Source organism: Cucumis melo, chromosome 6 (assembly GCF_025177605.1).
Source record: "Cucumis melo cultivar AY chromosome 6, USDA_Cmelo_AY_1.0, whole genome shotgun sequence".
In the NCBI taxonomy this organism is placed as follows: domain Eukaryota; kingdom Viridiplantae; phylum Streptophyta; class Magnoliopsida; order Cucurbitales; family Cucurbitaceae; genus Cucumis; species Cucumis melo.
The window spans coordinates 8903859-8975148 of record NC_066862.1 but is presented as its reverse complement, the minus strand read 5'-3'; the positions used below and the strand labels follow the sequence as shown (position 1 = coordinate 8975148).

At 33.7% G+C, this 71290-nt stretch overlaps 4 protein-coding genes and 1 long non-coding RNA gene across 16 annotated transcripts; 3 read left to right on the top strand and 2 right to left on the bottom strand.

Moving 5' to 3' along the window:
• Positions 1 to 11236: 11236 nt before the first annotated feature.
• Positions 11237 to 14703, top strand: LOC103504133 (uncharacterized). Its single transcript, XM_008468594.3, has 4 exons — positions 11237 to 11603; positions 12890 to 13387; positions 14084 to 14227; positions 14324 to 14703. The coding sequence occupies exons 1-4, from the start codon at positions 11499 to 11501 to the stop codon at positions 14435 to 14437; spliced, it is 861 nt and encodes a 286-aa protein (XP_008466816.1). The 5' UTR covers positions 11237 to 11498; the 3' UTR covers positions 14438 to 14703.
• A 3989-nt stretch (positions 14704 to 18692) lies between these two features.
• Positions 18693 to 28405, top strand: LOC103504131 (histone-lysine N-methyltransferase ATX4). 4 transcript variants are annotated; one of them, XM_017048151.2, is made up of 23 exons: positions 18705 to 20303; positions 20427 to 20482; positions 20555 to 20786; positions 21981 to 22109; positions 22242 to 22310; positions 22406 to 22474; positions 22547 to 22638; positions 22725 to 22829; positions 22908 to 23043; positions 23454 to 23556; positions 23692 to 23791; positions 24152 to 24276; positions 24476 to 24621; positions 24727 to 24831; positions 25357 to 25421; positions 25532 to 25739; positions 26206 to 26292; positions 26386 to 26448; positions 26530 to 26619; positions 27076 to 27162; positions 27539 to 27613; positions 27742 to 27842; positions 27959 to 28405. In XM_017048151.2, exons 1-23 carry the CDS (start codon positions 19377 to 19379, stop codon positions 28047 to 28049), a joined length of 3261 nt encoding a protein of 1086 aa, XP_016903640.1. In that variant the 5' UTR covers positions 18705 to 19376; the 3' UTR covers positions 28050 to 28405. The 4 variants fall into 4 exon arrangements, with proteins under 4 accessions (XP_016903642.1, XP_016903641.1, XP_016903640.1 ...); XM_008468592.3 differs by having other exon boundaries at positions 18707 to 20303; positions 22737 to 22829; XM_017048152.2 differs by lacking the exon at positions 26530 to 26619 and having other exon boundaries at positions 18699 to 20303.
• A 4997-nt stretch (positions 28406 to 33402) lies between these two features.
• On the top strand, positions 33403 to 38708 carry LOC103504130 (probable plastid-lipid-associated protein 14, chloroplastic). 7 transcript variants are annotated; one of them, XM_051086870.1, is made up of 15 exons: positions 33551 to 33571; positions 33750 to 33853; positions 33949 to 34275; positions 34370 to 34413; positions 34494 to 34572; positions 34661 to 34777; positions 35186 to 35368; positions 35445 to 35531; positions 35987 to 36093; positions 36183 to 36270; positions 36466 to 36546; positions 36625 to 36701; positions 37488 to 37623; positions 37754 to 37816; positions 37997 to 38708. In XM_051086870.1, the coding sequence occupies exons 3-15, from the start codon at positions 33967 to 33969 to the stop codon at positions 38618 to 38620; spliced, it is 1995 nt and encodes a 664-aa protein (XP_050942827.1). In that variant the 5' UTR covers positions 33551 to 33571; positions 33750 to 33853; positions 33949 to 33966; the 3' UTR covers positions 38621 to 38708. The 7 variants fall into 7 exon arrangements, with proteins under 7 accessions (XP_008466808.1, XP_050942830.1, XP_050942827.1 ...); XM_008468586.2 differs by lacking the exon at positions 33750 to 33853 and having other exon boundaries at positions 33403 to 33571; XM_051086869.1 differs by lacking the exon at positions 33551 to 33571 and having other exon boundaries at positions 33744 to 33769; positions 35972 to 36093.
• Positions 38709 to 39890: 1182 nt separating this feature from the next.
• On the bottom strand, positions 39891 to 48383 carry LOC103504129 (splicing factor SF3a60 homolog). Of its 3 annotated transcripts, XM_008468585.3 has the most exons (13): positions 48068 to 48383; positions 47436 to 47549; positions 45368 to 45469; positions 44040 to 44182; positions 43834 to 43930; positions 43422 to 43586; positions 43250 to 43321; positions 42357 to 42515; positions 42164 to 42241; positions 41610 to 41738; positions 40840 to 40986; positions 40329 to 40506; positions 39891 to 40227 (listed from the first exon to the last, which is right to left on the bottom strand). In XM_008468585.3, the coding sequence occupies exons 1-12, from the start codon at positions 48239 to 48241 to the stop codon at positions 40360 to 40362; spliced, it is 1527 nt and encodes a 508-aa protein (XP_008466807.1). In that variant the 5' UTR covers positions 48242 to 48383; the 3' UTR covers positions 39891 to 40227; positions 40329 to 40359. The 3 variants fall into 3 exon arrangements, with proteins under 3 accessions (XP_008466807.1, XP_050942824.1, XP_016903643.2); XM_051086867.1 differs by having other exon boundaries at positions 39891 to 40506; positions 48068 to 48378; XM_017048154.2 differs by lacking the exons at positions 47436 to 47549; positions 48068 to 48383 and adding an exon at positions 46353 to 46439.
• A 5362-nt stretch (positions 48384 to 53745) lies between these two features.
• Positions 53746 to 57198, bottom strand: LOC107992262 (uncharacterized). The gene is made up of 2 exons (XR_001764791.2): positions 57129 to 57198; positions 53746 to 54176 (listed from the first exon to the last, which is right to left on the bottom strand). It is a non-coding gene; the product is annotated as an uncharacterized LOC107992262 (long non-coding RNA).
• Between the last annotated feature and the right edge of the window lie 14092 nt (positions 57199 to 71290).

Below are 71290 nucleotides of genomic sequence, written 5' to 3'. Positions count from 1 at the left end.
TTATTAATTCAAAGTTTAATTAAATATTGTCATAATAGAATATTTTTAGAAAATATTATTTTTATACATTATTTTCATTGGTTTCTTTTCATTCGTATATAGTGTTGTAATCTTTGATTATTATTGATGAAATACTAGTATTCAAGAAAGTATACAATTATTTTATACAAACCAACAGATACAACTTATAGAGTTCATAGGTATAAATATTTTTCGATTCTCTCTTGTCGTTTTGTGAAGGTTTCCGAAAGGCTTCTTTTTTTTATTTATGTATTTGTTTTTATTTTTAATTTTATTTTTGGGTTTCCCTATATGGGAATTCAAGGTTTTGCATTTTTCCTATTGGCCAAAGGAAAGAATTTAACTTTTTTTTTTCTTTTTTCTTTTTCCTAAATGTCACAACTCTTACTTGTTTATTAAGCATTTTTGGATTGAACCCTTTTCACCTTTTTGCCTACTTTACAACTCCCATCTCACATATTCTTCCCTCCATGATTTTAAGTGATCAAATAATTAAATTCAAATTTTCATTACGAAGAAAATTCTTTTTAGTGGGTATCACCATATTTAGAGTTTTCTTTTGAGCTTTCTCATTGCTTTTTTTATTTTCAAATTAAAATTGAAAGATAAAAAGCTCCACTTATATCATTTTCTGCTCTCCATTTTTTAAAAATTATGATGGTTTCACACCCCTTTTTTTTTCAACCTTTTCTTTATTCTTTTAAGACAAATTTAAAAAATAGACTTATTTCCTAGTATGTATTAACAATTAAGTAACGTACGGTTTAATTTTTTTCTATTTTTTACCTTACAATTTAAAGAATGAATTTTAAAAATATTCTTAATTAAAATGTACGTACACAAAACAATGAATTGAAGTAATATTTATAAACTTAATTTTAAAAAACAGAATAAAAGAATCTAAACTAAAGAATTTTTTATCGGTTTTAATTTGTATATAGTTAACAATAATAAAGTATAAAAGGTACATATATATATATATATATATACAGATTGGAAAAGACAGATTATTGTTAGGTGATAGGTGTAGTATTTAATCTCTCCTTTTCAAGATGAACTTCAAATTCACTTTTCAGCAAAGTACTTGTTTTTACTTTCTTTTTTGTTTGGTGTTTTTCATGCATATATATATATATATATATATATATATATATATATATGCGCCATATACAAAAAGGATATTTATAACTTTTTCAATTTTGTTGCAAAATTAAATAATTAAGCTTTATTTTTAATCTCATTATTCTATTTTTTTCTAAAAGAAAATAAATTAAGAATCTACTCCCTTATTTGGGAGGAGTGTTACATTGACTTTGGAGAAGTGTTACTGATGATAAAATATTGAATTTATTTATAATTTATAGAAAAAAAAAATTCTTAAATTTTCTATAAAGAGTTTTTGATGGATTTTACTCTATAGTTAAAATATTTTGCTACTTTTTAAAATTATTTCAAAATTTTGTGCTATTTAATATAAGTGAAATCCGTAACTTGGTTTTCTTTTTGGTTTGGAATCAATGAAGAATCAAACAAAACCAGATTGGTTTCATAAGAAATTGAACAAAATCGATGACCAATAGAAAAAAGATAATTATAATGATTAACAATTTTAAGAATAATAATTAAGTGTATAATAACATTTTTAAAAAAACTGTAAATATAGCAAAGTCTATGGACAATAGACTCTTATCACTAATAGAATCTAATATTCTATTATTGATATATATGTCAATATTTTGCAATATGATCTATTAGTGATAGTATTATAGACTTTTATCAATAAGAGACTCCGATAAATTTTTATTATATTTACAAATTTTTAAAAAGGTTGTCATACCTAAACTAATTGTTATATTTATAATCACCTCAATAAAAAAATAACTAAGTGATTGATTTTTAGTCATCTATTGGGTTTTTTTCTTTTTGCAGATTGTAATGAGTAATTGTAACATATAACACCTTTAGGATTAATTAATTTATCAATAATAAAATTCATTATTAATAATATGATCTATCCCTAACAGAATAAGCAATATAATCTATTACTATAGTTGAATCTAATTTTTCAATTTTATTATAATTGTAAATTATTTTACATTATATTATTTTATTAATACTTTGGATCTAATTGACTCTTTTCTATCGATAACAATTATACGTGCAGTATGTACCATATAATATTTTGTCTCTTTTTTCTAAATATCCATAAAACAATTAAAATAATACATAGGGTTAGTGTATTGTACCCTTGATTTGGTTTGGATTTTCAATTTAAAAAAAAAAAACAAATGTTCTAGCTGAAATCTCATGAATGAAAGTGTCATTTTCTATTGATTTTTAGAATGAATTACATGATGTTTATAATCTAAAGAAACGATTCATAACAACTTATTCGTAGAGACAACAGATTAAACTAAATAAGCATTCATATTTCAATTGTGATGGCTAAAATCTCTCCCATACTATGAGTTGTTTTAAAAAAAACTAAATTTCTTTTTGTTTGATATTTCGAATCCCTCTACCTATTAAATATAGGAAATGGATGAGAATGATGGTTTATTTTTTTTTTTTATGGTAACGAATTCTTGAGAAATAATAAGAAGAAGAAGAAATAATGATTCTCCCTCACTCTTTGGCTAAACCAAAATCTTTTTTAGAATTGTCCTACTCTAATTAGCGAGTGGGAGTGACACATAATTCAATACCTATTTAGTGTGCTCAATCCATTCAACAATATGATTTTCCACTCCCTTGTTTTGTTGTTATTCGAATTGTTTGGTTTGTTTAAAAAAAAAATTGGTCCATAAACTTATTTGGAAGGATTGCTTAGATAATAAAACTGTAAAATTAATATCTATAAAATATAGTAAAATTTTATATTCTATATATGTTTATCAATATCGATTCGTGATAGCTCTAAAACTTTTGTTCTATTTTATAAATATTTTGGTTCATTTTATTATATTTAGAAATCTCTCAATTTATTTTTAATAATTTTTTATTTAGACATCGTTATCATTCAAAATAAGAAAGGTATCCTAGCCACTTGAGAACATTGCTCAATCATGTATCGAGCATCTTTTATATTCTTTTCTCGAGGGTTCCTTTTTTCGAGTTTTAATAAAATAAAATATTTATTAAAAATGAAACCTCAAACCCCATACTTCTGAACTCCAAAATGCACAAATGTGGATGAAGGAGGAATTAGGCATTTCCAAAGAGAATTTGGATATAAATGTGTATAAATATACATACATGACCACTTTCTCTCTCTCTCTCTCTCTCTCTCTCTCTCTCTCTCTCTCTCTCTCTCTCTCTCTCTCTCTATATATATATATATATATATATATATATATATATATATATATATATATATATATATATATATATATATCAAATTGGGAGGAGCATAAGAATCTATGCATCTTTCATTTCCTACCCTTTTCAAAGTTAATTATTCATCTCTTTTTGCTCATATACTTCATAAAAAAAATATATCTTTATTATTAATTATCTTCTTTTGCATTAAAAAAATAGTAAGATATCTTATATTAAATTATTGGTTTATTTGGCCACTTAGTACAATTTGGTTATTGGTTCTCATACCAATATTATAAACACCAGAATTGTATACAAACCCATCAATTTTTTAATTCTTAAAAGGGGCAAATTAATTAAGATAAAGTTGTAAGATAATCAATTATATGACATATGTTATATTATAATAGTGTCCATGTTCTTTCTTTTAATGTGGAAACAAGAAAATCTTTTATGTGGTTATTATTGAATGCTTGTGGGATAGAAGAAGAAAGAAACCACATTCCCAAATGTGGATCACAAACAACTTTTATACGTTAATTATCAGTATAGGTACCATCAAACTATGGAAAATGTTTCTGTTTATAGAAAGATTCCCTACAAAAAAATTATTCATTTTGTCTACTTTTTAAGGGATACAGATATCCATAGATAATATATAATATCTAAAAGTATGAATATGGAACAACAACGTTTTATAAATTGATGTGTATAAGTCGTGAATGATACTAGTAAATTTGTTACACCCAATTGAATATAGTATCTATAGTATAATACATCGTATATAATAATAATATTAGCCTACGTTCAAACTCAAAATAAGTCGAATGGTATAAGGCTTTGTAATTCAAAAAAATTATATAAAAAAACTTCAAAGATATTTTAGAATCGTTGTTATGAGATGATTATTCGGTTTGCACAACTTGCAAGTAGACTACAACAACTGTACGAGGTGCAGTATATTTGACATGACTCAAATGATACAACGATTAATCCAATAGAATAACAATCTCAAACTACTTGAATTTGACAGAACTTTTGGATATTGAAGTTTTTTTTTTTTTAAATATAACAAACTTAGTAAAATATTTACATTATATAGAACAAATCTAAAAATGAAAAAAAACACACAGGCCCACAATGTAAAATACAAAAAATGATAGTCAACATGCAATTAATCGCCCACATGCACGTTCGAGTAATTTTCTCCTAAACAATCGTGTACTACATTCTAAATGAATAATCTACTATCGTTTAGCTCATGATACACGATCGTGTGTTCTTTTTTAACGATGGAGAAAACGATATCAAATTTAAACGATCGTGTTGGTCATGAAAAACAATCATGTTAATCATGGTAAGTGATCGTGTAGTCCAATGTAAAAATGACCATTAAAAACTTCAAATCTAATCATCGTTAAAAACTTCAAATCTAATGATCGCGTTGACCATATGGTAAGCGATTGTGTTAACTATGATAAGCAATCGTTTAAATCGTGTCAACACGATCGTTTAGATCATTTTAAATAATTAGAAAAAAGCTTCAAATTTACACGATCGTGTTGACCATGCTAAACAAAAACGATCGTGTTAACTATAGTAAGCGATCGTTTAGATCATGTCAACACGATCGTTTAAATAATTTTAAACGATAGAAAAAAAAAATGCTTCAAATTTAAATGATATTGTTAACAAAGGGTAAACGATCGTTTAGATCATGTCAAAATGATATTTAGATGATCTTTACATTCACGAATATGAAGAATATGAAGTATCTTCAGAGAAATCTTGTCGAAAATGGTGAAGATGAAAGAGGAGATTTAAACAGATGCATGAATTGTTTAAAAATAGAAGAAAGAAAATATGGAAGAGGAGATAAAGAAATCTGAAAGAGGAAATGATTAAATCGCAAAGAAGAAGATTAAAGAAAAGTGACAAATCGTCTGCAATATTCAAGAACAAATCTGAAATTTATAAAAATATGGTACCGACTTTATGGGTTTTTGCTTTTTGTTACATAGGCCGTAAATATTTTTTGTGTTTTGTTACGTTTATGAAAATTAACCTTTTCGATACTTACACTCAACTCACTCAAAATCGAAAATAAAAAGGAGAGCAAATGGGAAATTTTTAAATGGGAATGAGATAGCTCAAAATGAAAAGAAAAAATAAAATAAAAAGCAAATTGTTATCTATATGGTAGCAAAGCAACTAGATAACCATACAAAATAAAAGATAAAATCAAATTAAAATAATCATTGTAACATATATCAAGAACTCAGTTGAGTTGTTACCGCACAAATTTCAAACAAAACTCATCGAATGATTAACCACAAATTTAGCTTTCTTATGACGTTAAATTTGAAGTTGAAACATCATTTATTTGTTTGAATGGCTTCAATTCAATTTATCAGGGTCGCGAATAAATTTGATCAACATATTATATATGTCGAATTTTTTACTTTTGCCTCACAATGCTAGTACAATAGTTGTAGATGAGACTCAAACCAAAGATTTATTTATTGCTAACACAAGTGTATGTCAGTTGACTTGTACTTGCTTTCACTGTAATGCTTTTATTTAATAATGATGCGTATCTTTAGAATTAAGAGTTTTTGTAATAAACTCTCTAGCTAATTAAAGCTTTAATATAAGACTCTTATCCAAAAAATTGTGTTTGTTTGTAAACTTTCGTTAGTACTATTTCTAAAAGAAAATTATGGATCTAGTGTTACACTACTCCCTAGCGCATTATGTATTATGCTATGTTTTTTTATATGGATGTTTATTTATTTTTTATTCTTACTCCTTTTTTATTTATATAAATGCAAAGCTAAAACTACTCGAACACAACCACTTGATACTTTTGGAAACATATTGACAAAATGTTTATGATTGGAATGCTTATCAAAAACTTTGAACATGTCAATACTTGGTTTAATGGTCATGAATCATCATGATAATGTTGTTTATAGCAAGTGTTGTCCTATCAAAATAAGTGTTCTTTTCATTAAATTTAGTTTTCATTTATTTTGTTTAAATTTATATCTATAAAGGTGGTCATGAAAAAGTGAATATAAAAGGTTTTGCCTTTTTTTTTTCCTTCTAAAAATTAGTAGAAGAGTTTAAAATTCAAGAAGTAAAATGATATTATGTAACATGTTAAATTATATTAAGTATAACAATTCCCCTAGTTTATAAATGCATTGTATAATTGACACGTGAAAATAATTTTTTTAAAAGAAGAATGAAGGTAGATTATTGATACATAAATATAATACACAAAAGCAAAAAATCTTTACAAATAAATTTTTATGTGGACTTTAAAAGTAAATGAAAATTTTAGAAATTTTTTTACTTTAATCCATATTTTTCTATCAAGTGAGCTATGCTCTTGATAACTGAAAAAAAAAATGGACATTAGATAGTTTGAAAGTTTGGCTAATAATTTAGAAAAGGTTCATTTTATTGTATATATGTATTATTTATTCAAATTTTATATATTTATTTATGTTGGAATTTGTACTACGAACAATGCGATAAGGTTAAATTTAGGCATTTGAATTTGAACGCCTGGACAGGAACTTAAATACTTGGTACTTAGATCGTATGGTAATTTGGATGTCTGGAATGTGGTTGCCTAGATCACGTGAATTGTTTGGTGCTTGACGCATTGAAGATTAACACTTAGATCTTGTCGCTTATATTTTTCCGCCTGAAATATGGATTCCTAAGTTACACAAACCAAAATCTGCGAAACATAAATAGGAAGAAGATTGAGTCGCAGATCACTTTTCATAAGATATTGTACGAATATGCTCGAAATGCAAACAGATCTAATACCTCCACGTTGCCCTCAAGATAAAACAACCAAACTCAATTGGAATTGCACCAAAACTTATTGGAATACCAAACACTCTTTTGATTTTACTCAAAAACAAAAAGAGATAAAGAAGGTGGAGAGAACTTTGTATATCGGATGTGCAATGGGGATGCCCTTTATATAAAATTGAATTTTGTAAAGTTTCAACGGTCGCAAACATTTTCAATGTCCAGACACTTTCAACGCATAATTAATGAAATATTTTAACTTAGGAAATCAATTTTAGGTAAGGAAAGGGTCTTCATAATTAAAATTTAAAATCAAACTTTTTGTTGAAGATTAAAAAAAAGATATTTAAAATAAAAAGATAATATTATTAATCTATCTTCTTCTTTCTTCTAAAACATGAGTACCTTTTCAAATCCATTTCTCTTAATTGCTTGTGCTTTAATTTTGTTGTGTTTTATTGGTTTTCATCTTAGTTTGGTTTAATTGGTTTTGGTCTTAGTTTGTTTCCTTCTTACAAAGTTTGAATCTCTTTGTATCTTTTCCAAAGAAAATTAGAAAAAAAAAAAAACAATTTCTTACCTTCTAAAACTTTTAAGATATCATAGTAATTAAATCCAATTACATGAAAATTAAATATTTTAGAAGTTTGAACTTGTAAACACTTCATTATTAAATTGTCAAACTGAGCAAAAATAAATAAGAACTTAAAGATGATATCAAACACATTAATTTATTAATTTATATTGTTTCTAGTTATTTTTTTAAATTAGAATATATCTTAAAAAGAAATATTTTCTATAAACATATACCATCTAATACAATCATTAAAAAAAACTTTAAAATATTTTCAAAAGTTGTTAATAATCTTAAACTGTGCATATACACATAATTTCAAATGTTTCACATTTTTAAAAGGAAAAAAAGGTATTATTTGAAGAATTTAAACAAACCATTTAGAGACATTGTTTATAAATTAAAATAATTAGAAAAACATGAAAATTTAGAATAGGAAAATTTTATGACTCATCTTTAATTATGATATCATCAAATGTGAATACTAAGTATTTTTCTTTTCCAAGAAAGAAAGAAAGAAGAAGAAGAAGAAGAAGATTCAACATAGTATTATTTGAGAAACTTTAACAAATAAGTTATAGTATTGTAAATATAATCAATCTAAGATTCAACATAGTAATTTATAGTATTGTGAATATAAAATGAAAATGGTATAAATTTGATAAAATAAAATGGAGATGTCATGTGCAAAGACACACATGTTAAAATCTAGCATGTATATGTGTTAAAAAGTAAAAGTGAAAAGAGCTTTGAAAGATGCTAAAATATGGATTACAATTTTGTGTGAATGTAGACTCCAATCTTTGAAAGATGCCACATGTGCTTTGGTCGAGTCAATTATATTTAACTTAATTTGATTTAGGAGATTTGTTATGGGATTTTAAACCGATATTAGTTATCTTTGTTTGTTTCACACGTACTTTTAAATTTTAAAATCAAGATATATTATCTGCGAAACATTAAAACTCATCTCACACGGAGTTTTTAATATCCTCCAAATCTATGAGACTTTTATTTTTAAAAAATGAAAATAAATAAAACATGATTAATTAATATCAACTAATCATGGATTATTTATACTTACTAATCTTAACTACTTTCATTGATATTTTATACTATTTTGACCATATAAAAGTAAAACTATTTAATATAAAATTTTATGATTGACTATTAATATTTCAATTAAATTATATATTTAATTATTTTTTATTATTAAATAAAATAACTTAATCAATACATAATTAATAATAATCATCCAATCTAATTTATTACTATATTGCTGGTTTTCTTAAATCAATATTTCTAGTTTTGGGTTCTATATACAAATTTGTAAATCAAATACATTATTTTAAGTTTTATACATTAATTATCGTACATATTCAGACACAAACATTAATTATCCCAGACATTTAATATTTATATCCATAAAATAGTTATAAATAAACTCGATGTGTGGCTCTCTAAAGTTCTTTTTTTTTAAAAAAAAAAAAACAAGATTTTGAGTGAATAAATTGAGAAAAGGTTTGTATTAGTGAGCTTAATTATTTTTAGTATTAAAATTAATTTTACTGAAAAAGAGTTAATAAGTAGGGTTGTTTTTAGAGTATAGAAATATGTAATAAGGTAGAATTAAAGTATTGAGCTTTGAATCATAAAATTATATAAAACCATTACGATAATGGTTGTAAGGTACAATATAATGGTGGGCCCTCTAAACTTTAAACCTTACAAATTATATAATTGGGTATTTCCCATAAATAGATTAAAAAGTTCAACAATAATACACTTTGATTTCCAATAGTGGAAGGAATCATATCTTGTTCACTCACATCATTTCCCACCATTATTTACAATATTTCTCATTAATCTCTTCCTTACACTTAAATATTCAATCATAATGAATGAGATCAGTTACCTAAATTATCAAACATATTCTAACATACATTTTTTTAAAAAAATTCACTCAATACTATACCCCTAAAGTTTTTGTGATTTAGTCCTTGTCATGCTATGAGATTACATGTGTATTTCATCGTTTTAGATTGTACTAATCCCATAGGAAAAAGGAAAAATTTATAATAAAAAGAGAATTTATTTCTTTCAATTAAGTATAAAAATAATTTAGATCGAAAGTTTTTTTTTTTTTTTTTAAATGTTATGGATTATCTAATGTCACAAATTTCAATCACTCTAAGAAAATAACTAAAAAAAAGGGCCGAAGAGCAAAGTGAGGGAGCAATACATATGTAAGTGAATGAACAAAAAAGATAGTTTCCAAAAATACACTATACGATTAAAGATATAATAAAAAGGTGAAACTGAAAACAATGTTAATTATAAAAAAAGGGGGAAAAAAAAAGAAAAAAATGTGTTCATGTAAATGGAAAATGGATAGTTTAAAAAATAAAGGAAAAAATATGGGTTGTTCTACATTTTCTTAATAGAAAATGTGTCCATCTTATTTTTTTTCGCTAAAAATGTTATATATTTGACTTTTTAAATTTTGAATTTGAATTTTGTTTTAATTTAGTCGTTATATTTCAATATTTACATTTCTAATCTAAATTTTTCTCTAATTACTTGTTTTGTATTTCAACGTTAATATAGGTTAGTTAATAAATAAAAAGTAATTATAATTAGTTAAGTTCCAGAGTTCTTTTTTCCATCTAAGATTAAATTTAAAATTTTAATTCATAATTATTTTAAATTAATTAATAAATATTGAGATGGATTATGGTAAATGAGTATGTAATAAAAAAATTGAAGTTAAAAATAAAAAAATTTGAAATCCAAAATAAGATAAAATTGTAATAAAAAAAGAAATTAAATACAAAACTGGAAATTAAAAAAAAAAAAAAAAGAAAAAAGAAAAAAAGAAGGAAAATAGAGATAGAGGAAGAGCATCCCATCCCATCCCGACGCTCGTGAATAGCGCGTGAATAATACCACTGGACCCATATTCTATTGGTTGTCCGCAACTCATCTTCACCCACTTCCCAACAAATTTAAACTCCTCTTTTTCTTTTTCTTTCTTAGTTTTAAAAAGATATATTATCCAATTTACAAATATTACAAATACTTTTTCTACGGACACAATATGTCATTTATATCCCAATTATTTTTTACCAATTTAAATTAAAATATAAATCTTACTTTAAAAATATATACAATTTTCTTATTGGGTTACTTTTTTCGTTGACTACTATAAAATATGTAAAATAATAAGATTAGAAGTCTGACTTTTACTTACCCAAAAAAAAATAATAAAATTAAAATACAAATGTTAAATACCATTTGAAAATGTAAATTTTGGAATTTTAAACTCGCTTGAAGATGATGTATTCATATATATTATTTCCATGGGAATCATTTTAGTTTACTTTATTCAATTAAAAAAAACATATTTTTAGAAAAAGAAATATTAAAAAAATGAAGATGATATAATAAAAATGATGTCTTTGTTTTTTTGTTTTGTCTTTATTTGTATTGTTTTGAAAAATTTCATTACATCATCATCATCATCAAAATAATAAGAGTTCCTTAAATTCAGTCACCAAATTAACTTCTTCCATTGAAATACAAGTATAAATTCCACTCTTGCTCACCTTCAAAACAACCCCATTCATGATTTTCATCTTCTTTCTTTCTTTCTTTCTTTCTTTCTACTTGGATTTTTGCCTCCTCTGTTTCCATTTGACAACACGAGTTTTCTTTAACGACCTCAAGAGATTTTGGTTTCATTGTGACAAGAAAAATGTTTGCTGATAATGGGGTTTTGTTTCCTCACTTTCAGAATTTCTCTCAGGTTCAACAACTCGAGGAGTTTTGCAAAACCCACCAGCCATGTTCTTCTTCCACGGTATTACTTTCCTTCATCTCTCTGTTTTTCATCTCTGTTTTTTTGGTTATTGCTCTTTCTGGGTAGATATCGCCTGCATTTTCTTTAACTGTTTCAGTTTATTTTAAGTTGATTTTTCTTGGATATTTCTGTTTTGGGTATTGGTTGTTGTTGGTTTTGAGCTTTGTTATGTACATTTAGTTTGTTTGCTCCTTTTTTTTTGGTTGAATGGGATGAAGTGAAAGAGGAAAAAATATGAGGTTATAGAAGAGTTTTTAATGAACCCGAGTTTATGTGGAGATTGGTTTCCATGGCAATTTTGGGTTGATTTGGTTAATAGGATAGAAGATGGGTTGGGGGATTGGATTTTTTGGTAGATATGTGTTGTGAAGTGCTGAATGGTGCCGAATGTGAAAAGAAATGCCATAAAGGAATTCTTTTCTCACTTTTTCTTTTATTCAACAAACATTTTGTAATGGCTATATACTGTTTCTGCTTTACATGCTGAATGTGAAAAATATATGAGTATAAATAGAAAGGAACATAATGGACTTAAAACTCTTCTTTTTCAGTCATGGGGTTTCGTGCTCTACTCTCATTCTTCCATTTTCTGTCTCATTCTGTTATGTAAACTACTTGCTGGGATGTTACTTTTTAACCGCACTTGCACTCCTACTGTTTGTGAAAAGGCCTCAAATAGTAAAAAGTCTCCACCTCCCTGACATCCATTATTTTTCAATGAGCTCTATTTGGAAGTAAAACGCTCTACAGAAAGTAAAGGAAAAAAGGAAAGAATTAGCCTGAAAAAGATGGTCTGTATCCTCTTCTGCTAAAAGTGTAGGAAAAGAAACCATGGATGTTTATGGACCCTTAAGTAGGCCTCTTAGAGCTAATTGAATTATTCTTACTATTTTTCCTGATGTTAGCAACTTAGCCTAAAGACTTATAAGTTCTTACTTCTTTTTTGGTTCTTGTAGGTTTCATGTTTCCTTTTCCTTTTTGCCTGAAAGTTCGAAATAATTTTGAAATAGTATGATTTCTGAATTAGAGAACTCAAACTAATAATCTTATCTCTCCTATAAAAAAAGGCAAGGACCTCATCTTAAACCTTTACCCTTCTCATTAGAACATGATTTTCTCCTTGTTACAATCTAAATCAGGCCCAACTTCGATCAATTATACTGACTAAGCTTTATATTCTGTTATCTATCTGTACTATGGTCAGAGTTCTGTGGTGATTTTTTTATAGTGTTTTGGTTGCATCGCCAAAGGCTTAAATTTATGAACGTGTGTCAAATATAATGCAGATATCCAGCATCTGTGAATACGACATGGTTGGTGAAGGAGATCTCTTTGAAGCCCCCCAACCACAACCATATATTGATGAAACTTTCATAGGTCTTGATCCTGTGATGGCAGCCATTTCAATGATATCTTGTGCTGAAGAAGTCATTTCTCCAGAAGGACTAAAAGTTGCAGACTTCCAATCGCTTCAAAATGACCAGCTGTTAAATGAGGTCTACTATGAGTGTGAAAAAGATCTTTTGGAAAAAGCAGCCCTAGAAAGACCACTGCCTGAAGACCTGAACATTGAAATCCCAGTTCTGAATCCAGAAGAAAATCAAATTCCAGAAAACAAGCCATTCCTTGATGCCTCAATCCAGAAAAGTACTAGCTTGGAGTGCTTAAGCTCGATGGATTTGATGCAAGGACCTACCATCAAGCCAAGTTTTATAGATTTCTCAGACATGGACTTCAGTTCTGTTTATGGGATGAGGAGGGCATTTAGTGAAGGAGATATTAAGGTAGACTTCTTACTTTTGATAATTTTCTTTTTTTCTTCTTTTTTTTTTTCTCTCCTTTTAATTGTCTACGCATATGCTTTAGATTTTGGCCCCCGTTACTAAGTAAAAGACCACATCTGATGTTAGTACAGATGTTGGTATTTGCAAAATATATTTCATTATATTACTGCAAAAATTTGACATTGAATTGTTTTTTTCACAATAAAAGATAGCAATGAACTCAAATTTTTTCTTTGGTGACGATTTTTTTCGAGTGCTTGCAAACTTGGAGGAAGAGTTAATGGCTTGGTGGAAGGCCAAACAAGTTTATAATAGAGGCTGTTGAGCAGTTTACCAAGAAGATATGTCTTAGCATATCATGACAATATGCTCTACTTAGAAAAACAACCTACACCAGCCTTCTCTTCCAAGTTAAACAGTGTTGGGTATTCCCTAAATTTTGGCGCTTGCATCTGAGAATATCATGATAATAAGCAACCAAGCAACACGATTTAACTGAAATTTAGCCGAGAACTTTGTACTTAACTCTGAAGTCCAGATCTAGGATTACATACTTCTAATTATTTGCTTTTTATTTATCTGTCTCCTCAATTAGTTCATTTGTTAACTGCATAAGGGAGCTTCATATTTAACCATGGTTACCTTGATTCTGGCTTTCCCCTCGGTAGATCTTTAATATTTGGATTTGTTTGGCAGACACTCGGCAGTGACAAGTTAGGCATGATCCATTCTCCCCTTCACCGACCCGTGTTCAGCAATTGCACCAGCGAGGAACGGCTAGAAAAGCTATCCCGTTACAGGAATAAGAAAACGAAGAGGAACTTCGGGAGAAAGATCAAGGTAATGAAAAACAGACAATTATGTTTCAATTCAAATAATGAAAAGGTTTTTAATACAAATTATGAGAAACTTATCATAATATGCTCTCGTTTTCAGTATGCTTGCAGGAAGGCTCTTGCAGACAGTCAACCTAGAATCCGTGGAAGGTTTGCAAAAACCGATGAATCTGAAGTCAAGAGCAGTAGCTCAATCTCAATGCTTGTTCTATGAAGATATAAAAATAAAATGCAGTATAGGAATGTAAAAGCTAGTTCTGATGAGTGAGTGGGAGAGGTTAGCAGAAGCCTAGGAAATAAAGTTTGTGGAAAGTTCAGATTTGTCTTACTTGATGAATCCACAAACCAGAAGCCTGACAGAGTATTTTGTGATCTACGATCTGTGTTAGTATCTTCTGTAGACTAAAATGGTTGGCGAGATTTGTACATATAGTATCCGTTGAATAAAATAGGAAATAAATGTTCTACTTTGTTTATTAATTTGAATGAGATAGGCGTTACATCCGGCTATACATTTCTTTTAGCAAAACTTAAATCAGTTTATATAACATATGTACATTCTTATACTATGGTAGAGCCTACAAAGTCCGCTCCTGTTACAACCCAACTGTTTAGTTACCTAGACTTCTACTCCCCAACTAACTTTAGTATTGTGCAACCACCAAACTAAATCATGCAAATGGGTTTGGGGTTGGTTTGGTTCTACCAGGAGCTCATCAAAGTGCTCAACAGGTGGGACATGTTTGGTCCAAGGAGTAGGAGTTAGGAGAAGTGGAGTTGTTGGGCCAAAGAAGTTCATGGGATCCATAATTTTGAAAATATCGCTTAGGTAACTTATTAACTTCACTTCTTAGCTCAAACGCTCTCTTGGTAGTTAAGTAGAATTTCGTAGTTTCGATATATCCTATGTCCGCCAGAAATTTGGATTAGAAATAGAAACAATCTTGGTTGGAGTGCAAGTGAATTTGAAACTACCCTTAATATATCCTACCATGCTCCATACTTTGTCATTGAGATGATAAAATAGTGCAGATCTGGTTGATTCCTTGCTTGAACTGGGAGACAATCTATGTAATTTCATCCTTGCTTATTCTCTTTACAGAGTTAATGTGTCCATGAAGGCTTTCTTTCATGCCTTCTTTCATTTGTTCCCTCACTATACCTTTTTCTTGAAACTTCCTTTATTCCTTAATCCATTTCCTTGCTTTCAGATAAATGCATTCTGTCTTGGACTCTTGATATGGTTGGAATTTCCAGATTTCTGGAAAATGTAGCTCCTAAGTACAGCTTGTTCTGTTGGAAGAATATTAAAAGAATTCTCCTTTTATAATCTTCTACCAGTGAGGAGAAGTTCTCATTCTCATTCAATAATTATCAAAATACAGAGATGTCATATGTATATGGGTAAAAGTATTAACAGATTTATTTGATCAACCTCTTAGCAGTAAAACCGAAGCTTAACAAAGAAATAACTAACTAATAACTACTCTTTCAATACCTTTCATACATATTGATTGAAGAAAATTATGAGTTAGTTCAGGATGTAGGATGAAAATGGGGTATCTATTACCCTATTTAGGACTCAGTAGTTCGAATGGTAAAGTCTTTTTTCCTCTAATATTTTAAAAAACGACCAACTTTGATGATTACCTATAAAGACCAACTGTGGCAACCACTTCTAGCGAGCACTCTGATAGTCGATTCTAGTAAAAACACTACATCTAACTCTCAATTTCCAATGATTACTACCACTAGTAACCAATTCCAACGATTACCTCAGTTAACCGCCTATATGACCAACTTTGACTATCACTCCAATGACCAATTCATAGTGTTTAATAGCCTTCTTTTATAGTAATTTGACATTTGTATAGTAAATCAAACAAATAGAAAAACAATTTTGAAAAAAAGTAACCAAACACAGTTTTTAATCGATAGTGTTTAAATGAAAATGACCATTTGAAAAACAAAATTTTTTCGGTCAATCCAAACATGTCTTAATATAACTTATTCGATAAGTTTCAACAAAATTTAAAGCAAGAAAATTATGTATATATATATATAGAAAGAAAAAAGTCATTCATAAAATAACTAGAAAATACGATAAAAAAATTAAATCTTTTAGGGCAATTTATACATTTTAATTAATTGAAAATTCATATAACATTAATTTTTGTTAGTAGTATGACATAATAACTTCTTTTCTCACGACAAGTTTCCCCCCACAACAAACAATTTTATCAACTATTCTTCTTGAATTGCTTTGAACAACAACGTATTATATATATTTTTCTTAATAACATATTTAAGTCAACAATATTTGTGATTGTGATGGGCCTAACGACTATCACTCTAACACATGCTTTTGTGCAATATTAAAGAGTTAGAGAATTGGTTTAATTTTTTTAGACTTTCCGCTAGGAAGTTTTTTAATCAATAATATGAATTTCTTGTGTGTGATCCCCTTGTATTTTTTTGTGTATGTTCAACAATACTCTTACATCCTAAAATAGCCAAATAGACAGACAATGATGTAATTAAAAACTAACACACCTTTTAAAAATTGATGGAACAAAGGTTTTATTTTTAAGTCCAAAATTTCAGGCCCAGTGTACCATTATAATACAATAAATTAAATAAGAATAATAGTAATAATCGATAGCAATCCTAGACCTAATCTTAAGAACTCCATGTTGAACAAACCAATACTCAGACCCATAAATCTAGATGATCTATATGTTTAAGACTTTTTGAATCCATATACATCCTAAATACAAACTATTCAATTCTACATGCTATTATAACTTTATAGATTATAATAGCTACACATACAAACATGAATTTAGCTCAACAGTTTGTATTTTATGATAATAGATTTCATATTCAAATTCTCAAACTTCAAGTTATACTAAAAAGAATATTATAATAAACTGCATACAATTGTATAACCAACAATGCAGCCCAAACAACTCCTTCCTTCTTTGAGCAAGTTTGAGGCAGAGATCAACAATCTAAAGAGGAACATTGCTTACCGAGTTGGTGAAACTATGAATGCGTCTCCTCACTAATGTGGTACACAATTTATATTAAGCTTATCTCGACTGTGGACAAAAGTACTAATTTAGAAACATAAGAATATTGGATACGGCTCTACACTAGTGTGAGATCTTATACGATATAGCCTAGCAACTCCTACGACGTCGATGTATGTTTTCCTAGCCAAATTTTCACGTCTTGAATGATTATCTTTTGAGATGCTAATGAAAGAGAGGGTGAGATTCAAAGACAGTTAAGACACAATGGTAGTAGTCACAATCACGAATCACAAGGTCCATCTTTCTTCTACTTTCTGTCTCTTCGCAAATCTATTTGCAGAAACCCTTCACAAATCTCTCCCTCATTTTCAAGAACTTGAACATGAAAGAAACAAAAAAATGACAACTTGAGTTTTATCTTCTTCTTGTTGTTTTGGAAGGGAGTGTGGATTTTCGAAAAAAAAAACAACCACAAAGGGAAGTGAACCTTATGGTTCAAAACCAATCTCAGGAAAAGAGAAAAAGAAGAAGCCATTAAAACCAGCATGAAGTTTTAAGTTTTAAGTGAAGTGAAATTCCATGTGATGTTTTGTTATTTTATTCTTTTTCACGTGACCTGCCATTGCAATTGGAACTTAACTTTGTTTTGTTTCATAAATGGAAAAAAAAAAAAAAAAGCTGCAGCTGCCAATACGACGTCGTATCGGAATTCTCCCATTTTTTTCATTCTCTGTCTTTTCCCTCTGCCCTCTGTTTTGCTTCTCTATAAACTTGTGAGGAAATAATATTTCAAAAGGGCCAAAGAAAGAAGGAAATGAACAAATTTAGCTTCATTTTTTTTCATTTGGGTCAACCAATTTTCCATTGAAAAACGGCTCCTTTTTAATAAACATTAAATAAATATATATACACTAAATTACCAAAATAGCCCTCCAAGAAAATGGTGGGAAATTCTCATTTCCATCTCTTGAATCGAGAATTTTGCAGTCACCCTATTGTCAAAATACCAAATACTATTTGGGACAAATCCAAAAGAGAAGAGAGAACCATCAAACACTCACCATTTTTCCTGTCTCTATCTGTTCCGGCAAGTTCTTAAATTGGAGGATAACAAAAAGAATTCTCAAACCAATAACTTTTTTCAAAATTTTGAAACCGACCCATTATTGATTCAATCCATGAAGCTAATAAAGTTGTGGACTTTAGGACAACTTGGCTCATATTCATTTGATGTTTCAACATTCTTTTGGTCTGTATGTAAGAACAAAATGGCAAAGTTTTTGTTTTTATTTTTAGATCATATGAAGTTGGCAAACACCATAAAATCTCTTTCTCTATATCTTTCTCTTTCTCACTCTGCATCAAACACAAAAACAAATAGAAATTGGTTAAAAAAATTTGTTGAGAAATGAAGAAAAATGGAAAGCAATTGTGGGTTTTTGAGTAGAAGAAAAGAAATTTGGTTTGAAATCATTAGAGTCATATTGAAAAATTTAGAAGAAAGCAAATGAAAATGAAATCACATTGATAAGCCAAGCCAACGCCGACTCATGTTTGTGTCTCTCTCTTCCCATATAGATTGTGTCTGTCACCAGCCTTCTTTGTTTTTCTCATTCGAAAGGATTATTTTGAGAAACCAAAAAGAAACAGAGTATAATTTATTTAGAATTAGAATGGTATTTGTGGAGTAATTATTATTAAATATTATCCCTCGCTCTCTCTCTCTATCTCTCTCTGTCTGGCTTTCTTTCTTTTCTGTGCTCTGACCCAGTTTAGAGAGAGAAAGGGGAGTTTCGTCGAACAGATCCCTATTCATTTCAGGGTCTGGGAATTCGATTGTTTAGTTTCTTTTTTATCTCTTTGTGTAAGACCCAATTTCCCTTTTTTGATTTTGGTGTTTGGATTTTGGTTTTTCTTTTTCCCCTACCTGTCGTTTTCGAGTTGTGTTTTCACTGTTCAATTGTTTTTCCATTGCTCTGTTCTTGGTCGAATTTGAGGAAAAGAGGGTTTTATGTGAATTTGAGGAGTTGGGGTTTCTACTGTGAATGTAAATTTTCGAATTGGCATTAAGGGGTTGAAGATTTATGAAGTGAAATTGGTTTATCATTCAGAAAAAAGATGATAATCAAGCGCAATCTGAAAACCCAAATGCCGAATCTGAAACGGTGTAAACACGGCGACTCGGTTGGTGAAGACGATGAAACCTCGGCGGCGAGGAAGAAGAGAAAGCTAAACAGTTATTACCCACTTAATCTTCTTGGCGAGGTTGCGGCTGGAATCATCCCTTTGAAGCTTCACGACATTCTTGGCACCAACAACAAAGGGATTACAGCGTCGTGGTGTACACAGATTTCTTGTTCCGCCATGGAAATGGAGTCGAAGTCGAATAGCCGGGAATCATTAGCAAGAGAAGCTACGAAGAGACCGGCCGAGGTCCCACGACCGCCGCTTGTGAGGACTTCAAGAGGACGGGTTCAGGTACTTCCTTCTCGGTTTAACGATTCTGTTATTGAGAATTGGAGGAAAGACAGCAAGACTAGCTTGCGCGAGTACAATCTCGATGAGGAATTCAAATGTAAGAAGGAGAAATTCAGTTTCAAGACTCCTAGAATTTGTAATGGGACTACCAAGAAAGTACAAAACTGTGATAAATTGGGTTTCAAGTTTGTCAAGTGTCCGGCATTGTGTGAAGAGGAGGAAGATGAACCGGCGGGTATGGAGTTCAAGAATTTCGACTTCAGGAAATATTCGAGCTCCCGCAGTTCATTAACCTCCGTACACGAGACTGTTGTTGAAGATGAGAAGTTCCCAGTTCATGTAATTGGTGAAGATGGAAGCCCAAAAGAAACTAAACCAAAGGATGGTTTATATGGACCTGAAGACTTCTATTCAGGTGATATTGTATGGGCAAAGGCAGGGAGGAAGGAACCTTTTTGGCCTGCCATTGTCATTGATCCCATAACTCAAGCACCTGAATTAGTTTTGAGAGCTTGTGTTCCAGATGCAGCTTGCATTATGTTCTTTGGAGGGAACGAAAATCAAAGGGTACGTATGAATAATGAAGTAGAAGTTTTCTTTTTTAGGGGGAAAAATATTTATAGACCCTTCTGTTTCTATTTATGGAAGAATGTGGCTCTCTGTTGTGAAATTTTGAATGATCATGAGCAGGATTATGCATGGGTGAGGCGGGGGATGATCTTTCCATTTATGGATTTTGTAGACAGGTATAGCTCTTCAATTATTGTTAGTACATTTCATTCTGAACCCTTTGCTCAGCCGAAGTTTTCATTTACTAGGTTCCAAGGACAGCCAGAATTGGATAGATGCAAATCCAACGAGTTCCAGATTGCAATAGAGGAAGCATTTTTGGCAGAACGTGGGTTCACAGAGAAATTGATTGCAGATATTAATATGGCAGCTGGAAATACGATTGCTGATGAATTTCTTTTCCGAGGAACTCAGGAAGCTACTGGTTCTAACCAGGATCCTGATTGTCATTCTCCTCCTAAGCGGACTAGTTGCATTATGGTACTACTGCTATTTCATTTCCTCCATTAACTGTATTCTTACACACACGAGAGACATTGAATGTTAACCAAAAAGAGGAGGGGGTTCAGGGTAGAGGAAACTTCTTCAATTGCATTCGATAGATGCTGAGGAAAATTAAATTTAAAATAAACCAATCCATATTGATCCTAAACAGTTTTATAACTTTGGACTCTTCCCTCACCCAACTGTTTGGACTATAAACTTCTGGCACAATTATTTTGTTTCTTATCTGTGTAAGGTGAAGTTGAAGTATATACAGAAAGGAACCAATTCAAAACTTGCATGCTTTGTTTTTGGGTCTGATACTCGATTGATGTAAATATACTCCTTACAAGTGTGAGAAAAGTTGCAACCTCAAAAAAGAACAGAAATTTTATGAAGAATCTATTAAGCAGTGTGTTCTGTTGTTCTCTACTGTGAAAATAGAATTCAAATATTTGTTCCATAATGAGAGATTGAGCATACAAGCAACAATACAAGTATAATGGGGGTGAGAGGGGAGGGTATGCCAATCTCCATAGGAAGTTAGCACTACCCAGAAGATGCATCTTAGCAAGAGAATACTGTATGGAAGTAGAAGAGCTAGATTATCAAAGTTGTAGAGTGATCATACTTTGTTCTTTTCAAGCAATTGGGTGATCTTGGGTTGGCTTTCTAGCTGTTCTAGGAACTTGGAGAACTTTCTAGTTATACTTGAATTCTTCAGATAATTTTGGAGGGACGAGCAGGCTGTACCTTCCCCTGATTTGAGATGGAGCTTTTACATTTTAGTTCTTTGCAGAATCTTATGAAAAACCCACGATTTTTTTCCCTGATGAGGTTTGATCTTTCCTTGGGGAAGTCTTGGAAGATAGAGAAGATTTACTAGGAGTGGACAAGGATTTTAGTTTTGTTTGGATAAACATTATTTTGGTTTCCTCTAGTTGGAACTATCTTGATGGGAGTTTTTGTAACTATGATTTGTCTTTTGGTTGGTGTCAATTGGAGGGATTTTTAGTGAATCTTTTGGCTTTTATGGGCGTCTAGCCATTTCCTTTTCATTGAAAGGTACATTCTATTGCTTTTACTTAAATTGTAATTAGTTTAAGAATGTGCACCTTCTTCTTTGGTCAGTGGATGATTGAGTTTGCTCCCCCTCGATTGTACTTCAACAAGTTAATTGATAATATGCAGGAAATGTATGCAAAGAAGAAAGATGGACGGCATTGTGAGGGATGTGGCCAAGCACTTCCTGTAAAATTGGTGAAGAAAATGAGGACTTCACCTCCTGGAACCCAGTTTTTATGTAAACCATGCACAAGGGTTTGTATGATACACATTTGTTGGAATGGTTTCTTTTGACTTTGAATTTTCTACCAGCTATATTGCCATTAAATTCAAATTTATAAATTTGTGGTGTCCATGTGCTAATAGTGAATTATACTATATCTGCAGTTAACGAATTCAAAGCATTATTGTGGCATATGCAAAAAGATTTGGAATCATTCAGATAGTGGTAGTTGGGTGCGTGAACATGCTGCCATACTATGGATTTGACTTTTATCACTGTAATTAAAGATAAAGTCAATCTAATTTTTTCCAAACCTTATGTGTGATAGGTTCGTTGTGATGGTTGTAAAGTATGGGTGCATGCAGAGTGTGACAAAATTTCAAGCAACCTGTTCAAGGTTTGTTCGCTATGCTCTCTCTCTCTTGCTCTGTGAGAGATCTTTGACAGCTAAGTAATTTTGTTTATTCAGGATCTGGGAAGTACTGATTATTTCTGCCCTACGTGCAAAGCAAAATTTGATTTTGAACTATCAGACTCAGAAAAATGGCGACCCAAAATCAAGTAATTCAAAGTAGCTTTTATTTTGTTTTAATTTTTTGATACTGAAATAGATAGGTTCTGAATGCATAAGTTCTGATGATTGTTAGTTTTCCTTACAGAGGGAAGACAAGTAATGATGGAGTGGTTCGTGCTAACAAAGTTACTGTACTCTGCAATGGTGTGGAAGGCATTTATTTTCCAAGCCTTCACCTGTAAGCTTATAGTCTTCTCTCTCTCTCTCTGTTCTGTAGGCTAACATAATGCAAGTTCACTTTTCTGTTTCTTTGCAGGGTTGTGTGCAAGTGTGGTTCTTGTGGTACAGAAAAACAAGCACTTAGTGAGTGGGAACGGCATACTGGATCTAAGTCAAGGAATTGGAAGACCAGTGTGAGGGTAAAAGGTTCCATGCTATCTCTAGAACAATGGGTAAGTGTGACTCTTCATTTCACTCATGCACATTGCTTATGGCCTCCCATATGACGTTCAGGGGACCATAATAGATTCATAACAGTAAAATAAGCAGTTCTTATAAAAAGGAAAAAAAAAGTACAATAAGTAGTACTTGATTGTTCTACTCGCACTAGGTTTTAGCTATCTGAACTATTCAATGAATACTTGTATCGAAATTTCTTGATACTACAAATTTGGTCAGATATGTTGGAAAGAATTTCATTCTATCCTAGTCTAGTTTATTCACTAGTAGCTGCATTTTGCTTGCATCTTTACTTCCAAATCTCATATTGGGAGGTACCAAGTCTTCCTCTTGGTTCCTGGTTTTCAGCATGAGTAACCTTGTTTCATAGATTAAAACGAATGTTGTAATACTTGACCTGCAGATGCTCCAAGTAGCTGAGTATCATGCAAATGTTGTTTCTGTCAAGCACCCTAAACGGCCTTCCATGAAAGAACGGAGGCAAAAGTTGCTCGCTTTTCTGCAGGGTATACCTGAATTTTTATTTGCTCCTCGTTTTGAGATGTAATATTCTTTGCTGGGGAAATATAGTGTGTTTAGTGCCACAGTAGCATACCAAGTGTTGATAACCCAAACTAACATCATCATTCTTGCTGTCTCAGAGAAATATGAACCTGTTTATGCAAAGTGGACGACAGAGAGATGTGCTGTTTGTAGATGGGTTGAAGATTGGGACTACAATAAGATTATTATCTGCAACAGGTATTGGGAAAAATGATTATTTTTCTTATAACCTGTATTAAAATGCTATATTGGGTAAAAATAATAAGACCCATACTTTCTGTAACTCTGAGATTTTGGAAATTTGGGAGTTTGATATTAAATAAATTTTTAATATTTGGTCAAGCCCTTTGGTCTCTATGTTTTTACTATAACAGCTCCATCTCCCTTGATGCTAAGTGACTGCCTACTGAAATTTCTCCAGCATATTCCTTTTCATTTTAGATATTGTTTGTTTATTCAGACTTCTGTAATAACTTTTTTTCTTAGAACTCTGTTCAAAACAAGTCTGTTTCTGTAAATATATTTTCACTAACGGTTTTGTGGAAACTAATCTATCAGATGTCAGATAGCAGTTCATCAAGAATGCTACGGAGCTAGAAATGTTCGGGATATAACAACTTGGGTCTGTAAAGTTTGTGAAACTCCTGATGTTAAGCGGGAATGTTGCCTCTGTCCAGTAAAAGGTTTTGTTTTCTTCATTTTGCGGATCAAATTAGTTTTCGATTTGATTGCTGTTATTATGTTCTTTACATCAGACTAGAACTCTTCCTGGCCGATCAATTGGCTGAATAGTTTTGTGATTATCTGGCTATCATTTTGAATAGATCTTATAAGTTATAATAACTGTTATCTTGCCCTCCTGCTGATAATTTCATATCATAGGTGGTGCCTTGAAGCCCACTGATGTCGACACACTATGGGTTCATGTTACCTGTGCTTGGTTCAGACCCGAAGTCTCTTTCGCCAGTGATGAGAAAATGGAACCTGCTCTTGGTATCTTGAGCATTCCGTCCAATTCTTTTGTAAAGGTTCGATGTTTATAATTTTCAATTGTTCTTTTCAAATGTTCCTGCTAAGCATTTCTTTTTCTTTTAATTTTCCCTATCACTAAATACCGTCTTCATGAATTCCAGATTTGTGTTATCTGTAAGCAAATTCATGGTTCATGCATGCAATGCTGCAAGTGTTCTACTTACTATCATGCTATGTGTGCATCAAGAGCAGGCTATTGCATGGAGGTACTCTTTATTGTGCTTTCACTTGTTTTTCTTAATCATGTAAACTGACGGTAAAATACCCTTAAAAGCTTGATATGTTTAAGTTTCAGTGCTGATGGTTACCTTACCTACCTCAGTACTCTTTATCCTATTTCTGAATTTGTTTTGTTGTAGATAGTTGAAATAAATTGTCCTCAATTTTTGTCATTGAATATTTCTAAGTGCACTAGCCTCCTACTGCAAATTTATTTGTGTTTCCCAAGTTTATGCCGCTGATTGATCTAAGAGCATCATCTCCTACGTTCTGCAGAATTTTTTCCCTCTAAAGTTTTTGTATGCATCTTCTCTTTCTGGTCTTTCAGTGTCAAAAGTTTATGCATGAAGTTGTTAATTTTTTGACTTACAGTTTTGTAAACCATTTTGGGTTTCTTTCTCCAAGTATAAGTTTAGTTTGTGCCTTTGCAACCCCCCCCCCCCCCCCCCCCCCCCCCACAAAAAAAAAAAAAAAAAGAAGTCCTATACAGCTAATTGTTTGTGCTTTCCCAGTTGCACTGCCTGGAGAAGAATGGTAGACAAATCACCAAAATGGTATCTTATTGTGCTTATCATAGGTATTGCTTTCTGATTTTGAATTATAGGGAAAATCTCATGTTGTTACCTCCATGAAGGTTGGTTTCTGATCACGTTTTATGTAAATTTTCATCATTTCACCTTGGTTTAGGGCTCCCAATCCGGATACTGTTCTAATCATACAGACTCCACTTGGGGTATTTTCTACTAAAAGCCTTCTTCAAAATAAGAAGAGAGCTGGTTCAAGGTTAATTTCATCTAACAGAAAGGAAATAGAAGAAGTGTCCGAAGCTTCTGAACTTGAGCCATTTTCTGCTGCAAGGTGTCAGGTTTATAAAAGATCAACCAGTGTGAAGAAGGTAGTCCATGTTCTGCATTTCTATATATACTGTTCGATTGCTTGAAATTTTCATTTCTAGAAAACTTGAACTCGTGATTTTGAAGAAATTTAATTTTGCAACTTGTCTTTTAGTTCTTTGGATATTCCATTTGTCAATCGAATTATTTCTTATCCAAAAGAAAATAGTGGTTGTACTAATAAAAAAAAAAGGTACTTGGTCCTCTAGATGAGATATGGAGGCTGAAATCATGGGCGAAATGAGAAAATTGTAAAGCTGGATTCAGTTAAAATAATTATAAAGGTGAAAATTTTGGGCGAATTGAATGTGATGTGTTTTGCATCAATAAATTCCAGGTCTTCGGTTGTTGAGCTCCTTTCTTGTTTATTTTGTGTACTTATAGTTTCTTATAGTGACATTCTCTTAGTTACTTATATGATACGGTACACTGCCTTATGCTTCTTTCTACTACTTTTCTTATTGTTAGAGGACGGTTGAGGGAGCAGTTATTCACAAAGTGATGGGGCCATGCCATCATCCTTTAAAAGAAATACGGAGTCTTAACACATTCAACGTAAATTTCATCCTTATTTTAAGTATATAAGGAAGTTCTTCTCCCCGTTCCACTTAGAACAAGATGATATTTACTTCTTTTGTTGCATTACAGTTACCAATGGTAGAGGAACCAAAGATCTTTTCCTCATTTCGGGATCGATTGTACCACTTACAGGTAATTCCTTCTCATTTCTGACAACCGAAAGCTTACTTGTTTGATATATCCGACATTCTTCTCATATCTTTGTGATTCCAGAGAACAGAGCACGATCGGGTGTGCTTTGGTAGATCTGGTATACATGGATGGGGGCTTTTTGCACGTAGAAACATTCAAGAAGGAGAAATGGTATAGAGCCATATAACTTAGATGCCTTCTAGTGATGCTAATTGATAATAAGCCCATGCATTGGTTTGTTATGAGTGTGTGCTCTTGCACTTAATTATGAGTCATTTCTTTGTCATCAACTACTAAACATTATTTAAAATGAGACGTATTGGCATGCTCAATCAGATCCTATTGTAAGAAAGAATGCAAAATTTATAGATAGATGAATGATGTATCTTTGTGCATACCAATAGTTGGTGTGATTATTTGTGTAGTGTAAATTGGATCTCTTTAGTCTCTTAACATGATGGTTGTCAATATGAGCTTAACTAGATATGCCCACAATGAAAAAGCCATAGATAGCTATATATTTGAATCTCCCATCCCACTTGTCGAAACGCCTGTTAACATGATAATGGCATACATGTTCACTACATGTTTGGACTGATGTCCAACCCCCTTTTCTCTTTTTTTCAGGTTCTTGAATATCGTGGTGAACAAGTCCGGCGTACTGTTGCTGATCTAAGGGAGGCGCAGTACAGATTGGCGGGCAAAGACTGCTATGTATGTTGATTCTTCCTTCATCTATCAATTTCAAATTAGCACTTAATGATATTTATGCTATTTGAAATTTGTTCTGAAAGACACTGTTATGAGTCTAACCATTCTACCAGCACCATATCACCATGAGAAAAAAATTTAGATCGCTAGCAATTATTATTCTGACTTGTAAGGAGCATTTGGTTCACAAGCTTAATTTGTATAGTTTAGGGGTGAACTTAATTACTTAACCTTTCTCTACCGAGTCTTACAAATTAAATATAGAATACACAAACCTAAGTTTTTATCTTATAATCTAGAGCTTCACAAATGTAGGCTATACCAAATTTTGATCCAGACATCAACTTACACTGTTGTCGACTTGTGATATTTTTGGCAGCTTTTTAAGATCAGTGAAGAAGTAGTTGTTGATGCCACCGACAAAGGAAATATTGCACGCTTGATCAACCATTCAGTAAGTCATTTCAGCTTAGCTTAATTAACTTTTGCTAGATTTGGCTAATGCTTGAGTTTAGAGGGATTCATGTCTTGTTTACTGTTTCGTTTATGTTTACCACATTTCTGTCTCAAAATTCTGTGCAGTGTATGCCAAACTGCTACGCAAGGATCATGAGTGTGGGCGACGACGAAAGTCGGATTGTACTTATTGCCAAGGCTAATGTGCCTGCTGGCGAAGAGCTAACGTCTCTCTCTCTCTCTCTCTTTCTTTCGTACGTATGTACATGCACACATGCACATGCTCGCTCTTTGTTGGAGTTTGATTGATTCTAAATAAAAGAATGATGTTTGGATTTGACAGGTACGATTATTTGTTCGATCCGGATGAACCTGATGAATTCAAAGTCCCGTGTTTATGTAAAGCGCCAAACTGTCGAAAGTTCATGAATTAGGACAATAGGATACCTTTAACATACATCACAGTCATTGTTTTCCCTCAAAGATGCTAACCCATTCTCCTCATCTGTGGGATCTCTCACCTTATACTCAATTTGCATTGCTTGCAGCCAACACCAAAAAGGAAAGTTCTTCAGTTTTTTTTTTTTTCCTTTTTTTCTTTTTTCTACACTCCTTTTCCCTCTTATTGTATTTGATTTCAAAAACCTTAAACCTTAATAAAGGCTAGGCTACATATTGATTAGCTGGGGTTCTGGTTTAGGGCATTGATGTAAATTTTTTTGACTCACTATACATTTTAATAGTTAGTTGAATGTTGACCCGTGGTGGTCTACTGTCTTGTTACCACAAATGTCTTATTTAGTTCTCATTTTATAGTTTTTTCTCTCTACTCATTGGAAAAAATGATAAGCTAAATGGCTATTTATTTCAATACTTGCTGTCCTTATTTGCTATTTTGCATTTGACATGTGGTATTATTTGGTGTATTTATTCTGTTTTGGATATAATTGTAATCAACGTTGTAAATAGAAATGAATATTCTCTTTTGTAATGCAATTTTGTTACCTTGGTTTGACTTATTTTTATTATAGTTCATTTTGTTTGTTTTAGATTCTTTTTATTTTGCATCATTATCTAGACCGGTTATTTTTAAATATATGTGAACAATAGAATATATCACCTTAACTAGTCTCGTTTTTCTATTAAACTATATATTATGCATAGTTTTTCAAATACATCTATGTATATTAAGTTATTTTATAAATATGTATCTCATTATTATATCATATTATATGTTACAAATTAGATAACTTATATAAAGAAACTAAATAAAGTACACGTGGAATTCAATTTTTTATGCTAGGGCTCGAAATGTGTCCATAATATTCTTTTTCCCCTTAATATATACATATATTTTAGTACATAATTGATATATAGTTAAGGGGAAATTGTATGAATTTACAATATGACGGTAGATTGTTACATACTAATTAAGGAAGATGACAAAAAGTTTTTGTTAACATATAAAAGATTTATTTAATGAATTAACATCTATAACTTAATTTCAAATTATATTATGGATTTCTTTAATCTAAAAAATTACTTTAAGAGTTAGTAAGAGAATAAATTATAAAAGAAATTATTAAATTAAATTAAATTAAGATAAGAAAAATTGTAAAATATGGTAAAAAAAACCCGACAAAATATTAACGAATCATGCACAATTGTGTGTAATGACATTTTGCCTAAATACTTTGTTTTTTATTATTTTTAAAAAACCCATAAATATAAGTAAATATAATAAAACCATAAGTAGAAAATATGTATTTTGAAAAAATCAATAATAAGTTTCAATTGGTTCAAGTTGGTTTGAATTATTTTTGGTGAACCCCAAAAACACAAAATTCTTACTTTTTTTTTAACTCAACCTAACATAAATTTGTTGACAACTCAATCTAAACCGTATGAGTTAGGTTGACTTGATAGGGTTTTTTGAACTCCTAATTGAAAATACTTTTATACATATAAAAGAGAACAAAAATTGAAATTCTAAACTTATGGAAAAGAAAATTTATTTTGAAAGACAAAATTTTTAAAATTAATTACAAATATAATCCTATTTTGAGAAGTTGCAGCCGGCAACCTTTGAAGGATATGATATAACAAATATTTCACATTTTTTTAGAATTTTGCAAATATGACAAAATTCTCATTTTTTTAAAGGAGCTCTTGCAAATATGACAATTATAGTATCATAAATTAGGCCCATAGCACGTCATTTTTACATTTGCAAAAATAGCAAAATTGAAGCCCAACCCACATTTTAAAATACGAAATTACAAAGCTACCTTTCAGTCATTACTGATACCAATATATACGGTTGATACACCAATATATACCGTTAATACACCAATATATACTATTGATACACTTGATTTGATGTACTGCTCGTACTCTCTAATACTTCACTGATACATATTATTAGTTTAAAACACTTGATATGTTGTTGATACACTCCATCAATTAAATACACTTGAAACACTAAGAATTTGAAACACTATGAATGATATACTTGTTATTGGTTTCTGATACACTTGATAGATTTAATACACTTAATCACTTGCTAAACTTCATTGATACATATTATTAGTTTGATACATTTGATATGTTGTTGATACAGTTGCTCAACTGTTGATATATTCAATCAATTAAATACACTTTGATGCACTAAGAATGATACAATTTATATATCATTGATACACGTTATATATCGTTGATACACTTGTTATTGTTTGCTGATACACTTGATAGATTTAATACACTTAATCACTTGCTAAACTTCGTTGATACATATTATTAGTTTGAAACACTTGATATGTTGTTTATACACTTGCTCAACTATTGATACACTTAATCAATTAAATACACTTGATGCACTAAAAATGATACACTTTATATATCATTGATACACTTGTTTGTTTGCTAATACATTTGATAGATGTAATACACTTAATCACTTGCTAAACTTCATTGATACATATTATTAGTTTGGAACACTTGATATGTTGTTGATACACTTGCAAAACTGTTGATACACTCAATTAATTAAATACACCTGATGCACTAAGTATGCTACACTTTATGTATTGTCGATACAGTTGTTATGGTATGTTTACAATCTTAATAACATGTTGAACATCATTATCGCCTATAGTCAACAAATTAAAACTAAAAGTTCAATACATGACTCAACCTAAATTTCAGTATGAATCAAGTTCACAAAAGAATCAAATGATGATATCACTCAATCAATCAAAACACAATTTGTTTTGTAATCCACGTAGTAATATTGCTCATCTCATTGACCACTCTGAAAAACAATTACTGTCAATTTAACCATAACTATAATGAACTGATATAATTTTGGGAAAATAAAAAACACGTAGTAAGTATATCAATCAACTAATACATATAATCCACGTAGTAATATTGCTCATCTCATTGACCACTCTGAAAAACAATTACTGTCAATTTAACCATAACTATAATGAACTGCAATAATTTTGGGAAAATAAAAAACACGTAGTAAGTATATCAATCAACTAATACATATAATATAAGTATATCATATCGTTGATATAAAAAACTGATACAAATTTAAAAAAAAATAGAACCGAACGTAACTAAATAAAGCCAACTGATCTACGAAGTTTCTTTCGATAAAAGATATTAGGAACAAATCAAAGAGATGAGAAAGAACTAATCGTAGCCCTAATTTTAATAAATAATATATGAGCAATTCACAAAAATAATATTAGGGCTTCAAAAAAGGGAAAGACATACATACATAATTCTTGTTTTTCTTGAAGAAAAAATGAGGAGAATAGGAGAAGAAGACGAGGAGAAGATGATAAAAAAAAAGCCGACGAAAAGGGAGATCTAAAAGAACAAAACTGAAGAGAGAAGAGAAGGACGTTGGAGAAGAATGGAGGAGAAGAGGCAGAAGAAGACGAGGAGAAGGAGAAGTAGGTGAATATGAGAAATGGTGAAGAAGAACGACAGAGAAGAGAAGAAGAAAACGAAAATTGAAGGAGAACAATAAAGAAAAATGAAAGAGGAAGAGAAAACACCAAAGAAGCGCAATTTTGAAATAATAAAAAAAACAAAATAAGAAATGTCAACCAAAATTAAAAAGTTGCTATATTTGCAAAATTAAAAATGTTAGTGCTAATATTGCTAAATTGGATTTTTATTGTGCCACCCAATACAATTTCCCTTTTTTAAAATACTCTACATTTTAAATTTGTTATTATTCTCAAACTATCCTCCAATAACTTATTTCTTCTCCTCTTTTTAGTGCCCTAATCATCCTTTATTTCTTCTCATACTTTTTAAGGCCAAAACAATTTGTTTTGTTTTTTTTTTTTTGTCTTAATCTTGATTATAGGATATCAATGGTACATTAATTGCAATATGAAATATAATGGTTGTTGATCATAGTAATTTAATTTCGTTTGTGATTTTTCTCTACTTTCTTCGACGTGTATTTTGAGTTGAATTTGATTTCTAATGATTTTAATTTATTTTATTTTTTTAAGTCGGTTTTGTTTTGGTTTTACTTTGTATTAGTTTTGTATATTAGTGTTCCATGTACTTATATTATATGTATTAATTGTTTGATATACTTACTAAGTAATTTTCATTTTTTCTTCAAAATTTATTAAGTATATGAATGATATAATTCAGTGTATCATTATCAAGTATATCGATCAAGTTTACAAGTATATATCAATAGTGTATCAAATTTATAAGCAGTACTTTAAACATATCAAGTGTATTTAATCGATCAAGTGTATCAATGAATAATACTAAGTATATATGTAGTACTTTAGGTATATCAAACATATCGCGTGCATCAAGAGTATCAAATTTGTTGAGTATACACATGAAGCATAACAAGTTTATTACTAGTGCATGAAGTATATCAAACTTATTAGTGAAGCCTTAATACAATTAAAGATGTGTATCAAGTGTCTTTTAAGAAGAATCAAGGGTAACAAAGATTATTATGTGTATGAAAGTGTTTCAGGTGTATCGAAGGGTATTGTGTATCAAAAAGTATCATGGTTCATCAAGTGTATCAATGTCCAAAAATTATGAAGAAGTGTCAAATGTGTATAATTGTATTGAGAAGTATTAGATGTATCAAAAGACATTAGGTTTATCAAGTGTGTATCAAGTCTATCAAATGTATATCAGTAACAAGGGCATTTGTGACATTTTACATTTTGAATATGTGGATTTAACTTTGTTTTTATCATTTTTACAAACAATAAATATGTGGATTGAACTTTGTTTTTGTCATCTTTACAAACAATAGATTTGTGTGCTATAGACTTTGATAGTAAATTTTTTTCAAGTGGTAGATTATTGGATAAAAAATTTGTAAAAAGAAAAAATATAATATTTTATTCTCCAAAGTATTCCCACATTGATTATTTTGGAAAGTGGAGGCTCTTTCGTATACCTATTGAGTAACCAATGAATTTGGGCTTTAGTAGATCCAAGTATATATATATATCAAGTATCCCTTTATTTTTTTTTTTGAAAATAACAATAAAAAATAAACTAAAATAAAAGTAGAATTTAAAATTATAATTTAACACAAAAAAAAGAAAGCTATATATATTAAAATAAAAATGAATGAACTATGTGGATAAAAATGAAAAACCCCCCAGAAAGGAGACAAAAAAAAAGAGAGAAATTCAATTCGAAAAGGAGATGATGACGTGTAAACATAAGAGCGGGCGTGATCAGAGAGGATTTAAAACTCAGCCGTTAAAAAAGAGGAAGGCAAGAGAAAGTCATATATTTTCAGATATTTAGGGGAGCGAGGAAAGCTTATGGTGCAACGTTTTCAACTCTTTCTTCCACGCAACTTTCACGTTCTTCATTTCCTATATATTTTTTCTATGTTTCCTTTCTAAATCCTCACACCCATCTTCCTCGATTTCCGGTTAGTCCACCAATTTTCTTAATTCTCTGCTTATGAATGCTTCTTCTTGTAATTTTGACTTGTTTTTATGTTCTCTGTCGATTTGTTCCTTACTTTGATGGCTATATTTGACCGTAATTCTACTTCGTCTTCCCTCCGTTTGGTTTAATGAATGGAATTTTCTTAAACCCATTTTCAGAATTTTGATAATCTACCGTGGTATGTCTTGAATTCGGCACGTGGTGTTACGAAGAATCTAGTTGAGGGTCTTTGTGCCACAGTATTGCATTCTATATCGTGCACGTAGCTAACAGACTGCCACTTATATGTCTGATAAGTTTTTGTATTGCTTTCCACTTCGAAGATTGGGACTTTACTCAATTGGGTTTTTGTTTCAGTGGCTGAACCTGTGCTCCATGGGGCTGTATCATGGAATGGCTTCGAACTCAAGCTTTGAAAGGGGAATGGGTGTTTGTTTTAAGGATAATTTGTCGACTACACTGATTGGGCCTGTTCCAGTGCATTTTGTCAGGAGAATTCCCAGTTCACGATGTTTAAGACCACTCTGTTCTTCTGTGCGAAAAGATTTATCTGTGGCAGAATCGAAGCGTAATGATCAGGGGACTCTATCAGTTTCCATGGAGGAAGAATTGGACCATGTCATTAGATTCAAGATGTCTGATTTCAAGATTCTCGATTGTGTCAGCACTGGCCTTGGAGGTCGGGTATGATAAATTTGTTCTTTTTCTTTTCTTTTTTAGTTGATATCATTGTTTTTTTCTCTTACAAGTTGTTGACGCGTTAGCAACAATTTGGTAGGGGGATGAAATAGTTTTTGAAGCACTTGTCAATAATCGCCTTAGGTTAGTTGCTTCTGTTTTAGAACTTGATATTCTTCAAATAGCTCAAGTTTTAACTAGTGTTTTTATTTTCTTTAATGTAGCCCTTTATACAACACAAAGGTCGTGCTTCGAAGGCTTAAGACTGCTCAGGCTCAGCGTAGAGGAAAACGAGCTATAGAAGTTTGTATTAAATGCATATTGTTTAAAAGGAAATTGCTAACAATTAATAGTATATTGTGCTTAACTCTGTTACTGATAATGTGGACAGGTGTTAAAGAAACTTGCTCGTCGCAGACTGATGTATCATTCCTATTCGATGCAAGTTCATGGCTACATATCTTCACTTATGAGTAATGGCCACTCCTCGTTCACTCTGGTCCATGGGGTAAGGTTGTTAGATTAGATGATATTTTGTGCCTTCCACTGCTTTGTCTTTCAGTCAGTTTTTGCTTACTTACAATTGGATGTAGCATTCAACATTTAAGCCATTGTAAGTTTCCATGAAACCATCACTTTAGTAATCCAATCAACCCGACTTTCACTGAAGTTCACTTCTCTGAACGGCTTGTGTTATGTCATGAATATACTTTCCTTGTAGCAGCTAGAACTAAATGTAGGATTATGCTAACTCGTTCTTCTGCGAAGAGTTTGGAATAACCAACTCTTGCTTATTAGATTGTAATTCTTTATATGATCTCTTTCAGTTATTTTTACTTTTAAATAACAATGGCTCTGTTCATGTGAAATTTATTGAAAAGTAATGTTAAACCATACTTTCTGCTTTGCATCGTAGCATCACAGTAGTTTTTCTTTGAGGCATTGGCTGCAGCAATCAGACTGGCTTCCCACATTGGAAGCTACTCTTGCATTGGATGAAGAGTCTGTCAGAAAAGTTGGTGATACTACAACTGGAGGACCTGCAGTTTCACGCCACTCTCGACTCATTCGAGTATTGATGAGGGATCTCTTGATTGGAGTAGGTGAATTGTAGAAAGTTGGATATCTATGAAACTGAGTGGCTAGCTCTTCATGCCTTCCTTGTGTTTACCCAGGTTAATTACTTGCATAGCCATGGGCTTGCACATACTGAGTTGAGGTTGGAAAATGTTCACATAAGCCCAGTTGATAGACATGTCAAAGTAAGTACACTGTCATTTCTATTTTTATTACCATGGTAGTATTCTCGTATTTATAAATCAGACATGCATGAGGTGAAGTCGAGCCTGATAAGGCCTATTGTTGATATTATCTGCAATTTTTGGGATATTACTTTATTACTTTTTACTGAGCTAGTTGATGATTGATGAATCAAATTGAATGCTTCTACACTGAAATACGCACGAGTATTTTTCTCTTATTGGAGACCGATTTCCTTTCTGGTTGGAGTTGTGATTAGATGTTCTAAATGAATATGCTTTATGGTATAGTTTTGGTTACTCTTGCGAATCAGTAAAATTTATGCATGTGCAAGATTATTGAATTTATAAATGGTAACAGACGAACATCTATTAAGTTACTAACTAAATATTCAAGAAATAGACCAGAAAATTACTATCATTCATATCTTATATTCATCCAGCGCTTCTCTTACCAGGTCGGAATTTTGGGAAATGCTGCTTACTTTCATGAAAATGCTGGAAGTGATAACGCTCCTGAAAATAACTTGGATCGGCGGCAGATGATGATTGCATTTGACATGAGGTATTGTTGGAGAAAGGAATTACTGTTTAGTATAATCCTGTTAAAACTTCCAGTTAGTCTTCTTGATATTTTTTCCCTTGCGGTTGTAGATGTGTGGGGTTCATGATGGCAAAGATGGTTTTGCAGGAACTCATGGATCCATTGATATTCACGAAGTTTAAATCCTTCTTCACAAAGGTATAACATGACATCTGAATAATTGCATTACCCCCAGAACCTCTTTTCCAGGAATCTGCATTTGCAGGATCTGTCACCGGAATGTTTAGTTTAGCATTTTTGTTGTCCTTTCTAGCATTGGGTGGACACTCTTTTAAGATTTAATACTAATGTATTTCAAACATGTAACCACGTTTACTTGATGTTGAACTATAGGGCCATGATCCTTCATGCTTGCGTGAATATTTATTGCGAGTCCTTGAACATAGACTATCATCTGGAAATGTTGGCTTACAAGTAAATATCAATATTATCATCTTCCAGCAATAACTTTCCCCAATGTACGCGCAGATGTTTGATTCATTTGTCTTGCAGATACTTGACAGAAATTGGGGGGCAGGATGGAATCTTCTGTCCTTGTTACTTGCAAACAAGCCTTCTAAAAGAATAAGGTAAAGTATATATATTTACATTAGAGCGTAGCGTCTTAGAAGAGGATTTAGAACGTGAAAATATATTTAGAACTTTGTTAATGGAGTATGTCAGCGCATTATCTATTTGTTGGGATTTTTAATTTACTTAGATTTACTTTTACTTTTATGTTTTGGTCTTTCTTTCGTGGCTTGGGTAGCAGCCACAAATTCTAGAAAAGGGCTAATCTCATTTGGACTATTTGCATTAAGGCAACTTTGCGGGGACAATAGAATTAAAGCAAAACGTTCTTTTGAGTGTATATTGGGAGGAAAATTTTTTTAGGTAAGAAACATTTTATTGGATAAATGAAGTAGGGGAAGACCCCAAGCACCTAAAGGTGATTACAAAAGAGATTTCCAATTGGAAAGTATATAAGAAAGACTAGTTCATAGAAGGGTACTCTGTTTTGCACCAACAAAAAGCAGTATACATGATCAAGTTAATAAAAGAGAAAGAAGAGAAGAGTCTCTAAAGAGACGCTTATTACTATATTGGGAGCAAAGTTGAGCTAGCTAGCAAAATACTATGCATCCTTTTGATGTTTACTTTCAAGTGATTTGGACTATTTTTTGGGAGAAGAGTTGAGCATACATGTTGTTTGTATGGGAAGTTATAGTTTTCGAAATGGTGAAAGCTTTGTTTTAACTACTGTTAGATTTCGGGTTTGGGCCATCATTTGGTGGAACTCTTCTTCTGTGTAACTGTTAGCTATTCTATGAGAAATTTGTTTCTTTTTCTAAATAAATAACTGAACTATCCTGCAGCTGTTTAGAGGCTCTCAGGCATCCATTCCTTTGTGGACCAAGATGGCGCGTAGCCCCATCAAAGGAAATTATTAGATGGGGTCTTGGTTCAACTGCAGTTCGAATTGCAGAGGAATATATTTACAGTCGTCCTCAGGTATGTTCATAGTAGACCTCTTCGTTACTTTTCTCCTTTATTCTCTGTCTCTCAGAACATTTTAAACTTTAGAAAGGTATACTAACTATACTAACTAGTTTTTCTTTTTCCCTTTTCTTCTGTGATTAAGCGAAGAAAGCTTTCCCACTTCATTGAGTTGATGGAGATGTTGACTCCTCATTCAAAACCAAAGGTGAGAACAATATTATCATTTACATGCCTGCACATATCAGCTTACCTTAAACATCAACTTATGACAATATCTTTGGTTCTGGTATTTCGTTTGTTTACTGAAATAACAATATGTTGTCTATGTTCAAGAAGTAATTATCAGTTGTGGCATCTAATTGCTTGTATTGGACTTTCACTACAGCATTGGCTGGAGGTAATTCCAGGAAAGTGGCGTTTCTTATACTCAACAGGGAGGCACATCGGGCTGACCCTTCGTCAACCTCCTGCTAGAGTTCTTATTGGAGACGTGTGCTTGACAGTTGCAAGAGACTCTAAATTAAACAATCGCCTCTCATTGACCTCAGACATCGAGTTCACAGTCATGAGAGGTCGTAACTGGCCCCATGATAAAATTGGTGTCAACGGTAAACTGGTAGGTTACTCTTCCTCCAGAATACAAGCTGGAAGAAGATTGTACCTGAAGGAAGAAAACACCACTTCTCAGCATGTTCTGGCTCAAAAGTTGTCTAGTCAGAAATGGAGGAAGGTGATTCCTTTTGATGAGCTTCCATCAAGCCTCCCAGCAGTAAAGCTCGTGCCAGCTGACATTGATTTGACAATGAAGCTCGATGATCCACTGAGCGAAGACGTAGACGCTGCAAGAAATGTAATTCAGGAAGTCCGGACACAAGTTCCACCAGAACTGTTTGATTTGTCAAAATTAATCTGTGGGACATATGTGGACTCCAGGCTTCTGATTCTTCGTTCAGTAGATGGATCTGCCCTCTTGTTTACCAGATCTTGTCTGGATGAAAACCATAGATGACGGTAGCTTTGAGACAGATTGTGCAGACCAATTTCATTGTAAAGAATTCATCGTCAAATTTACCAAATAGTAGATCCATGTTTGTTTAGCTTTTCGAGCCTGTTTTGTATACCATGGAAAAAGTAAAACATTGGATTTTTTCACCAAATGAAAGCATCACCTATACACTTTCGTAAAAACTATTTTAAAATCTTCAAAATACTAGAGCATAACTTCAAGGATGGAGGTATTGTTCTTAGTGTAAATATTGGCAACTCGGATTTATGGATACATTGACAAATACTTTGGAAATTTATTCATGAAAATATTTGTGAATTTTTTAGTTAAATTTTAGAACAAATTTATTTAAGTAAATAGACTGTGATTTTAAGCATATAAAAGTAATGGAATAAGTGAAGATGAAGATGACCAAAGAGGTATTAGTCCACCATTCGCATAGTTTGTTTGATAATGATATTACTATTCTAAGTCTCGGTATATTCGAAGCTTCTTGCATCAAAATTATTTACTATAACAAAATAAGGATACAAAAACCAAATCATTAAACTTATAAAACAACGCATAAGTATAGAACATAATTCTAATAAATAAAGAAAAATAAATATTTTAAAATATAGCAAAATGATTCAAAATATTTATAAAATATAAGGAAGTTTCAAATTTTATTAATAATATAATAATTGATAGAAGTCGATTCGTTTCGATCCATTGATAAAATCTGAAATTTACTATATTTTGTGAATGTATTCAATGATGTTATCTATAATTATATCCCTAAAAAGATGCAAAAGACATAACATTAAATATAATAGTAATATAACATAACAGAAAAATGGAAGGAAAAAAAAAGCTCTTCAAGTAGAGACTAGGAAGAGCTTTTGAGCGTAAATGAGAGATTAAAGAACTTGAAATTTAGAAGGGGTATGCAAAAAGTGATGTGAAAATAACAGGACACCACTATTTCCATGATAAATGGGTAAAATATCCACAGTTGTGATGAGTTAGAGTCAGAGGAGGTAATTCTGTAAAAAGTAATGTTACCTCCAATATTATTATCACAATCTAACAATATAGCAATGATAGATCACAATTTTTCCATCCTTTGCATTACTTATGCTGTTTAGTTCATCAAGTCTCAATTTACTGCTATTTAACTTGAGACGGTCCATACCAACACGTCCAAATATTTGATGAAGTCTAGAAAACCGTCTTTTTATTGTTAGATTTGATTTTTAAATTTGTGTACCATTGTAATATTCTCGTTAAATAATTTGTCCAAAAAGGAACCAGTAAAATTCTTTCTTTTACTGTCAATTAAATCCAAGCATCCTCATATTTTGGGAGTGTCATATAGTACAGCCACAGGTGAGAACAGCTCGAATTAGCAACTGCATTGAGGATGGTGATAGCAGAACGATTGACATCTTCTCATACTTCAAATAGCACAATCATAATATCAACTCATTTCTACCTCAAGAATAGAACAAGATTTCTCAAAATTTTAGCTTGTATAAAAGCATTACATTTCCTTGTGCTTTCCATAATCTCTATTCTTAACTTGATAAAACAATTCCTCCGAAACTTCAAAGATTAACCATAATGGGAACCTGAAAGAGAGATTTAGAAAATCTCATTCACTATCTCAGAATAGAACAAAAGAAGGATTTTCTTCCATATCTCATTAGACAGAAATTTAGATGGAACTTACAAGAGAAAGATTTCCATAATAAATGTGATTCTCATATCAATCCCTGGCGTTGCAGATCTGTATATGTCTTCTTGTTGTAAATGTTACCCTCCTTATCTTCGTATTCTTCTTCCAGATCTGGTCGCCACTTGTTAACTCCTTGTCGTTCTTGTATTCTTTTCCACAAGTCTTTTGCCTCCTGAAAATTTAGAAGAGTGATTATCACTAAAGAAGTTAATTAAATTTGCAATCATGTAGCCATTTCTCAGTATTAAGCGGACCATGGACTTGACTTTTTTGACATATTGATAAATCAAAATGGTCAACATCAAAATTGAAGGGTAAATATCTTTCATGGAAAATATAGTCAAAATGTCACATCATCTTGGTGTATCCTTTCTAGTTTCTACTCTTTACAACTAAATTCTTTCCTTTTTCAGTGCATTTTGATCTACGAAAAGTACAGTTTCTGATACAAAAAGAGCAAATACACTCACGGAATAAGAGGGTTCAAAGCACACCAAAGACCTACCTCAATTGATGTGATTTCATTGAAGTTCTTGGTATTTGGAATACCAAGGCAACGCATTCCATGCTGATGACGCCATTCCTTGAAATGTCGTTCAAAAGCTCTACGACCCCAGTAACTATAGTTCCCGCATATCTCACATTTAAATTCCTGTTCCACAAAATTATCAAATTTTCAAGCAAATCTTTCCACGTGAACTTCAATAGGTTGAAAACAAAAGCAACAACATGCCCAATGAACAATACAGTATATGAAAACAAATGTGCAACCGTGGCTTTCAGAATGTAATTGCTTGAGATTAGGCAAGAGGAAGTTCATGAAAGTCACATATATACCACGTTTCACTTATACACATACTTTAGCACAGGCTTGAAAGGACAAACAAACAAAATGTCAGCAAATATGGTCAATTCCACATAAGAATCTAGCTCACTCAATGTGCTCTCTGAAATCAAAAGCATGCTTCTTAAACAGAAATTTACTTTTAAAGAAATGAAAAATGATTACCAGCTAAAGCTTCTTTTCCCGGTGAGTGTTAAAGTCAGGTTACACGTACCTCAACTAATCTCACTAGACAATTTGTTTGACACTAAAAGATTTAGATAAGGAAGAAACTTGTAGGATATTAGATCTTAGTCCTTACGTAGCATTAAACCGAGGGCCTTTTTTTACCAGTAGACCAACATACGAAGATCTACAACTTATAAGCCTTCTAATATGCTATATTTTTTTTCTCATGCTATAGGACTTTGGTTGGCGAGGGAATGGTTTACCTGACCAAGGCCATGAAGCTTGTAGAGCCAGTAAGGTATGGGTTTCCCATCCCAACCCATTGGGAGCTTGAGTGGGTTATAGATCTGTTGTTCTTCATCATCACTTTCAGACTCAGCTTGGGTCTCTTCCTGCCAGAATTGCCATATCAAAAGGCTATTTAAAATTCAATAGCGAGTAATTGGTAAACAGTTTCTAAAAATCTCAATTTCTTGCCAGCTGGGCATCAACACACTTGCATAGAGAAAAGACTTGAAAATGACGCACGCAATTCATTCTCAAGAAGGAAGTAAACTTGGTGAACTGGTATTTAAGGTTAAATCAGTCTACCGTTAGCCAGCTTTGGATGCATGTGTAAACGTTTAAATAAGTTTCTGATAAATTTTACATCACCATATCAAATACACAGCTTACAAATGCTTCTCAAACCATTAGGCAGGCAATGGTTTTGAGGATGATGTAAACACGGTAACCATGGTCCATGTCAGAAATAATGTATACCAAAAGTTATATTAACTAGTAAAAGCATTTGTTTAGTAAAACTACTGTTTCTCACCTCCTCACGTTCTGCTTCAATTTCCTCATACGTTAAGGCCTGCTTCTTAACAATGTTGTCTTTCGTCCGAGCAATCGTCTAAAAATGGCCACAAATAAAAAAATTAAGAAGTCCAAAATATTATTTTTCAGAATATAAATTATGAAGGTTCAAGCGATCAAAAAGACATTTTGATCATTCTCAAAAAGCTAACCTCATCCAGAAGATCGCACAATTTTTCAATTTTTGCTTCCATCAGGGCGACTTGTTTCAAATTTTCATTGTTTTGTGAAGCCACAGCCATCCAATTCTGAATAGGTTGCCGAGACAGTTTCGCGAAATGTTTTTTGTCCAGCAATTGAAGAGGAGTATGCTGCAAAGAATAGGGGTGCAAATAAACTGTAAAATTAATCAAACAATATTGCTTGAAAATTTTTGGTGGTGTAAGATTATCTGACATCACAGAAGTCATCAAGAAGAGTTGTCTTCTGCCTACTATTGCTTGAAGTCATATATTAATATAACATAACTAGCATAAAGTGGGATGGGTTATTATCTGGAACCAAACAAGCATACAGACGACCACAATAAAGGAAGAGAGAGAGAGAGAAGAAACAAAGTTTAATTGAAAGACACGTCCGGAGCAAAAGTAGGACAAGTAATTGTACTGATGACACAATAAGGGACATAAAAAATCAATTCCTTTCTTTTATTAGTGTCTAAGCTAGCTTACGTGCACATCGACTAATCTCATAAAACAACCCATCTAAGCCTACAACATTTGAGTATCAAAGAAACTCGTAAAAGATTAGTTCCAAGGTAGGTCGCCACCATGGATTGAACTCATGACTTCTTAGTTAGTTATTGAGACTATGTCTCCTTTTTTACCACTAGACCAACCCATGATTGTTAAAAATCAACTCCTTATGAAACATGTATACACACATGGGGGGAGAGAGATATATAGTCTTATAAGCGTACAGAGATACACAAGCATATGTATCTGTAAATGAGGAAGTGGTATGCACATAAATTGCCAGTATGCTTGAATTATCGTAGATTCACAACTGACATCCTATATCGGACAAAAAGGCAGTTAAGTACTACCTTAGTCAGGAAAAGCCTCTCTGCACGCTGCTGAACTGTACCACCAGTCTTCAGTCCTAATGCTGCCAATCCCTGCCATAAAGTGGTATAACAATCGAGTAAGAAAAACAAAAAGAAAGATGCAATGCCATATTTAGAACGTATGCTAATTGGCATCACAATCACTCTGTACCTCCTTTAACCTTTCAGGACCCAGTTCTACCAGCTCTTCCACTGAGCTATAATAGTCAAGATCAATAAGACTATGCTGAGCAGAATCATGGCCATTATCTTGACTAGTGTTCTCCCATCCTTCAATTGTACCAATAGCCCATCGCTCTTCAAATTCAGATTCAACCTATCAAAACGCGCCAAATAATCAAAATCGCCAATAGAATGATGCAAGCCTAAAATCCTATACAAACAATGCATACAATAGCTAACTTGCAAACAGCTTCGTTTCGAATTGTTAAAATAGCAACATGCAGAAAAGAAAAACTATAACGAAACCAGCCTATTAAGATCTACTTCCAAGAAGTAAGGCAGCATAATGAATAATTAAAAATTGAATTTTAAATTAGGAGAGAAAAGTATCATAAAGTAACCTTTGAGAATATCCGATCAAGATCTTGCAAGGGCTCTGTACGCTGAAAAAAATAAATGAGATAAGCAAGAAGATTCTCCAAGTACTCCCTGTATTGTCTGTACATAAAATAAATAATTAGAGGAACTCAAAATAAGACACCATTTATTCAGCTTAAAATAAATCATTAACCGAATAATATTCGAGGAATAAAATTGATCTGTTTACCTTGAAAATTTTAGTTTCTGAGAGATTTTCTGGGGCTGCGAAAAAATATCCAGGTATGAAGAGTACTCGATGGCCTCTCCAAATTTTGAATTAATATATTGGTTGTACAGTTCGTGCAAGTCAAGATACCGTCCAAATGCTTCCTAAAATAAACATGTCAATAACTGAAATGAAAAATATGGATACACAGTACAAACACATCATACATATAGATAGTTGGAATTTCCAATTCCATTCCATGCATGTAAGGAAACAAAGTTGAAAATCCTACTATGATCCCGGAAAGTTCACATTTATATTGTTTGGGTCCTCAAAATTTGTAACTGCCCATTTTAACTCTTGTTCTCAAATTTTGGTGCTATATTTAACACAAATCCTACAGCAACTACTTCTCAAATTCAATACCAAACTTACGATGTGTACCTTAGAAAAGAATTCCATATAATGCATACAAAATTTCTATTAAATGAAATACGAAAAATTAGCAAGAAAGGAACAAAGATGAATTTTACTTGAACTGAAGGGGCTAAGAAAAACATTTAAAAGTAAAAGAAAAAATAAATAAAATAAGTGTCAAAATCAACCTTCTACCAAAACAACCAAAAGGGAACTTTCTCAAAATGTCCCCCACTAGTCAACAGAAGCCCACATTTGCATTGCTTAATCAACACTAGATAACATTTTTTTTGTAATGAAAACAACTTCCATTGTGGGAAAAAATTAGATTCTTTTTTTATGAAAACAACTTTCGTCGAAGCAAAAAAGAACAGAGGTACTACTGCTTAACATCTACTGTTGGATTAAAAAAGGCATGGGCCTCAGGCAATTTGAAGGAATACAAGAGAGCCAAGAAAAAAGGCCAAATAAAAACATAGACCAACAAGAGTCTGGCCCACACAAATGGCAGCCCAAAAAAGCAAGCCTAGCCAAAAACGACCCTACAAGAAGAGAATAAGGCCTAATGACACCCAAAAAAAAAAACTCTTAGTTTTTATGACCAAATAAATTCTTGAAGGTCAGTTACCAATATCTAGATGTGGCAAAATAGTATAGTGCATTAATATCAAACACAGGAGCTGCCTATCACTGGCAATACAAAATCCCTTAATTTGATAAGAATGTTGTGCTCATACTCAAAATCCAATCACAAAACCGTAAAAATATGAAAACACGAGCATGAGAATTGTTTTCATGATCAAACATGAAGCATGAGAAGTTTCCATGAACGGACAGGCAGTGAGGCACTCAATTTCTACGGGGTTAACCATGAAAGAACTACAGTCAAGCAATTATATGCAACTTCAAGGTTTAAGAAGAAATAAGGAGACCTCTCCGCTGAACTCAATTTGTGGTTCCTCTTTCAGTAAGCCATCATCCTCGCTAACATCGACAACACGTGCAGCTGGATGCCTTCTATGGTATTCACGAATCTGCACACATAGTAGATAACTTTGAAACAATAATACAGATTACCTGTGAACAAAATGTTATACTCTTCTCATTTACTCGACTATTGTATTTATCAAGTTTCTAAGAAACATGTCTCTGCAGTTTAAGCAAGAATAGGAACATCACTGAACTTTCTGTTTCTTTTGTTATTACAAAAGATTGCCTTTAGGCTCCTCTCTTGAGGCTTTCAAGAAGAGTATGTTAGGTCACTTTGTGGAAATCCATGCTATCCAAGTTTATCATTCCTATTGAAAATAACAATAGAGACTAACACACAAATTTACGTGGAAACCCTACTAAAGGGAGAAAAACCACGGTTGAAAGTTTCTTACTATTTTCTTATGAATCAATATAATACAAGAGAGGGCAATAAAAAGACAGCAAGTGCCTAAACTAAAAAAGGAAAGAATAATTAGGGTTACAAAATACAAAAGAATCCTTGGGCTTACAACATACAACAAGCCCACTAATTCTAACAATTCCTAAATCCTAAAAAGTAAAGACAGCCTAGAGGTGGGGGTCAAGGACCCCCCAGGCAGGAACTACATCATGAGAGCTTTCTAATCTTGGATAATCATAAAAAAAAAGATATAGCTGAAGTCCCCAGCAAATAATTAAGAAATTTGTATGTAAAGACATCCACCAAGATGTCATTAAAAAAAATAAAAAATAAAAATAAAACGCCAAAACTAGAGGACTTGTCTTTGAAGGAGCGCACGTCTTTTCCTTCCAAATTAAAAGAACTCTCAACGACTCAACTACCAACAATATTGATTTTCCCTTTCAAATTTCATGCATGAATACCTTCCATGAGCCAGTCATCCACTCTCTAGGGAGGCAAAACAAAATACTTTAAGTCCCTACCAAATAATGCCAAGATCGATAGGCAAAGTCACAGTGGAGGAGCAAATGGTAAAGGGAATCCTCCATCTCCATGCACATCCTACAAGCTAACAGCATCGAGTATTAATCATCAAAAAGATTAAAAAACCTTGGTCCAAACTCTGACCTTTCCAAAACCACGCTCCTCATTCCTCAACATAAATTGTCCAAAAATAGCCTTAGATCAATCGTTACCTACATTAACAGTTAGACGAATGGTCCTCTTCCCACCTTGGCTTACTTCTCTGTGGCAACCCTCCCAAAGCCTCCTTTTGAAACTTCATACTTGCAAAAGCTTGAAAGGAAAAACAACACCCCACTCCAAGAAAGGTTGGCAGTAAACTTGCTCTCATTCGAGCCATTCTTTTGCACCTCCCAACTTAGTGCATTTCCCTCCTTAAAATGCCAAAGTATTAAACATCAAAGAAGAGATTGACAGTAACTTATTTTACACCACACATCAAGTTCTTTGAAGCAATGTTGGCCTTTCAACTGCATCAAAGCAAGCCAGAAATCTAAATGCATTGTAATATTAATTTCTAAATGCCATCTTCTCTTCACTAGCCCTCATGCCTAATAATTTATAGAAAATCCCTTAAGCCTATAATTTGTAGAAAATCATCTTCAGCAACTTCAATTGGGTGACGCCACTCCAAACGACCTCAAAGGCATCTCCGCACTCATTTTGGATGGGCACCCATTTAAGAAGGAAGTCAATCATTTATGGCCCAATTTTGTTAAAATATTTTTGTTGTCTATAGTAGGGTTTCTTAGGCAAAGAAATTTCTTTAGAAACTTCTTGGGAGTTGGGATAAACTCCTCATAGTGAACACTTGGTGTAAAAATTACAGCCTACTTTGCAATCGTTCTAATAAACCTCCACATTTTGCTCTAGTACGAATAGTTTTCTTATTGAGATGAATTAACAATAACAGAATGCTGTGCTTATGCCTCCACCTCTTTTTTCCATTTTTACTTCTAAATTCACTCGTCAGCTTTCAAGTGGAAGATGTACATTAATTCTAAAGTGCATAGACAATAGTCTAATGAAATATTGTCACTGACCTCTTTCAATCTATCATAAAATGCACTAAAAACGTTGGTTCCCGAAGTAGTTTGCCCTCCAAGTGCCGCAATCTCATCTTTCCTGGCGCTATCCTTATCTTCATAAATCTCAATCTGCACACAAAAGCAACAATGGCAGGAAAAGGGTGGTGGAGAGTTCAGCCCAGATCAAAGAAAAGCATACCAACGAGCAACGATAACATAAGGGCACCAGCAAAAAAACAAACAAAATAACCCGCCTAGCTAATCAGAAAGTTTCTTCACATAAGGAATTTAATAAAATTCATTTTTCCTAACTCAAACAAAATCCCCCAATTGAAGCAAATTTAATTTGTACTGTTACCACTCCACTACATTTGATATCCAAACTTCTCTAGCGGTGAAGAGATAGCTAATTCTTTAAAAAGCGAGGTGAAAACTTTCACAGTCAGAGTAAAGTTTACTACTTGAAGAGATTAATCTCTACCCAAATGCCGCAAAACCAAACTCAACAACTTGGCTGCCAATGGAAAATCTATAAACACAAAATTCCACCCAATGAAAGCTAAAACCTAAAACTCCCAAACCCCATTAGGTCCCCGCCAGCAGTGAAAAATCAGAGAAAAATACGGAGTATAGAGAGAATGAGGTACAAGTTTTTCGGTGGTGGACATGATGGTGTCGATCATATTGCGGACTCGGTGACTCTGTAGCAAACGGTCCTTGCCGGAAGCAGGTTCATTTTGGAGCTCCTTCACTATAAGCCGCTCGAGTCGCTCCACCTCCTCGTGTGAGGAACGGGTCACCTCTAGCAGAGTAGACGACATGTTTAACTTGCCAACCTTACTCCTTCGCTATCAGCTTCGCACCAGAGCTCGTAAGTGTAGAAGCTGCGAAGAGAAGAAAAGGTCCTCCAGATTTCGCTTTTCAATTTTGGGGTTCGCTCGCTCTTCTTCTTTTCACATCTAATAATAACTAATAACCTTCGTATTACCCAAATAATAATAATAATAATAAAGAAAAAAAAACATAAAACTTCACCGCAAATTGCCAAATTAGGTTAAAAAATGAGGGATAAATTTTGAAAAGAAGAGTTTTAAGACAATTTAAGGGTGAATAGACAAAAATGTCTTAATTATTTTTCCTTCCCATGAACGTAAATAAAAGAGAAAAAAGAAGAAGACCCATTTTTGCGCAGTGAAGAAAGAAAACTTCTTTTATCGTAGAAGAACCAACACAAAACCCATTCACGTTGAGATTCTATTCCAGTGCAATCGTGCTACTCTGGTGTCGTTCATCACTCCATCAAGTTCCCGTCCTGTCCGGTAAATTTTTAGATTCTTTTTGTTATTTTTCCCAACTGAAATGTGTTGTGTTATAACTTTTTTTCCTCTTCTATTGGTGTAACATTGGAATGTTAAATGTATAACCATAATATATTTTTTAATTGTTTCAAATTGATTTGGGGTTGTTTCAGAGATGTTTCAAAGCATGTCAACAAGTTATTTTTGTTATTTCTTTACATCTCGTAAATATCTCGCAGGCATCAAGTAGGTTCTTAAGTTCAAATGTTTAATCTCAGATGAATTATATACTTGTGCCTATGTCATTTATGGTGTTTTTAGCTACTATTTTTTAATCTCGCAAATAAGTCATACACTTTTTTTTATGTGATATGTCAACTTCTAAGTTCAAATCGATTTTTGCAGGAACTAAAAAAGTTAAGGTGGTTTAAGGATGTCAAATGTTTGGATCTTAGTGCGTTATGGTGGTGCATGGGATGAGGGACGAAGAAAATATGAAGGAGGCGTGTTAAAAGGCATTGTTGTTAGTAAAGAAATAACATACAAAGATTTACGGGATGAATTATATGACCTTGCAGAAGTTGACCCTACAAATTTCGACATAAAAATAAGATGCATATATGAGATAAAAGTGGAAAACGAAGCTCCTCCATTTGAGTTAAGCAATGACCGTGATTTGAAGTTTTATATTCTTAAAGAAAATCCATTTGAGGTCCCCCTATACGTATCATTTGAGCCTAGAAGCAATCAAAGCAAGAAAGTGTTAAACAAAGATTACAATTCAGTATTTGGGAGCAACCAAATTCATAATTTAAACCCTCATCCTCCAATTGTAATGGATATATTAGATGAGAATGAAGTTGATATTGGTGAATTTCAGGTTGGCTTGTGTGATAACATGATAGGGACCACTTCGGCTATATAGGAATCGTATGATTCATATGATTCAAAAGATGATACTTTTACACGGGAGTCAATGAGATGAACAATGAATCGTTTGACATCCCACAATAAAGAGATGCTCCTACAAAAGATTGCAAAGGAAAAGCTAAAGTTCACCATAGCTCATCTAGTCGAAAGTTAAAGACAAAAAAAAGTGATTGGTTCGAAGAAAGCTCTACAAGTGAGGAGCTGGATGTAGGACAAATATTTTTTTGCAAGAAAGATTTGTTAATGAGATTAAATGTGTTGGCAATGAATTTTTTTTTTCAGTTTGTAGTAAAAAAGTCTACAAAAGAGGTTCTTTTTGTTAGATGCATCGACAACAAGTGTGGTTCGAGATTGTGAGCGGTGAGATTGAAGGATTCAAATATATTCAAGATTAAAAAGTATGTCAAAGTTCATTCGTGTTCTCTTGAGTTTTTGAATCGTGACCATAGGCAAACAAAATCTTGGGTTGTTGGAGAATTAATAAAGTTCAATTCAAGGGAGTCGGTCGCCTATACAAACCACGTGATATCATAGAAAACATGAGGCAAGACTATGGCATAAATATGAGTTATGAAAAAGCATGGCGTGCTAGAGAAAATACATGTGAACGAGTGCGATGGTCTCCTGAGGAGTCATATAATCTATTGCGTAGTTATGGTGAAGCACTCAAAGTTACAAATCCAGGTACAATATTTCACATGGAACTCGAAGATGATCGTTTCTTCAAATATCTTTTTATGGTTGTTGGTCCATGTATCAGAGGATTCTTAAATTGCATTAGACCGGTCATAGTCATGGATGGAACATTTCTTAAGAACAAATATCGGGGTTAGTTGATAGTTTCCGTTTGCTTAGATGGTAATAATCAGATTTATCCTCTAGCCTTTGGAGTAGTTGATAGAGAAACAGATGACTCAATACAGTGGTTCTTAGAAAAATTGAAAGGTGCAATAGGGGAGGTGCCTAATTTAGGCTTCGTGACAGATTAGAAAACATGTTTCTCCAAGGGTATTTCATCAGTTTTCCCCTCTGCATTCCACGACCTTTGTGTCCAATATTTGACTCAAAATTTGCATGATAAATATAAGAATGACACGATTACTACTTTGTTTTACAATGCATCGAGAACATATCGTGAATCAACGTTTCTAGAAGCATGGAGAAATATTCTTGCATTTCCTAATGGTTCAGGAAAATATTTAAATGATGTTGGAATAGCACGGTGGTCTCGTGTTCACAGCCCAGGAAGACGATATAATGTGATGACAACAAATATAGCAGAGTCCATGAATATTATATTGAAAGAACCTAGAGAGATTTGCCTATTGATTCATTCCTTGAACATGTTCAAGCTTTGCTACAACGTTGGTTTTGGGAGCGTCGAGAAGAAGACATTAAAGTGACGTCTTCATTGACTAAATGGGCAGAGTTAGTTCTACAAAAGAAACAAGCACGAGCTTTGACAATGAAGGTCAACCCAATTGACTGTTACCAATTTCATGTCAAAGATTTAGATAAGGAGGAGGTCGTAAATCTTCATACTCAAGAGTGCACTTGCAAGGAGTTTCAAGCTGAGTAACTACCATGCTCACATGCCATTGTTGCAGCATGGAATTGTAATATAAATGTTTATAGTTTATGTGCTAATTATTACACTAATGAATGTTTGTTGGCAGCATATACGGAGGGCGTCTACCCAGTTGGGAATCAGTCAGATTGGAAGACAAGCGAAGACGACGTATATATGACTGTTTTACCTCTGAAAGTAGTCAAAAGAGTTAGTCAACCGAAGAAAAAGAGGATTCCAAGTATCGGTGAAGCTCCGAAATTGCATAAGTGTGGTCGATGTAAAGAAATAGGTCACAACAGATTAATGTGTACCAATCCAATTTCATACACCGAGAAGTCCAGCATACAAGATTAGAAATTTCTCTACAAATGTTGTTTTCTTTTCGTACTGAAACATGCTTTAGTTTGTTATTTCACATACTTATTAACATTAAACTTTAGAGTAACGTTCAAACTGTTTCTTAGTTTGTTATTTTCCAAGAATTGATTTGAATTTCTTTACAGCTTTTGGGCTTTCTATTGTTAGCTTTCGTATGACTTCAGCAGGGTGATGTAAAGTGTGTACTCTGCTTTCATTCATTAAGACCTTTCTCTTTCATTTAATGAGACTGGAATCAAAGGATCTACTATACAACAAATGATTTGTGGTTCCCTATTGAGGTAGATGTCTATATTTTTGTGCTGCTAATTTCCAAATGTTTCTAATGTTTCTATTGCTTGTTTGTAGCTACATTGTAACTATGTGGTTTTTTGGTGTTTTAACAGGTTGGGCTAAGAAATTGATTAAGAGGCTAGCTAAGCGGAGAGGAATGGCTGTGATGTTAGAATTTAATCTGATTGGTCCACTTAGATAGGTTAAGCTATGAGCTTCACCCTTTTAGACAATTTGATTTTGAAAATGAAGATTTTTTATGGAAGCTCTTTGTTATTTTTGTTAATGTTATTAATTTTTTGTTTACTTAGGGGGTTTATATAATATATTGGTGATGAAATTTTGAGTCTCCATATTGCTATTGACATTGGGTATGAGTTCATTTGCTATTTATGATGGGGTTCTAAATGTTACTGACCTTCGCATGACATGTGTGTTCTTAGGAGCCGAGACCACTGTCACAGTCAGATTTGGAAAAAGTTCTTGCTACATTCATAAAGACAAAGGTTGCTGCAAGCGAATACACTGGATTGTTTCTGGTTTAACTTTTTTGTATGCTTTTGTCAAAGTTGGCCATGTCGAAGTCCTCTCTAGTTCAAGAAGTTGTTGCTGCAATGATTTGGTAATATAGTGGGAATAGAAGCTGAGTAGTTACACGATTGGGATGTGATTTTATCAGCATTAGCAGTTGGCTGGTAAGAAATTGTGGTAAGTGGTTATAGGATTTTCATTTGTGTTCCATTCTTTATACCTATTATCGAGCACATGACATCACCCAGTGTTTTAAAACGATGTAATGTTGGTTCTCTTGTAGGTGAAAATGTTGCGCTTACATGAATTGTATCAGTTGGATCAGCTTAGCAATCAAAAGGTGAAAATGTCTAAAATTTTCTGCTGCTCATCTATTGCAAAAGAACTCCAAATATGATGTGTTAACAACCTTGGAACTGAATATTGATCTCTCATCCTCCTTATTTTGTAGAATCTGTATTGGCTTTGGCCAAGTAATTTTGCACTGCCTGGTAGTACCATTAAATCACCATCTATGTATAAAGAAAATAACATGAGCAATATAGTGGAGAAATTAGACAATATTCTACAACTTTTAGTTTCCTCATGTCTAATCTTTACTTGGTTGTCAAAAGACCAAATCAAAATGCCTCTACTAGAAACCAAATTACCCTTTTATATGTAGATAAATCAAAACAGGCTTCTCGTTCTCCATTAGTTTATTCATATTTTCAACCTCAACTCAAAAGACATCCAAGAAAATGTTGGAATGACACAAAAGAAATCAATCTTCATGAAGCGTTTGAATTAAATGTATGATTGGAAAAGTTTTGTTACAAATCTAAAAGTGAAGCATGGTGAATACAGATGAACCATTGACCATTAATTCTCTCAAAATACGTTTTTGCATCAAGTGTGATGCTTTCACCACTAGAATTCTCAGCTTTCAATTGACAAGGTCGAAATGAGAGCTTTCTAAATGCTTGTTTGCAAGGCCCTGTACTAGATATTAAACAAAATTTATTTACCAGAAGAAATTGGAAGAAAATTCAAAGTGAAATTATACAAAATTATGTATGAAAGTTCATATTTCATAAAGGAAAGTAACAAAAGCTCAAACAAATTCCTTAACAATATTTGAACGTCATCAATTGATCATTCATAAACTACGCTTTCTCTAATTTATATAGCATCTATACTTGTGCATTATAGAGAAGAATCGATACATATTTTGCAACATACATGATATACAACTCCTACAAATCTCGCCACAAAGTTCAATACATAGGAGTGTTGGTCCATAATTGAAATGTTTTCTTGACATAATGTATCTAAATCAAAACCAACAACTATGTACTCAAAATACTTAATGGTGAATACGCCACAATCACTATTATTTCGTTGTAGTGGAATGGAGTCGACAATGACAACTGACAAAGGTTCCTTGTATGTCGATGATCTACCTCTCCTAGTAAAGAATCCAATACTATCTAACAAATTTGGCACCAACTCTCGAATAAGCAATAATATGTTTCTCATCTCTTCGGCACTTGTAAGCGACCGAAGCGAATCCCATACCTTGACTTGACAACTTACCAAATCCAAGCATAATATAACCCAATGGTTGACATGGACATTGAATGGAGAGTAAACGTAATCAACACTTGTCCAAGGATCTTGGAAGTCCTCTTTCGATCCGGCAACATAGTCAACCAATCTATACTCTTCCTTCGAGTCAAACGAGCGGCTGTCTTTAATACATTCTTTGTATCTGGGCCACTTTGCAATTAAAAGTCGCTGCAAAGAAAAAATACTAACGCAAATATCAAATCGAAAGACAAATATCAAACGCAAATACATACATAAAGTAATGTTACGATTACAAACAATGAAGATTGTCTCTACAGTTGTAAAGTTTTGAGCAGAAGGTATCCGGGCTGCCTTAATCTTGAAGCGAATGAAAAGAAAAAGTACATCCAAATGCTAATAGAAACAAAAGTAAGCACTAAATGTATAGAACCATAATAATAAAAAAAACTATAATGGCATAAATAATAAGATAATCCCTTACCTCATCCACCAACCACCGACGACATATAAACAAGTCTCTAAAAAATATCTTTGATTTTTTCCCATGAAAAGTTTCACGCACCTCATCATTTGTACGCTCGTCTGTAATCCAAGCTCTAAGTCTATCTAAATCGACGTCAAGTATTTTGTGCATGGGATCATAAAAAATTGGTTCACACTGAGAGGTAGTGGTGGTTGATGTCATAGACCGTTTAGGTAGAGTTGTGAATGGGATTGAGAGATAAACACTTGCACACTTCCTACGGGCGGGCCGTGCAAATAACTGTCTTTTTTACATGAAATTTTTGATGAAATGCATTTCTCTTTTGTTTAAGTCAAATTTTTCTTTTGAATCTTGGAAATTTTCTTGATTCATGTTTCTTTAATGTTGAATGGTTTGAAACAAAGTTGGAGGCTGAAATCTTGGAGGAATGTTGGGACGAGGATTTAGGAATTAATTCCTCTTTCTTAGAAGAATCTGAATCTATACAAAGGTCTTCTTCTTAGTTTTCAATCATCTGAGGTAATCTTGTAGGTTCTTTAATTATCGATGGAAATTCTAAGATACTTTGAGGTAATTCTTGCTTTCTTAATAGGTTTTGTTGTTTGTTTTCATGCCATTGTTGAAAATCTTGAGGTTGTTCTTGATTGTTCCCATGCTTGGTTTATCGCAAGAACTTCTTGATTGTTTCTTGGTTGATTATCCACCATTCTTCTTATTGGATCTAAAACCCAAATGTCCATACACAAAGTGAAATCTTCTTGTATAAGAGATTATTTCATGCTAATTTTTCATTTACCATATAGGTGTTCTATCTTGAAATTCAAAGGACTCAACTTGAGTTACTGTTCGTCTTACAATCATGCAAATCTCAGAACTGTAAAAAAAATTTCTCTTTTGTTTCGAGCATTCAAAGAAGATGAATTTCTCTCTCTCTTTCAGTTGCACATAAGAGAAGGGATAGAAGATGTTTAAAGGTAGAACGATTAATAAGTAGAAGAAGATGATAAGAAGAAAGGTTGGGGAAAGAAGAAAGAACTGTAGAGGTTAACTTGTTCGACTAGGTTTATCTTCTTTGTTGCTTTTCAATAATGTGATGAATTTTACAAAATAATTCTCTCTCAACCTCACTTCTAACTTCTTTTGTATGTAGAAATTAAAAGGATATGCTTCAACAATGAGCCTGATGGTTACATCAGAAAATAGGTATTTTGTTTTTGTTTCTTTTCGTCCTCCACCTTTACAAGCAACATGGAAATCGCTACTTTGGTCTATTTGTCAAGTAGTTCAAATTCGATTACATCAAGGGATCATATGAATTTTGTTTTCTCTAACGACTTGGTTAGAATGTTGAAGCATTGCCCGAGGTATGGATCCTGACCAGTTCAATTTCTCTTATCTCAATTTCTTCTCTAATGAAGTGATACCTAATATCTATATATTTTATTATGTTGTGAAACTGATGATTCTTAGTTAGATAGATTGTGCTCTAGTTATCACAACATATTTTTATTTTTGCTCGTTAAATTTTGAAATCATTTGATAACCCTTTTTCTCTCAAAGTTTTAAATCCCCACATCACATTTGACTTATTAACAACTAAAGAAACTCCATGAATATTGATTGAGATATTAGGATTGTGAATCATGAATATTGTCGAATTGCCCTCTTGGCTGCATAGCCCATCTCTTGGCTGCATGACAACCTCTTTAGAGCTTCTTGACATTTCCTAAATTCCTAGCTTCCTTGCCTAGCCTTGTTCTGTAAAGGTTGTCTTGATGCCTCTCGGAACATACCACATCTCAACCTTTGGCTGCCCAACTTGTCTTTTTAAAGGTTCTCTCGATGCTTTTGGTTGCCTAGAGTATGCAACGCCCTAGCGAACACTTAGCCAATTTTCAAAAATTCTTTAGGCCTTCCTTTGTTACAAAGACTCTTTTTTTTGTCATCTTTAAAATAATGACACATCTTCCATAACACTTGAACTTAACCATTCAATCTTAGAATGATATTAACACAGAATAGTGTTGACGAGTTCTATAAAACATTAGATATAAATGATTCCGAGAAATGAATTCCTTTTTCCACTTAGGTTGAGAAACTGGCTTAAAAATACCAGGAAAGCTTCGCTTGTGTTGAATTGAACCATTTGGTTGTGAATTCTGATATGTAATAGTGTGTGTTACTGCTACACAATTGTGATATTTCAAGTAATTAGTAGCAACAGTTACTCTCGTGTGCTTTCTAATGAGCTTTTAATAATATTACTCTTTTAGGTTATTGGAGCGTTTTGGTATGTATTCACTGCAGAGAGAAAAACAACTTGCTGGGAAGAAAGCTATGCAAATTGGCCTCTAAACTGCAATTACATAGGCAACTTGAGTGCCAATTTGAGTGCCGACACCTTTTGCTCTCCAAAAGCTAAAAATGCTTCCAATTCTTTTGATTTTGGAGAAATTGAGGTTTGTATTCAAAAGATTCTCTACCCTTTGATTCATTTTTTTGTATTTACTTTTACCAGTTTAGCTCATTGTCTATTATAAATTGTACTTGTGCTTCTTTGGCATTCTTATTATGTGAGAAACAAGAAAGTACTTACATTAGTAAATTTTTTGAGTAAGGTAAAGATGTTGTTTGACTAAGTAAGTTATCATTTCACATTTATCCTTTGTTCTCACCTGACATCAATTCTGGAGTTGATAGGAGAACTCCATAACATATTTCTTTAAGAGTAGTTTTTGTGCTTCTGCAAAAGAAAAGATAGATGAAGTTTATTGATTTATCATGGATAAAAGATTCTTGTTCGAAAACGAAAGAACTTTACAAGTTAGAACTTGGAAACTCGCCTAATGAATATGGATGATTTCATTTCATAAGTACTTTTCAAGTTCTTCATATCTGGATGGATTACACTACACTTTAAGATTGATCTGTCTTCTGGTTTCAAAAAGCAAATTGTGACTTACAAAATGAGTGTATATAAACCAATTTTCCTACAGAAAGCCAGAGTAAATCCCAAGTACTCACCGTGAAGGTTGTTAAAATCAAACACATACTTGTAACTAGAACTGTTGAAGAACCATTTGAATTCATAGTCAAATTCTAATACCAAACGGTTATCAACGGGATCTTCATTTTCTCCCCTTCCTCCTAGCCCTTTAACATATACTTGTAACTGGAACTATCATTGTTCTTCACTTTACCTCGTCTTTAAACCGTTTAGAAACATTTGCATTACTTCTTATCATGTCATCCTTACCTCTCATCGACATCTTGTAGACAAATTTGTTTTAGAGAAAAGAACTGACCCTCCAAAATGGGACCTCTTGAAACCTGTTTCATTTGACATCGATGTGAGGCCGCTAAAAACCCTGCTTGGGCAGAATTCTAATGTCCATTATATGCACATTTGTACGAAGGTCAGCATTCAATCGATTATTGTAGAGGTTGAAAAGAGCTCTTTCGCAGCTTTTGTACTATTAAAAGATACTTAAATTTTTATCTCTTCGATTAATTTTTTCATTTTAGCTGTGATCTTACATTTGAATTTGACTTTCTTTTTCACAATTTCAGGATTGTTCTTTGAAGACAGACCAAAAGCATGGTCTTGTTGTTGAGTGAAGGAAGTGCGTGATAAGAGGCAAGTGTTTTTCTTCACCTGAAAATAAAGGAATTTTTTATTGTTCTTTTTTTCAAGTTATGTAAGATGATAGTATTTTAAAGCTTAAGTATTTCTCACTGCATTAAATCATAAATTGTCTTTGATGCTAGACTTCATTACATTTTAGATAGAATTTAACTAAGTGATGGTTGAAGATAGCACCAAAAGTTCTCCATCTTTCACAAATAATACCCTTTTTCACTAGACTATCTTTGAATTGGATATATCGAGAACGAAATAAATAAAACTTTTAAAAGTTACATGTTTGAACGATCAATTTTGTTCTTGGAGTAAGGATAATGCCGAATAAGGACGAAGATAAGACTTATGGAATAAAAGTTTTGAAGATTTTCTAGATGAGGTTAGATAGTATTTGAGAAACCTTTGGTCATTGATCCCAGTTGAATTAGGAAAAGTACGTTTGCACGATCGAACTTAAACAATGCAAAATTTTACCGCTTTCTTTTAAATTCTGTAGATTTTTTTTTAAAATTTTAGTTTAACCTCTTTAATAAAATTTGATAGAAATTCTTGTTTTTTTTTGTAGGAATAAAGGGAAATGAAGTATAACCAAACTTGGAACCTTTGCAAGCAACGGGAGGTTTTCTGTTTCTCTCTTTTTTTTTTCCATCATTAGAATCTTGCTTAAAATGCTTTGAGGACAAAGCAAAATTTTAAGTGGGGGGTGGGGTTGTAGCCTTGCATGTTCCATGTCCTTTGAGAAATTTTCATTTTATCAAAAATGCCTAAATTTTAAAAATTTTCAAATTCTCTATTCTTAGAATGATTACCATGTCTACTTTGTTTTTTAGTTTAGAAAATCATGTCTGCCTAACCTTTGAGCATGGAGCTCGGGTTTGTGATTATGCTTATTATTTGAATATCTTAAATATGTTGAAAATGCGTACTTTGATAACTTAGAAATGAGCAAAAGACACGTTATCAATTTTCTGAATATTGTGAATATTGTACATACTTAATTATATATGCTGAAAACATGTGTTGCTGAAAACATGACCTATCCATAACCAGACTTGCCTAGCCCTTAGAGTTAAGCCAATTAGGTCAAGTAGAATGCGTTGAGCTCCCTCAGTATCAGAACTTGTGTGGGGAACTCTTCACTTTTGGCCTAACTAAAACCTGATCTGCCTAGCCTTTAGAGTTCAGTCGGTTAGGGCAAGTAGAATGCGTTGAGCTCCCTCAGTATCAGAACTTGTGTCGGGAACTCTTCACTTTTGGCCTAACCAAAACCAGACCTGCCTTGCCCTTAGAGTTCAGCCGGTTAGGTCAAATAGAATGCGTTGGGCTCCTTCAGTATCAGAACTTGTGTGGGGAACTCTTCACTTTTGGCCTAACTAAAACCAGATCTGCCTTGCTCTTGCCCTTAGTGTTTAGCCGGTTAGGTCAAGTAGAATGCGTTGGGCTCCCTCAGTATCAGAACTTGTGTGGGGAACTCTTCACTTTTGGCCTAACCAAAACCAAACCTGCCTTGCCCTTGCCCTTAGTGTTCAGCCGGTTAGGTCAAGTAGAATGCATTGGGCTCCCTCAGTATCAGAACTTGTGTGGGGAACTCTTCACTTTTGGCCAAACCAAAACCTGACTTACCTAGCCCTTAGAGTTCAGCCGGTTAGGTCAAGTAGAATGCGTTGGGCTCCCTCAGTATCAGAACTTGTGTGGGGAACTCTTCACTTTTGGCCTAACCAAAATCAGACCTGCCTTGCCCTTAGTGTTCAGCTGGTTAGGTCAAGTAGAATGCGTTGGGCTCCCTCAGTATCAGAACTTGTGTGGGGAACTCTTCACTTTTGGCCTAACCAAAACCAGACCTGCCTTGCCTTTAGAGTTCAGCCGATTAGGTCAAGTAGAATGCGTTGGGCTCCCTCAGTATCAGAACTTGTGTGGGGATCTCTTCGCTTTTGGCCTAACCAAAACCAGATTTTCCTAGCCCTTAAAGTTTGGTTGGTTAGGTGAAGTAGAATGCTTGCAATTCTCGTGGAATGTTCTTAAAAACAAAAATTAAAGTTTGTTGAGTTTGAGATAGGGTATGGAAATAACCGTCTTTTTTAACTTAAAATTTTGATGAATTTGTATTTTCTTTTATTGGGGTCAGATTTTTCTTTTGAAATTTGGAAATTTTCTTAATTCATGTTTCTGTAATGTTGAATGGGTGTGAAACAATGTTAGGGTCTGAAATCTTGGAAAAATGTTGGGATGAGGATTTGTGAATTAATTCATTTTTCTTAGAAGGATCTGAATCTATATAAAGGTCTTTTTCTCTGTTTCCATTCATTTGTTGTAATCTTGTAGGTTCTTTAATTCTCGGTGAAAATTCTAGGATACGTTGAGGTAATTCTTGCTTTCTTAATAGGTTTTGTTACTTGTTTTCATGCCATTGTTGAGTATTTATTAGTTGATTATCAACTATTCTTTCTGTTGGATCTAAAACCCAAATGTCCATATCCAAAGTGAAATCTTTTTGTATAAGAGATTCTTCCATGCTGATTTTCCATCTACTACACAAGTGCTCTATCTTGAAATGCAAAGGACTCCACTTGAGTTACTCTCCACCTTAGAGTCATGCATATCTCAGGTCTCTTAAAAGTTTTCCTCTTTCGTTTTAGTTGTAGATAAGAGAAGGGATAGAGATTTCTGAAGCTAGAGCAATCAATAAGTAGAAGAAGATGAAGAGAAAGGTTAGTCAAAGTAGAAAGAACATAAAGGTTAACTGGTTTTGTTAGGTTTATATTCTTTATTGCTTTTCAATCTCTGTGAAGAATTTTATAAAATGAACTATCTTTGAACTTCATTTATGACTTCTTTTGCATGTAGAATTTTAAAGGATATGCTTCAACAATAAGCCTAACGGTTACATCAGAAAATAGGTATTTTGTTTTGATTTTTTTTCTAACCAACTTGGTTAGCCTGTCGAAGCATTGCTAGAGGTATGAATCTTGGCAACATAGGTTTCTGTTTTCTCAATTTCTTCTCTAACAAAGTTATGCCTAATATCTATTTGTTTTATTATGTTGTGAAACTGGTGATTCTTAGATATATTTTGGTCTAGTTATCATAATATATTTTGATTTTTGCTTCTTTGATTCTGAAATTATTCAATCTCTTTTTCTCTCAAAGTTTGAAATCTCCACATCACATTTGACTAAAGAGCCTACATGAATATTGATTGAGATATTAGGAAGCTTTTATTTTTCTTTCGTGCTTCCATTTTAGCATTGATTAACAAATTTGCATGGAGGGTATTGTGAGCTCTATTTGAACAAAAATGTGATTGATCACTTCTGCTTGCTTGTTTTATGGAGTTCTTTCTTAGCTTGAACGTTGTTTCAAATTTTCAAGTTTTAAAACATGACGTAACAAAAGGAAACATTAACAAGCAAGAAAAGCTGTACACACATGCATATATACGTGAATATGTAAGTCTCAATTTATGTAATTTCGCTGTTAAATTTTCAAGAATGAGCTGACTCAATTGAATTTCAATTTTGTTGGTTCCAATTGCACGATTGAGTTTGATTTCTAAAAGATGTAGGCTAAGAAAAGGAGGTGAGCTTAAAATGAAATGGAAGAACAATAACAAGAGGAGCATTGGATTTGTTGAGAAATGGGAGACTCTATGGCTTCCATTTGTGAAACTTTTGCAATCGATGTTAATGTCGATCTTGACAAGTAATGTTAATTTGTTTAAGTTGAGAGGTTGGAATACTTCATGAAAATAAGTTTGATATAGTCCCTAATTTAATGTTGGTTCAGTAGAGATATAAATATAAGATCCGATCTTGGTTCTTTTTGCATGCAATTCTTTTGGAATGTTTTGGAAAATAAATTTAAGTTGGTTGAATTTGAGATGGGGTGTGCAAATAACTGTCTTTTTTACATGAAATTTTTGATGAAATGCATTTCTCTTTTGTTTAAGTCAAATTCTTCTTTTGAATCTTGAAAATTTTCTTGATTCATGTTTCTTTAATGTTGAATGGTTTGAAACAAAGTTGGAGGCTGAAATCTTGGAGGAATGTTGGGATGAGGATTTAGGAATTAATTCCTCTTTCTTAGAAGAATCTGAATCTATACAAAGGTCTTCTTCTTAGTTTTCAATCATCTGAGGTAATCTTGTAGGTTCTTTAATTTTCGATGGAAATTCTAAGATACTTTGAGGAAATTCTTGGTTTCTTAATAGGTTTTGTTGTTTGTTTTCATGCCATTGTTGAAAATCTTGAGGTTTTTGATTGTTCCCATGCTTGGTTTATCGCAAGAATTTCTTGATTGTTTCTTGGTTGATTATCCACCATTCTTCTTATTGAATCTAAAACCCAAATGTCTGTACACAAAGTGAAATCTTCTTGTATAAGAGATTATTTTATGCTAATTTTTCATTTACCATATAGGTGATATATCTTGAAATTCAAAGGACTCAACTTGAGTTACTTTTTGCCTTACAATCATGCAAATCTCAGAACTGTAAAAAAATTCTCTTTTTTTGTTCCAAGCATTCAAAGAAGATGAATTTCTCTCTCTTTCAGTTGCACATAAAGAGAAGGGATAGAAGATGTTTAAAGGTAGAACGATTAAAAAGTAGAAGAAGATGATAAGAAGAAAGGTTAGGGAAAGAAGAAAGAACTGTAGAGGTTAACTTGTTCGACTAGGTTTATCTTCTTTGTTGCTTTTCATATGTGATGGCAAAATAATTCTCTCTCAACCTCACTTCTAACTTCTTTTGTATGTAGAAATTTAAAGGATATGCTTCAACAATGAGCCTGATGGTTAAATAGGTATTTTGTTTTTGTTTCTTTTCGTCCTCCACCTTTACAAGTAACATGGAAATCGCTACTTTGGTCTATTTGTCAAGTAGTTCAAATTCGATTACATCAAGGGATCATATTAATTTTGTTTTCTCTAACGACTTGGTCAGAATGTTGAAGCATTACTCGAGGTATGGATCCTGACCACTTCGATTTCTCTTATCTCAATCTATTCTCTAATGAAGTGATACCTAATATCTATATATTTTATTATGTTGTGAAACTGATGATTCTTAGTTAGATAGATTATGCTCTAGTTATCACTAACATATTTTTATTTTTGCTTGTTAAAGTTTGAAATCATTTGAAAACCCTTTTTCTCTCAAAGTTTTAAATCCCCACATCACATTTGACTTACTGACAACTAAAAAAACTCCCTGAATATTGATTGAGATATTAGGATTGTGAATCATGAATATTGTCGAATTGCCCCCTTGGCTGCATAGCCCATCTCTTGGTTGCATGACAACCTCTTTAAAGCTTCTTGACATTTCCTAAATACCTAGCTTCCTTGCCTAGCCTTGTTCTATAAAGGTTGTCTTGATGTCTTTTGGAACATACCACATCTCAACCTTTGGCTGCCCAACTTGTCTTTTTAAAGGTTCTCTCGACACTTTTGGTTGCCTAGAGTATGCAACGCCCTAGCCAACACTTAGCCAATTTTCAAAAATTCTTTAGGCCTTCCTTTGTTACAAAGACTCTTTTCTTTTGTCATCTTTAAAACAATGACACATCTTCCATAACATTTGAACTTAACCATCCAATCTTATTAAATTCATTTCCAATCTATCTTAAAGCAACAATCTTAGACCACTTTCTTCTAACCTCAACCTCTAAACTCCTCTTGAGTTCCTTAGATGACTTAGGGATTCTGGGTTTTGAGGTTTACAAGCGAGATGCACATCTTCCTTCTTGAAAATATGAACAGTAGTGTACGAACGGGGAGGAACGCACTGCAAATCTTCCTTAGGGTTAAGGAGTTCTTCTTGGCTAACAATGCACTTTTGATCAAGTAAGGGCTTATTAAGGTTAGGTCGCGAGTTGAAGGATGTTGTTATGATGATGGGGGATTTAGAAAGTGGCGAGAGGATAATAGGTAACATTCAATGACATTTCATAGATCATTCTTGATCATAAATTCACAACCCGTTCTTAGCATGAGTCTAGGTAGTACTAACACCTCATCGTCAAAAGATTTCTTAGGCGTCAAAACACCTCTTTGTCAAAAGACGAACATAGGGTACAATTTTCATTGTATCCTTCTCCTCATAGGCACAACAAAGTATACCTTGCCTGATGAATTTAAGCATAGGCTCGCCAACCTTTCCATCAGTAGTGGAGTTTCCAGACGTGCACATAGGGCCATAGAGAGAGTACATAGAACATACATACATATTTTATTGTTTTCCATCTTTTATGGTCAATTTAATATGTTATTGCTAATAACTGTTTAAGTTTGTTAACATTTTAAATTATTTTTTCTTTTTTTTAAAAAAGATATTCGACAACGAAATCTAGGAAATTTAGAAGTTCGATTTCTTAGAATTCTTGAGGTGAGGAAATTGATTCTTTAGACGTTTGATTTTAATTAACGTTTTTAAAAAAATCTATTTATTAGAAGGCTATTCCTATGACAGATTTTGAGAAATTGAACTAATTTCTCACTTTCTTGAGGTGAGAAGATTTTTTTCAATATAGCCTAATTGATGGAATGCTCTCCACGTATTTTATAGATAATTGCTTCAAATATTAGAGCAATGAGAGGTAAAATAAGACATTGTTCTTTTTTTAAATTAAAGAATGTTTTTGATTCAAGATTTGAAATTTGGCCGCGATTTTTTAAATAGGTTTTGTTGGGGTGCTAATACTTTCCAGATACACAAATGACTCTCAAAAGCAACTCTAGTTTTTGCGTACCATTTTTTTATGATTTATTTAAAATTTTTTACTTTATTTCGGTGTCCAATCACACTGCCTTATATTTATGCTATGAAGAAATAACAGGCGAAGGATATTCATGCTATTAGCTGATCTTTCTCTTCTCTCGCTCCTCTAAATCTAAAGAAAGAATCAGATATTTAGAACTGCTCAAGATCATTGAGGCGCAAACCCATAGGATTCAGTCGAGCTAGTCTAGTCCTTCCATGATCAACCTTTTTCTAGAAATAGTCCTTCCATGATCAACCTTCTGACCACGGGGATCGATATGACCATCTCCTGGCCTCAGAACTCACTTGGCCTAGAACCTCTCCTCTTGCTTGCGTTAGATTAGAGGAGCAATTGACTAAAAGGAAATTCCAACTAAAGCAAGGGCTGATATCAAAGCGACTAGGGAAAGTATCCCGTATTGGCTCCTATCTACCCACTACGCGGTAGCATAATAAGAAAAGCGAAGGTGAGCCCTGGAACAGAGAAGCGATTCTCAAAGAGCAGGTCAGGTCCTAACCCTTCCCTTCAAGCATGAAGTTCGGATCCGACTCCAAAAGAAAGAGACTTGAAATAGAGGTCTCGACTGAATCAATGAATGAAGGCTAGTCCTCACTGGTTTCATTTCAAAGGCTCGACTGAAAGGCGAGACTCGACTGATAAGGAGAGAGTCCTTATCCTTTTAATTTGAAGAAGTGCAACTCAGATGGAACTCAAAGACTAGGTTCGAAGAATATTGAGAAGCGACTATTAATGATCGATGTTATTGGAACAAGGCTCCGTAAGGAGTTGACAAAGAATTTGAGAAGCGACTGATCGATGTTCTTGGGATAATAAAGAAAGAGAAAGCGGAAGAAGAAGAAAGATCTTGAGTTAGTGTAAGATTAAGATCAAGAGTCTTCGTCTAAGTGATGGAGAATCCTAGAGGAGAGGAAATTCGAAGAAATGAGAGAATGGGGTTCGATTCAAGAGGTTAAGGAGCGAAAGAAAGGGATCGCGAGTGTAAAAGAGACAGGGAAACCCCCGAGATCTCAGGATCAGCTCATTAATCCTGAGCTTGCTTTTTCTCAAGTCTTCCTCTACGTTCCGGAGAGGTTACAAACGAGAGGGAAGAAGGAGCGAGACCGGTCCGGAGGACTCTCAGAAAGAAGAAAGAGAGGAGAGTGAAGTCACAAAGTTGAAGGTTAGAAGCAGCGTTACCGAGTGAAAGAGGTTAACGAGATAAAAAGGGAAAGACTGAAGGTTGAAGGAGGGGAGGACTCAGAGTCAAGGAGAGGAGGAAGAGTGAAGCAACGAAGGCCTAAAACCCCTGTGATTCTCTAAGCCCTGAAAAGGGCAATGCCCAAGATAAGACCTCTTCTCCCGAAACGAAGGGCTAAAGAGCCCCTGTGATTCTCTAAGCCCGGACAAAGGGAAATGGAAAAGATAAGAAAGCGAGGCTTTCATTTTCATCCTATCGGAATGTGTACGGCTGAGATTGTCGTAATCTTAATTTCTTCTTAGCAGAAGATAGCCTCTTGTCCTCTGTTGAGGTGCACTAAGCTCAGTGCTTCCCGAATCTTGAGTCAGAGTTCAGGATCTGAGGAAGAGGCAGAGTGAAGCGCAACAGCTGCTGTTTTTGACTTTATCGATGAAAGAAAGAGGGGAAGCAGAAGAAGAAGAGGAAGAGTTCCAGATCTCAAGATCAGCTCATTAATCCTGAGCTTTCTTGTTCTCTATTAAGGAGAGGAGCGAAGTGCAAGATCGAAGATGCTCAGCTCCTTTACTGAGAAAGGAAAGGTTAGAATCGACTAACGAAAGAGGTTAAGCAAAGAAGCTTCGCGGATTCAATAAAAGGAAGACTTCAGAACCCAAGGCCTAATAACCCCTGCCGATTCTCTAAGACTGGAACAAGGCTCAGGTTAATATGGATAGTCCTTCGGACTCCGGACCTCTTTTATCCACAGAAAAATATGACCTTGTTCACGCAAATTCTTTGCGCCTTTGTTTTTCCACTGATCTTGTGCTAGTGAATATGAGACTAGTCCCTATTCCTTCCTAACTGGCATGCTTTGTTGGAATACAGTTTGAGAGTGGGAAAGAAGGACAGATTGCAGGGCATCTCACTTCTTTAACCAATGTGATATAGTTTGTGTTAAAAGCCCTATTCTGGACGAATGAGCTAGGTTAGTCGCATATCGGTTTTTCACCAATGGGATTGAAATGGCTTGGGGCTCCAGTAGGAAGTCGTCTCAAAGGACAAGCTTGATCCTAGCTTGACTGCTACCCTTTTCCTTAGACCGTTAGGAAAGGAATGATAGAATAGCTCAACTGAACCAAAGTAGTCAAGTAGTCAACCTACTTCCTCTTTCAAGAAGATAGGTCTTGTCCCGCTTAGTTTCAGTTCAAAATAGGAAGGGGTCTTTCTGAGATCTTTTCCTAATAGTCAGATTCAGGTCTACATAGTCAGACTGAGTTTCATGAGTCAGATTCAATAGCTGGATTCGGGATTCACTCCCAACTGGCATTGAATTCGGTCGGAAGGGGGAACTCATTTGATTAGGGTAGCTTGAAGGAGACGGTCTCGGATATGCTTTCCTTAGTTTAGAGGTTAGAACTAGCATAGAATTCAAGTCTCAAAGACTGATTCCGTTCATTCATCACAGTTCCAAGGGAATGAATTGAATAAGAGTTCGAGTCGGATCGATAAGAAGAAGAAGAAATCCCGTACGGGAACAAGAGGTAAGGAATTCTCATGAGCCCGCTGCCGCTCGGGTGCTTTTCATTCAATCAAAGATCCATGCTACAGAAGTGCTTTCATTCGTATCACACTTTTTCCTGTGATAATGGAAGTTGCCGAATCCATCCTTAAAGAGTCTTCTTTCTTTCTACATCTCATAAATAGACATCTTTCGACCAATCTAGTCTCGAGGACTCATATAACAATGTGGCTCCACTCCTAGGTTAGGCCGACAAAGATCGTTAGGAGATACCCGATCTGATCGAACCGCTACGTGGGTGAGAGCATCTTCAACAGACCGCCGATCCTATGCCTCCACAGGGACAGAGTCTGATGAAAGGGCAACTGAGACTGGTCCTTTCTCCACTGGAGAATTTGAACGTCTTTTCCCTCATCACTTTTCAACTCAAATCCCTCTCCCATCGGTCGAGTGATTTCATCCCTCTCCCATCGGTCGAGTGATTTAATCCCTCTCCCTCTACATCGCTACGTGGGAAGTTGATGTCAAAAGAAGCAGGAAAACCATGAAAGAGGGATGGGAGGATTTGAACCTCCTAGCTTTAGCGGCCTGACCACGCCCCTCCTCTCCTTCCTAACCTCACTTGAGTGGCTTTCGTACCTCTCCTTCGTTGGTTAGCATATTGTGTCGAGACTAATCACCTTTGGTGTGTCCTATTCCGGTTCCACTTATTTCATTTATTTCTTCTTACTTCTTCATAGAGGAAAGATTAGAATTTCTATAAAGCAACTTCCCCACCTCTACCGCTATGTGGGTGGGACTGAGGCTTTTGAAGAGAAAGCAGAATCTGTTTTTACAGTAGGGGAGGGATAGGAATGGGATCGACCAAGACGGTATGGATCTCAGCGGCTTACATACAAATAAGACGATTCGTGTGAACCCTATCTTTGAACTGGTAACTGTATCGACCTACAACTAAAAGAGGAAGTCGGTTGAATTAGGGAGAGTCGAGTGGCCTGCTCAAGAGTGACGGGTCTAGGATGTAGGATTACTCGTTATTCTGGTATTTTGATGAAGCCCACTACTAGGTATTATAGTATATCAGAAAGAGGGTAAATTTCTTTCCCGAGATACAGGATAGGTTACCGCTCAACAACAAGAGTCAGAGCCATTCGTACTTTTTTCTATTAGTCTCAGGACATGGGAGAATAGGGCGAATTGGGTCCATTGCTGGATAAGTTGTGGGCTTTTTGGGTCCATCTCTCACGTCTAATTGTAGGACTCAAAATCAAGAGAGAATTTAATGGAACCTGGACCGCTCCGAAGGAGTCTGAAATCCATATTAACCTGTGGTCTCATTGATAAGGACATATTCATATTCCACTTCGGACCTATGGAATTAAAAAGTCCAAGGAATCTAGTGGAACCGCCATAAAAGATAGGGGGGACCGGGAACATGAAAGTGAAAGTGGAATTCAGAAGAGGCTCAAATCTATGGTTTTGGTCTATAGGTTCAAAGAATTTGAGAACATCCATAAATCAAGCCTAGGAAAGAGAAAGTTCAGTCAGAATTGAATAATTATGCCGCTACTTTCAGTGGATAGGTCGAAAAGAAGTTTGAGTTCCATGAATGAGTCCGACCGGATATAAAGGTCAGGACTCTGAAAGCGAAGGACTAATGAATTCCACTCAAACGAGTCCAGAGGACGTCTTTCGGAGTATATAGCGTAGGAGGCTCAAAGATCAAGGTTAATATGGATAGTCCTTCGGACAGGTTCATATTCCATTAAATGACGACTGCAGGACGGAGGAAGGACTCCCAGAAAGAAGAAGAAAGTACGGATCATGAATTCCACTAAAGGGGGTCTTCTTCTTGTCTTTGAAGCTCTTGTATTACTTGACTGCTAATAAAAAGCTTACGTAAAAAGGGGAAGACTGAAGTATGTAAGGTAACCCTCTTCTACGCTACTGGGGGACTCTTGCACAGAAAGGCCGAGAGAAGCAAGGTTTCTTAGCGCGCTTTTCAAGTGCTTAGCTTCTGCTAGCTAAGGGTGGCCATCAATTTCAGTTGGAAGCTTAAGCCAAGAAGGTACGAACGAAGGGCCTTTTGAGCTCTTTATGAAATGGGTAGGGGCTTGATTTTGATAGTAATTTCTTTCATCTCTCCTTTTCTCTTAGCGTGTATATTACCGACTTTGTACTTGATCTCTCTTGAGGAGTTTCACGTTGGCCTAAATTCTGATATCCAAAGACTATTTATGTTAGTGTATAAGCAATTCTGATATCCACTTCCATTTCCATGTCTGCCTATTCCCGCTTCCTCATTAACAGAATAATAAGGGTTTGATCCATCTTCCTTCATTACGGAGGATTCTCCCCGCTGCTCAGCTCGATCAGTTAGAAAGGAAGCCATCTAGAAGAGGCCTACTGGTTTGGATTGGGAAGATCCTCCCTCCACACCTTGTCAGTCTTACGATTTGAGGTTAGTCTTTGAATTGTAACCCCCATAAAGACATAATATCGTCAGTCCGATCATGGAACTTGAATGTTCTTGGACTTTAGGCTTTCCTGCCAAATCGACTAAAAAGAGAAAGGCTATGAACTAAAAACAAAGGTCCAGATTAGCTTAATTAGTCGAGGACGCTCCCCATAAATCAGAGGTTAGGAGCCCCTGTTCATTGACTTTATTCCGCTCCTTCGAAAGAAAGGATAGGATAAATATCCAGTAGTTGACGGCTGTTCGCTACGCATAGCTAGGCTTTCGCTCCTGAGAAAGAAAGGACAAAAAATACAATAGATTAGGTATCAATCCAGAGAGTACTATCACAGAAATATGCAATAAAAAACAGGACGATGAATGAATATGAAAAGAAAGAAGAAAAAGAACTAAAGAAAACCACATCCTCAGGTCGAAAAACCTCCACGGGTACTGGGTCCCCTCCCCTCGTGCACTCGTGTGCCAATTGAAGTAATGAACTACCGCATCGCAGTGCCCCACTAAATTAAGAGTTCGTTGAAACCATCGTATAGATAAGGATCCCATCCAAACTTCTTGAATTACGAAAGAGAGACCGAACCTATTGATCAAATCCCATTGCAAGAGGAGTCTGAAGATTCTATCTAATGGCTAGTTCACACCTATCCCTTGCACTAACCCTCTCTGGCTCGAGCTCTTTAACCTTATTCTGGTCGATCTAAGCTCTCGTCCTTCGACCCTTTTGCAAAGACCGAGGTAGCGGTTCATTGAGGGAGGGGGAGAATGAAGCCGTAAAAAACTTATGGAATCTTCCCAGACAGTAGAGTAAACATAGGATCCGATACTTGGAAGGAATTCCTCTTCCTATACCGAGTCAACTCAGCACTCCACTCCGATATAGGTCCTTGCTTCCGATTCCTCTACACCGCTCCTTTGGTCTCAGATTTCATCCTCTTGACTTGAGGCCTAGTCTCCCTCTGCCTTGGGTGCTCGAACCTTGCTATTCCGATGCACAACCATAGTGATAGCAGGGGAGAAGGATCAGGATAGGGAATTGCATCATCATGATGCGCTACTCAATGAAAGTGCCTTACGACATAATGCGAGAACCTAAATAAGAGAGGTCTTCAATGAGTGGGAGGGAAGAGAATGCGGTGTAACCTTTCATAAAGGGTGGAGTACCCTCTGCGGCTATGTCACTAAAGAGAATAGAAAGCCTTAAGTATGGGGGAAATTCAGCCTGAGCGAGATTGGAAGGGGATGCTTCTAGAAAGCACAGAGGGTCGAG

Bases quoted from the DNA above. Each gene is read 5' to 3' on its own strand.
- LOC103504133 (XM_008468594.3), top strand. From the start codon at position 11,499: ATGTTTGCTGATAATGGGGTTTTGTTTCCTCACTTTCAGAATTTCTCT. The intron at 11,604-12,889 runs GTATTACTTTCC...AATATAATGCAG, and splicing joins AGCCATGTTCTTCTTCCACG to ATATCCAGCATCTGTGAATA. The intron at 13,388-14,083 runs GTAGACTTCTTA...TTTGTTTGGCAG, and splicing joins TTAGTGAAGGAGATATTAAG to ACACTCGGCAGTGACAAGTT.
- LOC103504130 (XM_051086869.1), top strand. From the start codon at position 33,967: ATGGGGCTGTATCATGGAATGGCTTCGAACTCAAGCTTTGAAAGGGGA. The intron at 35,532-35,971 runs GTAAGTACACTG...ATATTCATCCAG, and splicing joins CAGTTGATAGACATGTCAAA to CGCTTCTCTTACCAGGTCGG. The intron at 36,702-37,487 runs GTAAAGTATATA...ACTATCCTGCAG, and splicing joins AAGCCTTCTAAAAGAATAAG to CTGTTTAGAGGCTCTCAGGC.
- LOC103504129 (XM_008468585.3), bottom strand. From the start codon at position 48,241: ATGTCGTCTACTCTGCTAGAGGTGACCCGTTCCTCACACGAGGAGGTG. The intron at 45,470-47,435 runs GTCAGTGACAAT...CTATGTGTGCAG, and splicing joins TTTATGATAGATTGAAAGAG to ATTCGTGAATACCATAGAAG. The intron at 43,322-43,421 runs GTACAGAGTGAT...ACTTTATGGCAG, and splicing joins GTCCTGAAAGGTTAAAGGAG to GGATTGGCAGCATTAGGACT.
- LOC103504131 (XM_017048151.2), top strand. From the start codon at position 19,377: ATGATAATCAAGCGCAATCTGAAAACCCAAATGCCGAATCTGAAACGG. The intron at 23,044-23,453 runs GTAAGTGTGACT...CTTGACCTGCAG, and splicing joins TGCTATCTCTAGAACAATGG to ATGCTCCAAGTAGCTGAGTA. The intron at 24,277-24,475 runs GTTTTGTTTTCT...TTCATATCATAG, and splicing joins TTGCCTCTGTCCAGTAAAAG to GTGGTGCCTTGAAGCCCACT.